Source organism: Crocuta crocuta, unplaced genomic scaffold, assembly GCF_008692635.1.
Source record: "Crocuta crocuta isolate KB4526 unplaced genomic scaffold, BGI_CrCroc_1.0 scaffold30, whole genome shotgun sequence".
Classification (NCBI taxonomy): Eukaryota; Metazoa; Chordata; class Mammalia; order Carnivora; family Hyaenidae; genus Crocuta; species Crocuta crocuta.
The window spans coordinates 14,875,346-14,947,434 of NW_027528345.1; the positions used below are offsets into that span (position 1 = coordinate 14,875,346).

The 72,089-nt window shown below is 36.1% G+C and overlaps 3 protein-coding genes across 3 annotated transcripts; 2 read left to right on the plus strand and 1 right to left on the minus strand.

Moving 5' to 3' along the window:
- Positions 1-7,759: 7,759 nt before the first annotated feature.
- On the minus strand, positions 7,760-10,545 carry LOC144222989 (olfactory receptor 9K2-like). The gene is made up of 3 exons (XM_077753689.1): positions 10,461-10,545; positions 8,892-9,391; positions 7,760-8,284 (listed from the first exon to the last, which is right to left on the minus strand). Exons 1-3 carry the CDS (start codon positions 10,543-10,545, stop codon positions 7,760-7,762), a joined length of 1,110 nt encoding a protein of 369 aa, XP_077609815.1.
- Positions 10,546-17,430: 6,885 nt separating this feature from the next.
- Positions 17,431-18,366, plus strand: LOC144222935 (olfactory receptor 9S13-like). The gene has a single exon (XM_077753646.1). The coding sequence runs from the start codon at positions 17,431-17,433 to the stop codon at positions 18,364-18,366; it is 936 nt and encodes a 311-aa protein (XP_077609772.1).
- An 11,063-nt stretch (positions 18,367-29,429) lies between these two features.
- On the plus strand, positions 29,430-30,377 carry LOC144222936 (olfactory receptor OR9H1-like). The gene has a single exon (XM_077753647.1). The coding sequence runs from the start codon at positions 29,430-29,432 to the stop codon at positions 30,375-30,377; it is 948 nt and encodes a 315-aa protein (XP_077609773.1).
- The last annotated feature ends 41,712 nt before the right edge of the window (positions 30,378-72,089 follow it).

Consider the following 72,089-nt stretch of genomic DNA (forward strand, 5'->3'; position numbering starts at 1 on the left):
AGTGTTCCCTTTTCTCCATATCCTCGTCAATATCTGTTGTTTCCTGAGTTAGTAATTTTAGCCATTCTGACAGGTGTGAGGTACTATCTCATTGTGACTTTAATTTGTATTTCCCTGATGATGAATGATGTTGAGCATCTTTTCATGTGTCTGTTAGCCATCTGGATGTTAAACAAAGTCATTCTTTAGGGAGCTTACAGTTTAGTGTGAGAGTCACATCTTGCACAGGGAATTATAATTCAGAGATATGTATGCCAGTAATACATAAAGATTGTAAAGTACCTGAGGATGGTGGTTGGTAATAAGTGAAAGTCTTCAAGGCTATGTGGAAGATATATTTAAAAGGAATAAGATTTGAATCAGGGAAACTGCTGAACCAATTCATATTATTGAGGGCTTGATGTATGCCAGTATAAGTTCAAAAAGGCTGATTTGAAAAGTTGCACATAAAATACACAGAACTGGGGTACCTGGGTGGCTCAGTGGATTAAGCATTTGACTCTTGATCTCAGCGCAGGTCATGATCTCATGGCTTGTGAGATCAAGCCCTGTGTTGGGCTCTGTGCTGACAGTATGGAGCCTGCTTGGGATTCCCACTCCCCCCCCCCCGTTCAAAATAAATAAATAAACTTAAAAATATATATACAGAACTTATTAACTGATTAGCATGAGGAGAGTACACCAAAGGCAGTGTGTATCACATTTTTGATCTTGTATATGTGCTTGGTGATGGTAAAAAGTAAAGGAGCTCTCAGCAAACTAGGAATAGAGGGAAATTTCCTAAACTTGAAAAAGAACCTTAAAAAAAAAACTACAGTTAAGATTATGTATAATGATGAGAAACTAGAAGCATTTCTGCTAATGTAGGAATAAAGCAAGGATGTCTCCCCTGACCATACATTTCAGCATTCTTTTGAAAGTCTTAGGTAATGCAAAAGACAAAAAAGGAAATAAAAGTGTTATGGACTTAATTATGTCTTCCCAAACTTGTATTTTGTAGTCCTAACCTTCATTACTGTAGCATGTGCCTCTATTTGAAGACAGGACTTTTTTTTATATATATAGTTTATTGTCAAGTTGGTTTCCATATAACACCCAGTGCTCATCCCAACAAGTGCCCACCTCAATGCCCATCAGCCCCCTTCCCCTCTCCCCTACCTCCAGGAGCTCTCAGTTTTTTCTTAGCATTCAAGAGTCTCTCATGGTTTGCGTCCTTCCCTTTCCTTAACTATTTTTCCCCTTCCCCTCCCCTATGGTCCTCTGTTAAGTTTCTCCTGTTCCACATATGAGTGAAAACATATGGTATCTGTCTTTCTCTACCTGACTTATTTCACTTAGCATAGACACCCTCGATTTCCATCCATGTTGCTACACATGGCCAAATTTCATTCTTTCTCATTGCCATGTAGTATTCCATTGTATAGATAAACCACATCTTCTTGATCCATTCATCAGTTGATGGACATTTAGGCTATTTCCATGATTTGGCTATTGTTGAAAGTGCTGCTATGAACATTGGGGTACGTGTGCCCCTATGCATCAGCACTCCTGTGTCCCTTGGGTAAATTCCTAGCAGTGCTATTGCTGGGTCATAGGGGAGTTCTAGTCTTAATTTTTTGAGGAAACTCCTGACTATTTTCCAGAGGGGCCGCACGAGTTTACCTTCCCACCAACAGTGTAGGAGGGTGCCTGTTTCTCCACATCCTCGTCAGCATCTAGAGTTCTCTGATTTGCTCATTTTAGCCACTCTGACTGGCGTGAGGTGGTATCTCAGTGTGGTTTTGATTTGTATTTCCCTGATGAGGAGGGATGCTGAGCATCGTTTCATGTGTCTGTTGGCCATTTGGATGTCCTCTTTGGAGAAGTGTCTGTTCGTGTCTTCTGACCTTTTCTTCACTGGATTATTTGTTTTTCAGGTATGGAGTTTGGTGAGTTCCTTATAGATTTTGGCTACTAGCCCTTTATCTGATATGTCATTTGCAATTATCTTTTCCCATTCCATCGGTTGCCTCTTAGTTTTACTGTTTCCTTTGCCGTGCAAAAGTTGTCTATCTTGAGGAGGTCCCAATGGTTCACTTTTGTTCTTGATTCCCTTGCCTTTGGGGATGTATAGAGAAAGAAATTGCTTCAGCTGAGGTCAGGGAGGTTGTTTCCTGCTTTCTCCTCTAGGGTTTTGAAAGTTTCCTGTCTCACATTCAGGTCCTTCATCCGTTTTGAGTTTATTTTGGTGGATGATGTGAGAAAATGATCTAGTTTCATTCTTCTGATGTTGCTGTCCAGTTCTCCCAGCACCATCTGTTAAAGAGACTGTCTTTTTTTCCATTGGATACTCTTTCCTGCTTTGTCAAAGCTTAATTGGCCATACATTTGTGAGTCTAATTCTGATTTCTTGCATCAGCAATCAGACAACAAAAGGAAATAAAAGGCATCAAAATTGGCAAAGAAGAAGTCAAACTTTCACTTTTCACAGACAACATGATACTCTACATAGAAAACCCGACAGACTCCACCAGATGCCTACTAGAACCAATCCATGAATTCAGCAAAGTTGCAGGGTACAAAATCAATGTACAGAAATCGGTTGCATTTTTATACACCAATAATGAAGCAACAGAAAGAGAAATCAAGAAACTGATCCCATTCATGATTGCACAAAAACCATAAAATACCTAAGAATAAACCTAACCAAAGATATAGGAGATCTGTATGATGCAAACTATAGAAAACTTATGAAGGAAATTGAAGAAGACACAAAGAAATGGAAAAACATTCCATACTCATGGATCAGAAGAATAAATATAGTTAAAATGTCATTACTACCCAAAGCAATCTACATTCAATACAATCCCAAGCAAAATTGCACCAGCATTCTTCTCAACACTAGAACAAACTATCCTAAAATTTGTATGGAACCACAAAAGACCCCGAATAGCCAAAGTAATATTGAAGAAGGAAACCAAAACAGGAGGCATCACTAGCCCAGACTTTAGCCTCTACTACAAAACTGTAATCATCAAGACAGTATGGTATTGGCACAAAAACACACACATAGACCAATGGAATAGAATAGAGAACTCAGAAGTGTCCCACAAAAGTGTGGTCGACAGACTTCATTTTAGAACAATGACTCAGATTTTTTTTTAGCACTGATAAACAGGAATCCACTCGAGGCAACAGAAATTTATTATAATAAAAAGTCAATGCAGAAAGTAGGATAAAACCTATTAATATAATTATTATTAGTGTAGCAACTGTGGAGTTAGGATTTACCACAATTAACACTATCATTTAAATTAAGAAAACTTTACTAGTTATTGATGCTACAGTCAGCTATAATTATACATTTAATGGGAAGTCAGTAGATAAGTTTGAAGAAGTTTCTTATGTGCATAATATTTTAGGTAAGAGTATTACTTAGGTTCTGATGATGATGTTTTTCTAAAATCTAGTAATTCCCAAATCAAAATATTAGCTATATAGTATTAAAGTGGCTTTTTACATTACTTGCACTACAATTTTGATTATTTAATGACCAGCCTTATAATATATATATCATATTTAGAGAATTACATATATGTAAGTTTATGTGTAGGTATGCATTTATGCATATATTTTTTATTAATATATTAACATACTAGTTAAAACTATTATTTTTTTTGTTTCTCATCCCTGCTTTCAGGACTACTCTGTGTGGCATGTGTATCTTCTTGGAATCTAAAAATAAAATGAGAAGAGCAAGTTCCAAACAAGTACGAGTCAGACTATACCTGAATGGAATTCCTGTAACAATGCCAGAAAGTACTGGACATCAGGAAAAGAAGAGAGAAAGTCAGCATTGAAAAATTACCATGTGTGTCATCGTACAGTGAGGTCTGTTAGCTTCTCCCTCAGCCTGAGGATTCTTTTCTGAGTCATATGGATGACGCTGGATACATAGTGGGGAGATAGAACCAGTGATCATTCTTGGTGTCCCTCTCACAAAAGAATCCTGGAGAGTGAGACAGAGAGACAGAGAGAAACAGAGAGAGACAGAGTCAAAAAGACAGAGACAGAGAGACAGACACCATGATTATGTTTGATTTAGGTAAACATATGAATGTGTCTGACGATGGTTGTGAGAGTGCAGCACATGGTGAATATGGAGGAACATTGTTTTCCTAACGGTCAACTCTATTGTTAGGGTCTTTTTCTCAGTTTAATAAAGGATCACTACGATCCAGTGGATGAATATTCAAAGGATGAGGAACCTCTTTCTTTGCAGGCTCGTTCCATTATAGGACCCAGAACGTTAGCACGAATGATTCTGCGTTTTACTCATGGGGGAGGGTTAGCAAAATGTGCCTCTCTCATCCTAACCATCTTTCTGCTTCATCTCAGGAAAGAGATATGACACCATCTTAGCACAGTGACCACTTACCTAAAAATCCTCATCAAGTTTTTCTACTGTTGAGTCCCTTATTTTCCTCAGTAACCTGTATTTAAAAAAAAAATGTGGGTGGAAGAGGTGACATTTGTTAAAGTACAAGGAGAGATGCTTAGAGAAAGACATGGGTAGAGAGATGAATAGATATAGCATCTGACGATAAGATACTATTTTGCATTCAATTGAAAGCTCTGTTATTTTGGTTTGTTTTAATCCTATTAGTTCTCAGCAAAAAGAAAAATAAAGACTGAAATGAACAAAGTAGGGTAACTCAAGCTCTGTCTATGGAAATGAAGACACAGGAACTCTCGGAGACATGGGGATGCTTTGTGGCAGATGGTGAAGTTACTGAGGAACAGAGAAAGTTACTATCTTCCTCTCTTGGACTTAACATGAATAATAGTAAAGGCATGAAGAAAGAACAAATCTGGTAGCCAATGAGTATACAGATTTAACAAATGAGTATGAAATTTATGTCATGTAATCATTCAAGTAACTGAGATGTAAATACTGTTGTGTACCCCATTTTACAGGGGGAAATTACAATGCAGAGATACTCTGTAACTTTCTCAAAGCTACATTGGCAAAAACAGAATTTGAAAGCTCAGTCTGACACTTGAGCTTATTTTTTAACTCTTAGGTTCACAACGAACTATATTGCTGGGAGCTGCACCAGCCTCTATGGATGGCAGTCACAGCAAGGAAATGGCAGTGTTTGCACAGCTACTGCCATGGGAAATGAAAACTGGTATCTCTTGCTACTACTGGCTCATGTTGTGCTGGTATTGACCAGGCCTCACAATATTCCATATCAGACCAATATTCTGAACACAGATACCTCATAAGGAAAAGCATATTCATGCTTTTACAAGAGAGATTTTAGATGAAAGGTCTATGGATGATTGTCAAAAGGCTCTTCCTAAGGGCCTTGCAGATCCAAGACTTAGGGGTTTAAGAACACAAGAATTACAACTGAGCCTGGCCCCGAGACAAAGAGCCTAATTTAGAGTTAAGGTACAGATAAGGGCAGAACTTAAGTTAATACTTACACCTTCTCCTAATTGGTGACGTATGGCAGTCCCTTCCCCAAGGCCTACTTTCTGCAAACACCCTCCCTTACAGGTGGCTAGGATAAGGATAGATAAGAGGAGCTAAAGCATTACCCACAAACAAAAGGCTGACACATTTAGGGCCTCCATGGTGTTCACACATTCAGCATCAAATAGGTTTCCACAAACAACTTATTAACCAACTCAAAAACATACATTTGAGAGTCAGACAGAATGACTCTTAGCCCATCTATACACTTAACCTATGACCTAACCTTGGGGTTATTATTAGAACAAATATGTATCCTGTCTTTTACTAAGGATACCCTAATTCTCTAGTTATAAGATTTACTTAACCTCACTATAATTGGAATAGTTCTGCAAGAATATTTCTGTAAAACCTGCTTCTGTACACTTTCCAAAGCATCTTATCACAAAGAGTTATCCATTGTAAAAATTCCTTTTTCTGATGTCATGTTATCATTTAACCTATAAATAAAGACACCAAAACCGACAGGACAGAGATGCTTGCTGGGTGATCAGAAAGAATCACAGGGCTCTCTCACTCTCTCGCCGACACCGTCCATCCTTCAGGGACCCCTGGACCTGCCGGAGATGGCTCGGCCTCCAGCACTATATTATACTTACATTTCCTTCCTCATTTTATGAGGTAGCCTTTCTCCAGCACAGATGCTCAAACATTAGAAGTCATTGTTCACCTCTACATCATTCTCATGTGATCAACCCGCAAGCAACATTCAGTTTACTTTACCTGTCATACCCTTCTTCACAGTCCCTAATAAGACTGCTTTCGGTAAAGCCATTGTAACCTCTTGCATAGAGGACCACACACTTTCTATGACTATTGTCTTCTCCTTGTGAATATTTATTTTCCACAAAGCTACCAGTATGAGTTTTGTGAAATGACAAGTTGAATACAATACTGTCTTTTTGAAAAATCCCCAAAGCTTACTCCTAGTCTACAGAAGAAAGACTGCCTTCCTTGACTTGACATATAGGTCTGTAGGATGGCCGTGAATTTCCTTTTAAGTCTTATCCTGCATTCTTTGTCTTGTGCATTAAAATGACTTATTAAACTTCATGCAGCTCACCATATAGTTAGTTCTCTTTGCACTGAAACCTGCTCAATTCTACTTCTTTTTCTTTTTCTTTTTCTTTTTGCGAAGTACTTTAGAAGATTTCTCTGACCGTCAGGAACATTCACTTTCTTTGTATATTCTATATATGTCTTTTTCATTGAGTTTCCGTGTGGCAGTTTTGTTCTCTGCTCAGCTGTTTTCTCCTCATCTGATTGTGAGCTTAATGAAGCACAGAAATTATTTATACCTACAGATTTTCGTATGGCAAAATGTACATCAAAATTCAATAAATATCATTGGATGAATTTTTTCTAAGGTGTATACAACAAAACATAAATTATCTTTGTTTTTATTTCATTTTCATTACAGTTTTCTTGTCAAAAGGGAGAGTTTTCAAGAATAATTTAAGCCACAGGAAACCATGAAATATGTGTGTCACTTATTGAACTTCTGGACAATTAAGAGTGACTCACATGCTGCCTTTAGGACTGTGTGCACTGAAGAGTACCTGTATCTCTCATGTAGCATTCAAAAAGATTTCTTCAATAAATCTGATATTTTGTTCTGTCTTCTTATAATATCAAATTTTGTTACCTCTACCAATTACATACATATTACATAACACTTGTTATTGACTCAAGATAGACAGTAAACCCCAAACATCATCCTCAGAGAGCCAGCAGCGAGCCTGGAATATATTTTCCCTAAAATCAAAATACATGGCAATCATTATCTTTACACAAATGAGGATGAAGTATGGTGAGAGCCATTCCAGCCCAAAATAAACAGGAAAAATGTAGTCCAAATGTGTCCTTCAGCTGTAAGTACATGGGTTTCAAACAAACAAATTTTCCAAAATTAAATATTTTTAAAATCAATAGAAATCTCTATGGGGCACCCGGGTGGCTCAGTTGGTTAAACGTCTGACTTCGGCTCAGGTCATGATCTCACAGCTCGTGGGTTCGAGCCCCGCGTGGGGCTCTGTGCTGACAGCCAGCTCAGAGCCTGGAGCCTGCTTCAGATTCTGTGTCTCCCTCTCTCTCTGACCCTCCCCTGCTCACGCTGTCTCTCTCCCTCTCTCAGAAATAAATAAAACGTTAAAAAAGAAAAGAAAAGAAAAGAAATCTCTGCATCACATTCTCTGCGTCAATTCCTCTCCAGATTGTCATAGTGCCCAGGCCTTTCAGTTATGTCACTGTTAAGATAGAATTAAATAAAAGTATTTTTTTCCCCAGGATCTTCCTCAAAGCGTCTTTGACATCTTTGTTTCTCAGGGAATAAATCAAAGGGTTTAACATGGGAGTTACTAGGGTGTAACATAACGAGGCCACTTTGCTCAGCTCAGGAAATCTGTCAGGGATGAAATACATAAAAATCACAGCACCGTACAGCACACTCACGACTCCCAGGTGAGAACTGCAAGTGGAGAACGCTTTCTTACGTCCCTCAGTGGATCTTATCTTTAGAACCGTGGACACAATATACATATAGGATACAATAATGACAATTATGGTAGGCATAATAATAATGCTGCATAAGAAAAAAGTAACCATGTTATGAAAGTAGAGATCAGAGCAAGATAGCCTCTGAAGTGGACGGTCATCACAGTAAAAGTGGTCGATGGCTCTGGAAGCACAAAAGGACAGTGTAAAGGTCATGCTTGTCTGAAGAACTGAGCTGATGCAGCCACAAAAATAGGAACCAGCCACCAACTNGAAAAGAAAAGAAAAGAAATCTCTGCATCACATTCTCTGCGTCAATTCCTCTCCAGATTGTCATAGTGCCCAGGCCTTTCAGTTATGTCACTGTTAAGATAGAATTAAATAAAAGTATTTTTTTCCCCAGGATCTTCCTCAAAGCGTCTTTGACATCTTTGTTTCTCAGGGAATAAATCAAAGGGTTTAACATGGGAGTTACTAGGGTGTAACATAACGAGGCCACTTTGCTCAGCTCAGGAAATCTGTCAGGGATGAAATACATAAAAATCACAGCACCGTACAGCACACTCACGACTCCCAGGTGAGAACTGCAAGTGGAGAACGCTTTCTTACGTCCCTCAGTGGATCTTATCTTTAGAACCGTGGACACAATATACATATAGGACACAATAATGACTATTATGGTAGGCAAAATAATAATGCTGCATAAGAAAAAAGAAATCACCTTAAGAAAATAGATATCAGAACAAGAAATCCTTTGAAGTGGACGGTAATCACAGTAAAAGTGGTCAATGGCTCGGGAAGCACAAAAGGATAAAGTAAATGTCACACTAGTCAAAAGAACTGAGCTAAAGCAGCCACAAAGATAAGAACCAGCCACCAACTGGGTGCAGAGACGCGCTGACATCTGGACAGAGTAGAGGAGTGGGTTGCAGATGGCGATGAAGCGGTCATAAGCCATGGCTGCCAGGAGAAACCCTTCAGCCACGATGAAGAGGGCAAAGAGGAAGAGCTGCGTCACACAGCCTGCAAAGGAGATGGACTTGCTCTCAGACCAGAAGTTGATCATAGCCTTGGGGGCAATGACAGACGAATAGAAGAGATCAATAAAGGACAGGTTGCCTAGGAAGAAATACATTGGTGTGTTCAGCCGGGGATCGGTCACGATAATGGCCATCATCCCAACATTCCCTAGAAGGATCATGGCATACACGAGCAGAAAGATCACGAAGAGGAGAATGTGGAGCTCTGGGCGGACCCTGAAGCCTACAAGGATGAAGTCGGTCACTTCGGAGTGATTGTCTGTTCTGCTGTCACCCATGGCAGAAACCTGCTGAGAGGCACAAGTTAAAATAAACAAATGAAACCTAGGCTTTGTTTCTAGTGGTATAAATGCTTTCTTAAATGTAGAATATATTTTTAAAATCTTAATTAAATATTGCACATAAAAGAATCTTAATGTCATGAAGAATAAAGAATTTGCATTAGATAATACTATGCTTATGAGACTAATGTTCAGTTATTATGCAGTGAAAGAATTTTCTGGGTTGTACTTAAATCGTAAATTTGCTGTGAGTTCAGTCAATAACTAGCATACAATATTGTCTAATTTCAATTACATTTGAAATTTCTAGCATTAGAATGTTAATATTCTTAATATTTTTATAGTAAAATAATTTTCATAATCTAAAATAAGAGTGTTACTAGGATCTAAAATAGAGATATTACATGTAATTGCTATGACAAATGTGTATAGCCTATAATAGTCAGTCAGTGTTTGAATCATGATATGACAGTAATAAATATATTTAAAAATATTGTTACCTTATTTACCTCAATTTCTTTGCTTTTCATTATTACTCTATCCATATTTGAAAATAGAATAAGACTAAGGAAGTTATTTGTGTGTTAAAATTAATAAAATTTAAGAACCACTAATCCTAGATCAAATAACATGCTCTAAAGTTCTTTCTAAATAAATGGTAATTTCCTCAGATTAAGTCCATTCCCCCAAATAAAGGAACTTTTATTGGTTCATTACAAATATTTTACTTCCACTAGTAATTGTTTAATTAAAATATGCCATAACCAGTTAGCTCTTTTTCTGAAGCAGGGAGCAGCTGGTGAACATTCCAATACTTACAACACAATGATGACTTTCTACCAAAGCTGCATCAATTCATGGGATCTGGTTCTTTAGGCAGGGCAAGTATATTTAAGGAATATATATAAAGGAGAGTTCCTTTCTTAAATCCTAGTAGGTTTTATATGCCTTAAAATAAGACTAGTGAAGATAACCAGGACTATTAAAGGACCATAACAACTTTGTGTCATCTACAGTCCATCATCATTTGCTCTAGTGCCAACAGTGATTGTTTATGATGGTTTTACTTATTTTAGGCCTATTCAACCTTTCTTCAGGATATTTCAACACTGAGGTTTTGCTCACCCTCTGCGATGGATTCCACTGGGAGAGGAGTAATCATAAAGTCAATTATGGAGACCGAAGTATAGGCTCCAGGGCTGTTGTCCATGAGGACTGCAGTAACCTCAGATACAAACAAATAATCTAATAATAGTCCAAATACAAGGAACTTTTCCTCTTTGGTTGTATGTTTCCTTTGGGAAATTAGACTTAGTTTTCTTCGTTGGACTTAGTTTTCTTCACTGACAAAGAAAAACTTCCTGGTAATTATCGTAGCATACATATTGGTATGCACAGAGAAACAGATTTAAAAGGTTGTACTATATGAGAAACGTGTTATATAAGTGGTTATTTTAAATTATGTAGAAAATTACATTCACTATGCTTTAAAAAAGGATAAAAATTCACTCCAAGATATGGTTTGCCTGTAGTTCTTGATGTAGACATATTTCATGATATGACAAATATCCTGTAAATCACAAACTAAGAGTCAGATAATGTTTTGTTAATTCTTTGCTTTCCTATATTTAAATACTATAAACAATTAGAAAGAGAAGAAATAGTAGCACTCAATAAAATGATGTTAAATTTCCTTAGTAAAAGATTTTAAAATATCTTAACTATTTTGTAACTAAAGGACTACATTAAAACCATAGACATAATACTCTATTAAAAGAACTTGATATTTTGAGCTTTACACAATTTCATACCAAATATTTCCATAAATTAACTGTAATCCTACTTTTTAAATCCCCTTTTAATTAAAAATTATCTTATAATTTATCCAGAATTTTTCAGTGTATAGAATACAAAATGATATAGGGCAAGAGCTTCTCATTATAATACATTATTAGTAAAAGTCTGGTCAGTGTAGGAAGAAAAAGCAGGTTAGGAACTTTATTTTTTATTTTTTAAAATCTGTATTTATTATGAGAGAGAGAGAGAAAAAGAGTGGCAAGCAAGGGAGGGGCAGAGAAAGAGGGAGAGAGAGAATATCCCAACCAGGCTCCCCATTGTCAGCTAAGAGCCCAATGTGAGGGGCTCATGAACCATGACATCATTACCTAAGCTGAAATCAAGAATCAGACACTTTATGGACAGAGCCACCTAAGTGCCCCAGAAGCACATTAGGTACTTTAAACAGGAAAATATTAATTAAGGTGAATTGAGGCCTATCAAATTTGGAAAGGCTGGAAGAACTTCTGGGTGACACTCTTATAGTGATCCTGAGAGAAATTTAGGATTAACTCGCAGAGAGAAGTTACCATTGAGGATACAATTTAAAAAGATAGCACCTTACCTATGGTCCAGGGGAATCAGATACATGGAAGCAAAAAGATGTCACTACTTCCTCATCCATCAAAATCACTTACCTAGGAAGTCGAGGATTCAACAATGCTGCAGAAATAAGCCCACATGTTTCTACAACTTCTTTTTTCTGCTGGTAGAAAAAAAATCCAGAATGGACAGAAAGTTGATCCCCAAGTCATGGTGCCCTTCTAAATTCTGAGATTACATAGATATAATTGGTAGAGCAAAACCTGTGTCAAGAACCCTTGTGGTGGAAGACATTTGAACTTTCCAACATCTCTATCTAGAAAGCACATGAGATGGAGTTTGAATAGCTAACCTGTAAAATGTGCCAGAATATAATATACTTTTTTTATCCTTAAACTTTCCACAATACCATTAACAATAACAACATGCTATTTCTTACAAATACGTAAGAGCCACTTATTGTCACAATAGATGGGACATAAAGAAACCATCAACAAATGCATTGATTCAAATCATTCATTGTATGTTCTTGATCATACTCAATGTAGAAATCAAATGGATTTTTAGGAAGTGTTTATTTCTAGAGTCCATGCCCATAGAATTTTCTGGTTATCTATCATTATTGATTTCATAGGTGATAGATGACTAGAAATCTTTATGGTCATGGATGTTAGAAATAAACACTTCCTAAAAACATATTGATAAAAAAATAAATAAAATTTTGATTTCATTTGAACTGAATTATAATGAATCATGATACATCTAAGCTTTGCAAGAAAAAGTAGTACTGAGAGGAATATACAAAGCCTTACAGATAAATATGAAGAAAATAGGCGGAAACATTTAGATCTTAATAATAACAATCTTCTTAATAATGTAAATAGAAAACAGCAAGTCAAAACAAAACGTGGGGCGCCTGGGTGGCTCAGGGGGTGCCTGCATAGCTCAGTCGGTTGAGCGTCCGACTTTGGCTCAGGTCATGATCTTGCGGTTCATGAGTTTGAGCCCCAAGTCTGGCTCTGTGCTAACAGCTCAGAGCCTGGAACCTGCTTCAAATTCTGTGTCTTCCTCTCTCTCTGCCACTCCCCTCTTCAAGCTCTGCCTGTCTCTCTCTCAAAAATAAATAAACATTAAAGAAAATTAAACAAAACAAAACAAAAACTGAAAAGAAATAGTATAGATAAAATTACTTAATTAGAAAAAAATGGGTTTAATATAGGATAGCCACATGGCTTAACATTGATTCTTTGAAAAATTACTGATGTGTATAAGATCCCAGCCAATATAACAAAGGAAAGACAGCAACATTAAATCACAAGAATCAGGAATGAAAAGGTGATGGCACTACAGATTCTGCTGATATTGAAAAAAAAGAAAATATTTTTACCAAAAATTGATTATTTGTTAAATAAAAATATTTTAAATTGGACAAAGTTATGTGTAAAAGAAAATTATGAATTTTTAATTCTATTTTCTAAAGAAATTGAATTTTCATTAATCATATTTCCATGAAGAATAGTTCTGGCCTAAATGTTTTCACCAGTGTTTACTCATGAACACTTAAGAAAGAAATCAGATCACTTGTACATAAACTCTGTCAGGAATAGTCATAAAAGAAATATTCTCTAACTATATTTATGAGTCTCTCATAAATGTCACATGGACCTTAAACTAAAAACTTATAGGTAACTCTTACTCATAAACTTAATGTCAAAAGTTCTAAACAGAATAGTAATAAATAAAAGACTTCAATAAAAAAAGAATAATGAAATCTCACTGAAGTGTAAGTTTGTACTGCAAATGTTAAGATCATTTTATGTTTTTAAGAAGTAGATTTAAGATTTTCCACATCAGTTATTAAAGCATAGCTCTTACAGATTTGCTTTCCATCACACAAAAACATTAAACTCTGGAGAAAATGTATGAACCAAATATTTTTAGAGATTGCATAATAAGTAGTAAATGACTAATCACTGAGAAAAAGGAAACAAACCAGGAAGAAAAGATTTTAAACTTGAATATATAGCAATAGAAACAAACCAAACCTAAGCCCGAGTTAAAAAGGAAAAAAGAAAAGAAAGGATGTTCAATGACAACTGAGAAAATATTACCCATGTAATTTGGAAAAAGAAGGGCCAGAAAAATAACAGAAACTATGGTGGGCAAAAAATTTTTCGAAATTGTTGACAAATCTAAACATACAGATGCAAGAAAATGGGCAAAATCCCAAGCAGTATAAACAGAGAGAAAACCAAACAAAGCACATCAGAATACAACTCTGAAGAGGAGTGAAAAAGAGACACTGTCAAGTAGCAAGAGGGGAAAAGAGAGACATGACGCACAAGCAAATAAAAGTTAAAGCACACACTTGGCGTCAGAAACAATTCAAAACAGAGACAATGGAACAACATCTCTAAAGCGCTTACAGATAGGAGGAGGGGAGACCAAACCAACATCCACATGCAGGACAAATGGGCTTCAGAACTGAAGGCAAAATAAGGAACTTTTAGGCTAAAGGAAAACTGAGAGAATGCGCCATGCCTAATTTGCACCGTAAGAAATACCAAAGAAAGTTGTAGTAGCTAAAGGAAACTGTCAAGATAAAGTGGGGGAGGATCTCAACGATCCTGCCACCTCTTCTGGTGTCTTGAACTCACAGATAGAGGTACGACTGCCTGCTCTTGCCGATTTCTGTGTTACTTCAAATTGCTCCCCTTTTCTCCAAACTCTTTAACTGTTTTGATTATTCTCTGTATAAAATTTTCTTCTAACACCAGCAGGCTGTATTTACAATAAGAGTTGAGAAACGAGTTTCTAAAAGTAAGTGTTGTTATCTACTCAAATGAAAAATAGTGAATATCCTTCATATATCGTGAAGTTTTAAAAAAGAATCAGGGGCGCCTGGGTGGCTCAGTCCATTAAGTGTTGGTCTTCGGCTCAGGTCATGATCTCACGGCTCTGTGCAGACAGCTCAGAGCATGGAGCCTGCTTCAAATTCTGTCTCCCTCTCTCTGCTCCTCCCTTGCTTGTCTCTGTCTCTTTCTCTGTCTCTCAAACATAAATAAACATTTAAAAATTATTAAGAAAAAAGATGGGGCGCCTGGGTGGCTTAGTCGGTTAAGCGTCCGACTTTCGCTTAGGTCATGATCTCGCGGTTCGTGGGTTCGAGCCCGCGTCGGGCTCTGTGCCGACTGCCAGCTCAGAGCCTGGAGCCTGTTTCAGAGTCTGTGACTCCCTCTCTCTCTGACCCTCCCCTGCTCACGCTGTCTCTCTCTCTCTCCTAGAAATAAATAAAACATTAAAAAAAATAAAAAATTTTAAGAAAAAAGAATCAAGTACTTCTCATCCAAATGTGTTTATTATTATTGTTGTTATTGTTATTATTATTAATTTTGTTCAGTAAGCAGAAAGTTAGTTCTCATGTCCTCAAGAGAGCCCTTCTAACTTTCCAAAGTTCTGGTGAGTTTAAGCCTTTCTTTCCTCATTTCTCTTGCGTTCTGATACAAAACGCCTTACTGGTGAGAGAGACTGTTGTCCCTGGTTAATATCTTGCAGAGGGAACGCACACCACTTTGGTTTCCATCCTCATGAGAGAACTTCTCTCAGGAGCCATCCCAGGTCGGCTTGATTCAATCAGTGAAAGAGTACAGTTTAAAAAAAGAGAGAAAGAGAGAGAGGGACAAACTACAATTGTTGCTGGTACTTGTTCGTCTTAGCAATTGGACTCTGATTGGAACAGGGAGGAAACACAATCCATGTTGCAGGAAGACTTCCTATTAAGCCAAAGTGTGCTTCTTTTCATACTTTTGTTTCTTCATGATATCACATATAGTAGAGGGTTTACAAGGTAAGAAATGCATTCATTTTGAAGAATATCTTTTATATTTGTTTATCCTCCACGCTTTTTTAGATAGCTTTAGTTATATCTTTTTTCCCCATTTTTTTCTGTTGAAACTAGAAACTTTTATCTAAAACATGAATTTAAGGAAGCCATGCATTTTTGTTAGGCCCTATCAGAGGTTATTCTGACCATTCTTCTGCCTTCTAAAATCAATCAGTCAATATTTCTGTTAGCTTTTAATTTTTTTAAGAAAGTAGATTTTGTGCATACTGGACCAAATTGACTCTAATATACTTCCATAGTCCCAACCTGTCTTAAAAGAATGTCAAAATTAGTGAAACCATAGAAGTGAGAATAACAATAATTTCTAGAGACATCATGAGGCATTTTATAATTTATATAATAGATAATTTTATTTATTATAATTTTATAATTTATATAATTGTTTATGTAAATAATAGAATTATAATTTATATACTTGTAATAAAATTATAAAAGACATTTCCATAGCATTTGACTCTTTGAATTTATTGTTTACCAGTTTTCTTTTACATGTATTTTTAATGTTTTTTTTATTATTATTTCTGAGAGAGAGAGAGAGACAGTGTGAGCAGGGGAGGGTCAGAGAGAGAGGGAGACACAGAATCTGAAGCAGGCTCCAGGCTCTGAGCTAGCTGTCAGCACAGAGCCGGACGCGTGGCTCGAACCCGCCGATCGTGAGATCATGACCAGAGCCAAAGTTGAACGTTTTACCAACTGAGCCACCCAGGCGCCCCTCTTTTACCTGTTTTGATTATTGAAGAGTAAATTTAATTCCCCCATACATAAATGAAATAAAAATTTTCCCATACATAAAATAAAATAAAAATTACTTCCTTTCTCTACCACAATATTTTAAGATTGCCTTATAGCCATATGCAGCATATAGCATATGCTGAAATAAACATAATGTAAGCTTGTTTAAATACCTATTTCTTCCTCTTTTTCCATTTATACCTGTCTTTAAAATGTGCTGTGTACCTTCTATCCTCCTCATTCACAGATCTTTGTATTTTTTCTTAGATGTGTCTGTTTCTGATAGGATAGAAAAAACTCTACCCAAGGTCTTAGAATTCCCCACCTGCACTCCAATTGGCAAATTCTAAAGTGAATCAAAGAGGGAAAGATGGAAGGAAGGAAGAAAGAGAAAAAAAAATCTGATTAAATTATGTTTAGAAAATACATGCAAGAATCACTTCTGTTCTTAGCAGATGAACTGTGCCACTTAAAAGTGGGTGTCACTATAGGGACAAAAATGTGGAAGAAAGAAGAATATGAGGTTAATGGGTAAAAGGATGCCTTTGTCAGGATTTGAAGGTTTTCTCTTAATATAAGAAAGATGGATACAGTATTAGTATGTTGTTTTTCGATAATGGATAGGGCAACTAAATGAATTTTTAAAAATCAAATGACACCATCAGTTGAATGGATTTTCCTTCCAAATGAAATTTCAAGTGCACTGTAATGTCTGTGAAAGAAATATCCACTAGAAGAGCCAACTTTCAATGACAGTACTGGTAATAAATCAAGAAGGGAAAACAAACAGCAAGGTCTTGTTTCCAGACAGTTCCCTAGAATCTCCATTTCTCCAAAGCACGCCAAGAGGCCAAATCCACAAAGTAATTATATCTAAAGAGGCTAACCAATGAGATTGGTTCTTCATTAGGAAGACTTTAAAAACAGTAATCTGTCGTTTATTGGTGTTGTGTGATTTATTGGAAACAATATGATGTAAGTGTTCCATGCTGGGTTTTAGTTATTTTCACTAAAACAAGTGTTCTGATGACTCACTCCTTTCTTTTTTACCATCTCTCCAGTTCCACCTGCATCTCAGCCATGAAGAGTGAGCTTAATAGGAATTACACAGAAGTGACTGAGTTCGTTCTACTAGGATTCATAACCCCTCCACAAGCACAAATCCTCTTATTCCTAGTGTTCTTGCTCATCTACATGGTCACTGTGGTGGGAAATATTAGCATGATAATTGTCATTAAGGTGGACTCCAGACTTCATACGCCTATGTATTTCTTCCTCAGAAACTTGTCCTATTTAGATCTCTGCTACTCCACAGTCATTGCTCCCAAAACTTTAGCCAACTTTCTATCAAAGGAAAAGAAAATTTCTTACAATGGCTGCGCAGCCCAATTTTTCTTCTTTGCCCTGTTTGTCACAACTGAAGGCTTTCTTCTGGCTGTCATGGCATTTGATCGATTCTCAGCCATTTGCTCCCCTCTTCTTTACCCTGTGCACATGTCTCAGAAAGTCTGTGCTCAGTTGGTGACTGGATCCTATACCTGTGGAAGCATCAACTCCATGGTCCAAACAGGTTTCACCTTCAGCTTGCGTTTCTGTGGAGAAAACAGACTGGACCACTTTTTCTGTGACGTCCCAGCCCTGATCAAAATCTCATGCACGGACACATCTGTGAACGAGATTGTGCTCTTCATTCTCTCTGCCCTCATCATCGTCACCACCACAACTGTCATTGTGGTTTCCTATGCTTACATCCTGTCCACCGTCCTGAAGATCCCCTCCACCCGTGGCAGGGGTAAGACCTTCTCTACCTGTGGCTCCCATATAGCAGTGGTGAGTTTATTCTACGGGGCCGTGTTCTTCATGTATGCCCAGCCTGGGGCCATCTCCTCGCCAAAGTCAAACAAGATAGTAGCTGTGCTGTACACACTGGTAATACCAATGCTAAACCCTCTAATATACAGTCTGAGAAACAGAGATGTGAAAGATGCTATGGAAAGAATACTACGCAGGAAATGATTCCTCCCCTGGTATTTGTAAAACCACCATTCAGTGGACACATTTTGTTTTCTAAGGGTCCCAGTTATCCTTGTTCTTGTAAAATTAGTATTATCAAAGATATTTTTATACACAGCAACAAATGTTTTTCTAAGTGTTACAGAATGGTATTTCTATGCTTAGAATATATGAAAGCATTATCTGTTTTCAATTTCTGATGTGATAATGTTTTTACTTCAATTTTGCTTTAAGAAGTAAATAGTAAGAGCTGATAGTCTATAATAATTAAAATATTACATCTGTGTGAATGATTCTTTAGCTTCCCGGTTTTACAAAGCAAGTAAACTGATATATTTTTTAAAGCATTTTATTTTGAGAGAGAGAGAGAGAGAGACAGAGTGAGTGAGCACGAGTGGGGGAGGGGCAGAGAGAGGGGGAGAAAGAGAATTCCAAGCAGGCTCCATCCACATGGTCAGTACAGAGCCCCATATGGGACTTGAATTCACAATCTGTGACGTGATGACCTAAGCCGAAGTCAAGAGTTGGATATTTAACTGACTGAGCCACCCAGGTGCTCCCTGGTATTTGTTTGGAAAGGAGAACAGCCACATTGTGTAGGTGGCAAAACAGAACAGTGATGGTTACATAGAACCCTTGTAAGTAAAGTCTCCCTTCTTTCCCAGAGATCCAGGTTTATGTCATGAAAAGTACCATCCTTAGCATTACTACTGCTGTAAAAACACGACCAACGATATCTTATTTGAGAACAATATTCACATGAAAATATGTGTCAATAATCTTTATTAATTTTTATTTCTTCATTTTCTTGTTAATATAAAAGGTTTTACAGTAAAAGCTGAAGCATAAAAAGCATATATCATTTTTATCACCATTTTCAAATGCAGTCAGGGACTAAGGAGCTTGGCATAGCCAAAATGCAACACTAATATGGCACCGGATCTTTTATTATTCAAACATACAGCAAAGCATGTGGAATATTCTAAAAATATAACCTCACAATCTAGAAACAACTATTTCTGAAGGGACATATAGATATGTGGCCAGTCTTGAAACTATAGTGAATCTGACCCAGTATCTTGTCATTAATTGTGCAAATATAATCCTGTATTTATTTTCTTATTAAATTTTAATCAATTTTGCATATAGAGCAGTATGACATTTGCATACTATTTTATTTATTGGTTCTTTTTACTTTTAATTTATTACATATACTTACCCATTCAAAATCAGATAAATATTTTCAAATATTAATGTTTTTATGTAATATATTTGAATTTTAGTTATTATAAAAGCGATTTTCTATTTGGTGTGGACTGAGGTCCTTACTCAAGCTTTTTTTTCCATCGGCTAGAAATATCTTTTTTAAAGTTTTTTCGATGTTTTTTATTTTTGAGAGAAAGAGAGAGAGAGACAGAGTATGAGTAGGGGAGGAACACAGAGAGTGGGAGACACAGAATTGTAAGCAGGCTCCAGGCTCTGAGCTGTCAGCACAGAGCCGACATGGGGCTTGGACTCACAAATCATGAGATCACGACCTGAGCCAAAGTCAGACACTTAACTGACTGAGCCACCCAGGCACCCCTCCATTGGTTAGAATTTTTTTACCTAAAAGTATGTGGAGAGGAAACACAAGTTTTGCCCTGATTTGTCATAACGTATGACACTTTATATACCACTGAATATAATTTTCTAAAGCTTTAAAATCCTGCTTTAACAGGATCGGAGGAGTTCCATGATATTCTTTGCTAACGTAAGTGCCTAATTTTTGTGAGGTGAATGACAGGATCCAGGCATGGGTGTACAGAACTGCTCAGGACTCCTGGAGGGTTCTGGCTCCAGAAGCAAACCTTGGACACAGCTGCAGTTGCTGCCATCTGGTGGCTGTCGTCCATTCCTACGAAGTCTGAAGTGAAGCGTCTGGGTACTGTGGCAGAATGGAACTTCCAGAACAGTGGCGAAGAATTCAAAGTATTTCCTAGTGACGTGGCTTCCACCCCCATCGTATTGTCCTGAGCAAGGGAGATTGGTTGAGTATAAGCAGACATGTGGAAAGTTGCCCTATTCCTCTCTGTCTCCTGAGGGAAAGCTGTCTGCAGTTGCCAGTCTTTTTGTGCTTTTCCTTCACCAAAAATAAATCATGTAAGATCTCGTCCCTTGTTTCAGAAAAGGGATGTGTAGAAGATGGAATATTTCCCAATTATATTATTTCTGAATTTGTCTTATCTTGAGATATATTTTCATAGGATTTTACTGAATTTTATTAGAATTGTATATGTTTATCACCGAGACAGAGCATTATTTGGTTTTCTCATACTAATTAGAGCGCATTTTGGACTCAGGCTCGTCTGAACATCATTAAAAGATGGAGACATTTTCCTCCTTTTTTATTCTGAAGAAGAGACTGTATAGCATTGAAATTATTTCCTCTTTGAAAGTTTGTGAGAACTGATGGGAGATACCACCTGGACACGGAGTTTCTATTATGCGAAGAGTTTGACTAATGATTGAGTGGCTTTAGTGGTTCCCAAAAGTGACGATAATAAAAGTATTTAACCATTTGTTAAGTAATGTTTATATACCAATGTTTACTATATCAATCAATACCCCTTTAATCTTCTCATTAAACTGCTTACCTAGTGGTAAAGTTTTCAACACAAATCACTATAGAGGTTTGCATGTCCTTTCTTTCCTCTCTCCCTCTATCTTTCTTCCTTTCTCCCTTCCTTCCCTCCCTCTTTCTCTCCTTCCTTCCTCTCTTTCTTTTTTTCATTCTTTTTTTTCAAATAGTTGGGAGAAATCTTTGGTTTGACGTGCTATCACTAAATGTAATTTGATGCAAGGGGATTACACTAAACAAGCCATTACAATAGTTGTTCCATTAAATCAAAACTCATTGGATGTGGTGTTTGAAAAAGCAAAACTTTCTTTCAACAAAATTGTGTACAATGCTGAATCTTCTGAGGCTTCTGCTGAACTAATATCAATTACATTTAAAATTTCCTAGCTCTTTTTCTTGTTCCTGATATTAGAAGTAAGTCAGTCTTTCCTCCTTATGGGGTATAACACTTAATGGGTTTTGGATAGTTGCTCTTTATTAAGCTGAGGGAAGTTGCTGAGAGTTGTTATCAGATATGAATGTCTGGTTTTGTCAAATGCTTTTCCACATCTATTGAGATGATTTTACATATATATATATGCACATGCACACACACACATATATACATATATATGATTATGTATATACACAGTTGTTTCTTGAACAACACTTTGGAATTGTGTGAGTCTTCTTATACGCACATTTTTTTACAAAACAGTACTGTAAATGCATTTTCTCTTCCTTATAATTTTCTTAGTAACATTATCTTTATCTTCTTTATTTCAAGAGTATAGTATATAATACATACAGCATAAAAATATGTGTTAATCAATGTGCTTATGTTATCTGTAAGGCTTCTGGTCAATAGTAGACTATTAGTAAGGTTTTTGGGGAATCAAGTGTTATATGTGGATTTTCAACTGTGTGGGGGGATTTGACACCCCTGACCCCCATGTTGTCCAAGGGTCAACCACATATACACAGGCACATACACACACACATATGCGTATATATAATATGTATCTTTATGTATCACATATGTTTATATATGATATATAAAATATATATGAATTTATGTAGTAAATATTTTTCATATATAAAATACATTCAGTTTATTAAATATAATTTAAACCTATTTTAATTTGTTTATAGTTTTATAAATTAAATATAGGAAATTAAATTATTTTATTTTTGAATGTTAAACCTGCTTTCTCCCCTAGGATAACCCCTACCTGGTCATGGTGTATTATAGTTTTTATCTTTTTCAATTTGAATTTACTAAAATTTTGTTTAGAAATTTTGCATCTATGTTCACAACAGATATTGGCTATTAGTTATCTTGTTCTTTTTCTATCTAGTTTACCACTAACATTACACTAGCCTCATAGAATCAATTAGGAAGTATTTTCTTGTTTTAAATTCTTTGGGAAAGTTCATGCAGAATTGTTACTAAGTTTTTGCTCAGATGTTTGGTAGAATTTACCAGTGAGCCACGTTGGAGTTTTTCTTTGTGGGATCCTTTTTAACCACAATTTCAATTTTTTGAAGTATTCTCAGTGAAATAAACTGGGGTACTCATTGGGCTTACCACATTTCTTTCCCATCTTTTAGGACTCTCCTTCATTGTCTTAACTATCCGATGTCTTGGATGTATATGTGTATATATTTGTATGTATATGTGTGTCTGTTTGTGTGTTTGTGCCATAAATAGGTGACAGATGATAGATAGATAGATAGATAGATAGATAGATAGATAGATAGATAGATAGATAGAGGTGGTGAGAGCCAGAGTGAGAAACAGAGAGAGAAATGTTCCCTTTTTGTTGATTTAGGCTCCTATGACTTCTTCTTGAACAGAATCAGAAGTCTACTCATATCTTTTCCATTTCCCAAGGCAAATTAAACTTCTTTTTCAATTTGCCTGAGTTGTAAGAAAACAGTTATTTTAGTTAGACTTTTTTTTAAATTACCAGTTTGACTATGGGCTTCCATAGGTAGGGTCAATGTGCCCATTGCTTTTCATTGAACATTGAAGAGTCACTGAAGGCGATTAAGTCTGAATTTTCAGTGGATAAAACTGTTCTATTGTTGATGAAGTTGCCTTCACAGGCTGCATAAAGTTCAGGGAAGAAAGTTATTTATATCTCTTCCTTTTTTTTGAAGAATGATCTCACTCTCTGAAGGCCAAATTCTTTGGGGGAATCACACTTTGATTCTGAAGACCACTTCTCTAAGTTCTCAGCATTTTGTATTCCATCCCAGAGAATTCTCTTTGATTCTATGGCACAAATGATTTAGTGTCCATCATTCGTAGACCAGGAATGAGTCTTCATTTCCTTTCTGGGAATCACTGCAGCAGGAGTCAGTCATGCGCCTTTTCTTATTTTTGAAAATGTAAGTCTCCACGTTTGCGTTCACAGGTCTCAGGTCTTTTTACCTCACGGGTGTTATTAATCCTCTTTTCTGGACAGTAAAACTACACTTATTCTAGTCTGCCACTCTTGCACTTTGGGAAGACAGACATCATCCCTTGATAACAATTCATTTTCTTCAAACCAAATGAGGTTCTTTTAAAATTTGTTTTGAAGCAAAAGATTACTACTTCCCCTCCTTTTTATGTTTCATCTTTTATCTTTTTATCTTTTTTTCCCTTCTTGTTATTGAGTATTATTAGTGTAATATCATTTCTGCTGTCACTATGTAGCTTAATATTTCATAGTATATGTGAGATATAATAAAAATGATACCTTGTATGTGTGTGTGTGTGTGTGTGCTAAGTTTACATATATTAATTTATTTAATCCACACAGCAACTCTATGAGAAGTTACTTTTGTTATGTCCAGCTTCCAAACAAACAATATATGTGATTGGACAATGAANTCAGTTGCTTCAGTGTCTGACTCTTGATTTCTGTTCAGGTCATGATCTCATGATTCCTAAGATTGAGTCCAACGTCACACCCTCCCCGCCTTGCCAGACTGGTGCAATCAGTAAGGAGTCTGCTTGGGATTCTCTCTGCCCCTCCCCCACTTATGCATGCACACACTCTCTCTCAAAATAAATAAATAAACTTTAAAAAAAAGTGGAGGGGCGCTTGGGTGGCTCAGTCAGTTAAGCTTCCGACTTTAGCTCAGGTCATGATCTCACAGTTCGTGGGTTCAAACCATGAGTAGGGCTCTGTGCTGACAGCTTAGAGCCTGGAAGCTGCTTCAGATTCTGTGTCTTCCTTTCTCTTTGTGCCCCGACCCCCCCATACTCTCTCTCTCTCTCAAAAATAAACATTAAAATTTTTTTTTCTAAAGTAGAGATAGTGAAAAGCGTATGCCAAAATAAGAAATTTAAGGGGCGCCTGTGTGGCTCAATTTGTTAAGCCGTCAACTCTTGATTTTGACTTAGGTCAGGATCTCACCGTTTCGTGAGTTCAAGCCCCATGTAGGACTCTGCACACTGATCATGCAGAGCCTGTTTGGGATTCTCCCTTTCTCTCTCTTTCTCTGCCCCTCCCTTGCATATATTCTGTTTCTCTCAAAATAAATGAATAAATTTTTTAAAAATAAGAAATTTAAATATGTTTGATACCTGGTGTTGGGGAGAAATTATGAGTGCTGGTAGAACTGAGTATATAAGCACTCAAAGAAAAACAGATTTAAGTAAAAAGTCAAAATTAAAAGTTTAAGACAATGAAGATATATAATGCAAGAATACTCAAGTAACTGTACATCAGTACAGTAAGAGTGTTACAGCATTTTAAAGTAGTTGGTAGATATTATAAGGTAGTTTGTAAAATATGATTTATATACACAACAAATTTATAAAACAGAAATAATAAAATAAATTTACTATTAATTCTATACCATGTATGTGATGATATTAATTGACTGAATGATGCACATTAAAAAATAATTTGCAGGGGCACTGGGGTGGTTCAGCAGGTTAAACATCTGACTCCTGATTTCTGTTCAGGCCATGATCTCATGGAGGTGAGATCAAGCCCTGCATTGAGCTTCATGCTGAGCATGGAGCCTGCTTAACATTCTCTCTCCCTCTCTCTCTCCCCCCTCTCTTGCTCACACTCTACCTTTCTATATCAAAACAAATAAATAAGATGTTTAAAAAATAATTTGAGGGGCATCTGAGTGGCTCAGTCAGCTGGGCATCCGACTTTGGCTCAGGCCATGATCTCATGGTTTGTGAGTTTGAGCCCCGCATTGGGCTCTATGCTGACAGTTCAGAACCTGGAGCCTGTTTCGGATTCTGTGGCTCCCTCTTTCTCTGCCCCTCCCCATTCATGCTCTGTCTCTGTCTCAAAAATAAATAAACTATAAAAAATTTTTTAATAAAAAAAATTTGAAAAACTGAAAGGGTAAAAAAATTACTCATATTCTTTGCTTTCATTGTCCAATTATTCTTGATTTCTAGGTGTATCAATTATAACTTTTATTACTAATAATTTTAGGTAAGGAGTTGTTTTTAAAATTTCATATAAATCATAATAGCTATTTGTCATTTATTTATTTATTTATAGAGTTTATTTTTGAGTGAGAGAGAGTGGGGGAGGAGCAGAGAGAGATTCCCAAGTAGGCTCTGTGCTGTCAGTCTGACGTGGGGCTTGATCTCATGACTGCAAGATCATGACCTGTGATGAAATCAAGAGTTGGACATTCAACCAATTGAGCCACCCAGATGCCTTTAATCTGTCATTTAAATGAGCAAATTTTGGAGGGCACCTGATGGCTCAGTTGGTTAAGTGTCCAACTTCGGCTCAGGTCATGATCTTGTGTTTGTGTGTTAGAGCCCAAAGTCTGGCTCTGTGCTGACAGCTCAGAGCCTGGAGCCTGGTTTGGATTCTGTGTATACTTCTCTCTCTTTCTGACCCTCCCCCACTCATGCTCTGTTTCTGTCACTCAAAATAAATAAATATCAAAAATAATGTTTTTAAAAATAAATGAACAAAATTTTATTTATTATTGGGGTTTCATAAAGTCTCAGAAGCTTCTTCAAATATTCCAGACCAAGACATTTTTACTATATATAAAATATACTGTCTACTTTTATAGCATTCTTTAAAATGTCTTTTAGAGCCCAAGATAAAAGTAGATGTATAGAGTGGAATATAAATAAAGAGAATGCCTAAGAAGTGGGGTGAACCTGGTTTATCTAAGCAACATGTAGTAATCTAGTTTAAAAATCCATTGCATCTGGGGTGCCTTGGTGGCTCTGTCAGTTGAGCAACCAACTCTCAATTTAGGCTCAGGTCATGAGCCCATGGTCATCAGATCAAGCCTTGCATCAGGCTCAGGTTCAGTGCGGAGACTGCTTACGTTTCTCTGTCTTTCTGTCCCTCTCCCATTTATTCTCTTTTTCTCTCTAATAAAAAAAATAAAACAAAGAAACAAACATCCACTGCATCAGAAAAGCAAGAAATAGGTTATAGTTATTACATATTTGTGTTGGATAAAGACAGAAATTCCTGGAAGCAGTATTTTTAAAACAATGCCTGAAGGATGAGGAGTATCCTTTTAGGAGAATCTTTATAATTAATAATGATTTTGATTGACTTTGAGTGACTCAATTGCTATTATTCTAGGAAGCAAACGGAAGACTAAATTCACTGATTCTCAAACTTCTACATGGAGACTGATATCTTAAGTCATTTGGAAATCTTAAAGTACATATGAATGCTTTTCCACATTCATCTCACTAATAGATAATTTTCAACATTAAGATTAATTAAGAATGAGGTGTGATCCAGTATTAAAAGCAGAGCAAAACAAAGCCTCCCCAGCTGATTCTGAGGTATGGGGAAGTTTTGCAAATGCTGACCTAATTGACCTCCAGGGCCTTCTTACTTTTCAAAATCATTCGACGTGTATGTGTGTGTATGTATATGTATATACATAGAAATACATATATATATATATATACACATATACATATATATAATCTACTTTATTGGTTTTAAGAATAATAAAATGGCTAGATCAAATTTATGGCAGATCACATGTAAGAGGATTTGTCAGTTCTGTCTTTGTAGAATATAAAGAGTAAGGTATTTCTTGATTTTCAAACTTCAGACCCAGACTAAGATTTCCTTTTGGTTCAAATAAGTAAAAAAGAGGTACATGACACAGAGAAATTTAAAAAATCTATTTATTGAATGTACTCAGAGAGTGGAACAAGTCTAATATATACTGCAAAGCAGTTTTGTAATTAACTACACTTTTGTCAAAGCTTCCTTTAAAGCGATAACCAACTATTAAAAATTTTCAACGAAGCTTCTTTTGGAATCTGCTGGATCTCAAGTAAGGTACATGGTGTTTGAACATCAACCTTTTCTGAAGATAGTTTTCTTAACTTAGCAAACCTTTCTTTTTTTTCTATTAATCTTTCATAGATCCATTATTTATTGAGCACTGTTTTCTTCCCAGTTGCTATATATTTCATTTAATTTAAACACACCATTTAATTTAATCCATATAGTAACAATGCTATGGGGGTAAATATTCTGAGACATACTTTGCTGATGAGAAAACCAAGGCTCATGAAATTTGAATAATTTGCTTAAGATTACTTAGCCAGTGAATGACATGACATGGGTTAAAATTCAGATTTATGTGAGTTAAAATGTCACACTTTAAAAAAACAAATGTCACACTTTTAACTAATAAAACTTTGACTTTACACACACAAAAATAGTGACAGAAGCCATACCAGTTTTACTTCTGACTCTATCATACTTTTAATTTTATGAAAATTTCTAGTAAAAATGTGACTTCAAATATGATAATAATTTCCTTGAAGGAAAAAAAAGTTGTCAGTTCAGAAATAAAATAAAGTAATGGAACCACAGAATTATAAAATTTATTGTATTTCACTTGAATTTAATATTTCTTTTTTAAAATTTTCTTTGATGTTTATTTATTTTTGAGAGAGAAAGAGAAAGAGACAGAGCACAAGTAAGGGAGGGTCAGAGAGCAAGGGAGACACAGAATCTGAAATAGGCTCCAGGCTCTGAGCTGTCAGCACAGAGCCGGACACAGCGCTTGAACCCAGTGAGATCATGATCTGAGCCAAAGTCGGACACTTAACCAACTGAGCCACCCAGGTGCCCCGAATTTAATATTTCTGATATTTAAAAATTACTAACGTTTTAAAAGAGTTCTTTTATTTATTTTTTATGTTTTTAAATGTTTTATTTATTTCTGAGAGAGAGAGAGAAAGAGAGAGAGTGACAAAGGGTAGAGAGAGAAGGAGAGAGACAATTCCAAGCAGGTTCCACACCGTCAGTGCAGAGTCGGACTTGGGACTCCAACTAACAAACCATGAGATTATGACCTGAGTTGAAACCAAGAGCCAGAGGCCCAACCAACTAAGCCACCCAGGTTCCCCCTAAATTATTGATATTTTATCCATCTGCCTCTTTATTGCTTGATATTAAGATGGATAGTTATTAAAAAAAAGCAAAAGGCAAAACCTATGTAATATTGGTATTTTTGCTCTATTTATTTGCATTAATGTCTTCAGTTTAATTAACACATATATGAGGAAAAAAGTGACTTCTTATTGGGAAAGGTAAGCTTGAATTCAACCATAATACCTCTACATAAACAGAATTATTTCTATAACCTAGATGTTAGCATTTGACAGGAAAAGACAAAGACATGCTGAAGTTTGGCTGTCAACAAGGGAGTGGAGGTACCAGAATCAGTGATTGGAGATTTGCAGGAGATGAAGTAGGAAGTAGAGGTTGAACAGAGCATTAGTGTAGGAGTTTGACTGATTATTTCGTGTGACTTTCTTTGAGACTGATGCTTCATTCTGCCTCATGAAACAGTAATCCCATGTTTTCTCATGTCTTTTAAGTAGGAGAATGTTTTGAGAACCAAATTAATCTTGTAGTGGGAAAGGAAATGACTTGTGTTTTCCTCCAGTGTTCCATTCCTAACACAAAAATACTTTTCTACGTGTTTGTTTACTGGTTTATTTATTTGACTATATCTATTATGCTTTAAGATGTTCTAGTAATTGCAAATATTGCTTTTCACTCTCAGTCTCATGATATCCTCACAGTAATCCCATAATATAGGTATTATTATGATCTTCCATCTGACAGAAGACTTTAAGACATTGGGAGTGCAGGTCATTATCTTGGATTCTATTAGATTGAAAGAGGCAAGATTTGGACTCAGTCCATCTGATTCCACAGCTCTGAACAAATGGCATAAAATGACTGATGTTGTCACAGTCCCACACATCCTTTGCCCATCCTCATTTCCCATAGTGTAATGCCACTAAGTACAAAATATATGACATACTTGGGTACTGGTACTCCCAGGTCTGTCAAGTGTGTAGCCAAGGATACTTAGCATTTTTTTTCATTTACTGGGAACTTCAGGAACCAAAAGTAAACAAGGCATTCCACAGGCTTCATGATCATCCACTCATTTTCTCAGATAGGTCTCAGCTATGAAGGAAGAGCTGAATAGGAATTACTCAGAACTGACAGAGTTTATTCTGCTGGGATTCAGAACATCTCCAGATGTACAGATTTTCTTATTCTTATTCTTCTTGCTCGTCTACATGGTCATCGTGGTGGGAAATATCAGCATGATAATTGTCATTAAAATAGACTCCAGACTTCATACGCCTATGTATTTCTTTCTCAGAAATTTGTCCTATTTAGATCTCTGCTACTCCACAGTCATTGCTCCCAAAACTCTGGCTACTTTCTCGTCCAAGGACAAGAAAATTTCCTACAATGGTTGTGCAACACAATTCTTTTTCTTCGCTCTTTGTGTTGGGACTGAAGGCTTTCTTCTAGCCGTGATGGCATATGATCGTTTCTCAGCCATTTGCTCGCCCTTCCTCTATACCGTACGTATGTCTCAGCAGGCTTGTACTCGTCTGGTGATTGGCTCTTATATCTGTGGAGGCATCAACTCCATGGTCCAAACAGGTTTCACCTTCAGTCTGCATTTCTGTGGAGAAAACAGACTGGACCACTTTTTCTGTGATGTCCCAGCCCTGATCAAGATCTCCTGCACTGACACATCTGTGAACGAGATTGTGCTCTTCATTCTCTCTGCCCTCATCATCGTCACCACCACAACTGTCATTGTGGTTTCCTATGCTTACATCCTGTCCACCGTCCTGAAGATCCCCTCGGCCCATGGCAGGGGTAAGACCTTCTCCACTTGCAGCTCTCACATCACTGTGGTAAGCTTATTCTATGGGACAGTCTTCTTCATGTACGCCCAACCTGGGGCCATCTCCTCACCAGAGAAAAGCAAGATTATAGCTGTGTTCTATACCCTTATCATCCCCATGTTGAATCCACTGATTTATAGCCTCAGGAATAGAGAGGTGAAATATGCTGTGAAAAGGATACTGTTGAGAAAATTATCTTTTCATTGACATCCAGCCATCTATAAAAGTGTAGAATAGACTAAAAGCAATATTTTCAATAATTTGTTATAGAATAGTTTCAACTAAGGCCATCCAAAAATTTTGAAGATCAAAGGTGTTTTTTTTTTCAGGAGTAGAATTTAGTGATTCATCACTTACATATAACACTCAGTGCCATCCCAACAAGTGAAGTGCCCTCCTTAGTGCCCATCATCCATGCGACCCATGCCCCCACCCAACACCCTTCCAGCAATATAATATCAATAGATTCTTTAGAAATAAATTTAAAAATCAAAATAGGTTTTCATATTTCTACATAATTATTTCATGGAGTGATGTCTAGTTATTATGTAGGTTCATTGTTCATGTTTTATTTTTCTTAGGTGTATGCATATGCAAAATTATAACTTAAAATACAGTATACTAAATTAATACACACATTCAATTTATTAATATAGTACCTACAAATATATATGAATATGTGTAAATATTTAGATCTCCATCTATATCCTGGGGAGGAAGAAAGGGGGAGAGACACTACTGAATGTTCTGTTTTTTGGCTTCTCCAAATCAAAATCAAGTTGGCCACTGTCCAGTCTTTGCAAATGAGATTTCAAGATACTATGGTATTATAGATTATTTGCTTTGACTGTATTATACAAAGTATTATATCAATAATATCCTTCATAATGTCTTTTCATGGTCTAAACATTAATGATTGCACCAAGAAGCAAAAACAAAAAATAAATAAATAAATGTGATATGTAAAACTATCTTGTCATGAAGGTCTTTTTTTTTTTTTTTAATGTTTTTTTATTTTGAGAGAGACGGCGAGTGTGGGGAAGAGGCAGAGAGAGAGGGAGAGAAAGAATCCCAAGAGTGCTCTGTACTGTAAGCACAGGTCTCAATGCAGGGCTCAATCTCACACTGAGATCATGACTCGAGCCAAAATCAAGAGTCAGATGCTTAGCCAGTGCCCCGTCATGGGAGTCTTAACAACAAATGTTTGATAATCTTTCCAGTATTGCTTATGTGTATGGGTCTCATTACTGTTTATTTACTTTCTGGGATCATCTTCACAGATTGTGTATTGATTGAAAATCCTTATTTTTCTCTAAATTTGAAAGACTATTGCCATAGAATGTCATAAAATCATGGCTTATAATAATTTAATTCTTTCAGTGTGTTTGGTTATTTATACTTTGTATTACTAATCCTTAAAACTTTATCCTATTTTTGTCCTTTAATTAAATTTGCCAAGGGTTTGACTTCAAACCATGAGATTTTTTCACCTCCTGGTCATTGTTTATAAACTGGTCATTGTTTTAAACAGCTAGTGGTATCTAGTGGTTACATAGGTTTATTGGTTTAGTTTTGTTTTGCTTATATGTATTCAAAATTGCAACTCCTGAATTTAACATGTAAATACACACATTATATTCATTCATATAATATCTGCATATACATTTGCAAATCTACATAATTATTTTAATTCATTCACTTATGATCTGGTTTTATTAAGCTTTTGCTTCTGAGTTCATATGTTGAATGCTTGGTTAGTTTTTTTTAACTGTTTTTACTTTGATGACATATTTAAAACTTTTACATGTTTTTCCATGGAACTTGCTTTTCTTTTTATTATTAAATAATAATTTTCCTGTTTACTTTTAATGTTAAGAATTACATGATGTTTATTATTCCAATATCACTGATTTATTTGAGTAAGTTTTTTTGTTGATGAAATATAAAAAACAATCTCTCATAGGTGAAGAAAGAATATTTGATATATTTTTATACCATTCAATATTAAAAACAGTAAAATCAGAAAAATAACCAAACATCATTTAATCTGTCAAATTACATTTATACAAACTAATGAACATTCTAAAGGGGACGATATTAGACATATATGGATACAAAATGTCCATTATCCTCAATGTAGTTCAGAATTGTATTATTTTTAGTAAGAGCAATGTGATAATAAATAAAAACTTAAAAGCATAAGGGATTAAACAAGATTAAAGTGTTCATTGACATGATTATTTACAAAGAAAATCTGAAGAAGAGTTATAGCAATGTCTGGATTAACATAGAAAATCAATTTCATGTTTATAGAACAGTAGTGAACAACAAAAATATTTAATTAAAAGGTTGCACCATTTATATGTATATCAGATATTACCAAGGACTTAATATAATTTAGCAAAGGATATATAAGACCTCAATGTGGAAAATTGGAAAATTCCTTAAAATACACAGTAGAAAAATAACATTAAAAAAATACAAAGAAGGGAGGAGTGATGTCAGCAAGACGACAGAATAAGCTGCCCCGTCTCATATCCCTCCTGAACAAGAATTTGGCATCCATCCGTGGACAAAGTGCCTTTGTGGGAGGTTTGGGATCCAGGCAGGAGACTGTGCAACCCTGGTATAGTCCGCCACCAGGAGAAGAACCATATTGAGATCACAGGCCCACATCCAAGAAGCTTGACTCGTGGCTGTGGTCCCAACTGCAGTCCTGGAAACAGCCAGACTCCTGAGGACTCAAATACATCCCCTTTTGATTTGATGCCGTGACCAGCACCATATGCCAGGGCACTCAGGGGGAATCAAGACCCTCCGTGGGTTGGGGCATAGGCATATAGACCTCCCATCTGGGCTGTGGTTAGCTGGCTAACCAGCTCCAGTCCCTCTCAGCCAGAGTCTGGGAGTCCCTGGAGGTACACCCACTAAACTTGATTAGACTGTAGATTCTGAGTAGTCCTGTCACTGGGCTCCAGCCTGTCCCAGCAGCAGTTCATAAACTGTCCTGCTGACACAGAGACTAGGCAGGAAACACTCCTGTTTGCACCCCCTAAAGATCCTGAAAGAGCCATATATTTGGCCCCAGGCCCCTACAGCCACAGTCTTCCAGTAGTTCTGTGAGTCCAGGGACCCAGCAGGAGACACCCCTGTCTGTGCACCTGGCAAGAGATACATGAAGACCTGACTATGGACCCTGAAGCAGATCCTTGCCCCAGTGCCACCCTACCGAACAGGCTGCGGGAGGCAGTCCATTCACCCAGGGACTAGACGGCACCAGCGCCCACCCTAGTTCCTGGTAACAAGCATGCCAACAACAGACGGCACTATAGACCCAGGGACAGTCTGAAACTGGCTCCATTCCAGCACCACAATTCTGGAGGTGATTCCATCAGTTCTGGGAACCAACCAGAGGAGGACTTTACCTGCTGAAACCGGTCCATAAGTCTTGGAAGAGGTGTTTGCTCCTTGAAACACACACACACCAATCCAATGCCACACGGATCACACAGAATCAGGTAAACATGATGACATCAACACAGGAAATTAATAAAGCTCTTGTAATGGACTCCAAGGAAATGGGGACCTACAGTTTGCCTGACAAAGAATTCAAAAGAATCCTCTTAAAGAAACTCAGTGAACCACTAAACAGAATCAGGAAAACAATGCATGAGCATGTTGTCATGTGGAAAACAGGTTTTCTTCATAATGTTAATGTAAACGTATCAGCCAATCTAACAAAGTTTTCTGAAAGTATGGGAAATAAGTTTAGGATTTCTCCTGGGCTTACACCAATGGCCTAACAAGGCATAAAGAAGTACAAAGCCATGGGTTGCTCTCACCTGAGTTTGGGTAAACAAGATTAGCACCCTAGAATAGGGAGGTGCAAAGGCACCCCAGAATACAGACGGGGTGCAGAGCTCCCAGAATAGAGAGGGAGGGACAAAGGCCCAGGATAGAGAGGGGTGCTAAGGCACCCAACACAAAGGTATATTAGGTAAACAAGATTAGGCATTCAGGGCCAAGCGCCGCCCCCCCCCCCCAATTTAGTACCTTAGCAGAAAGCTGCTTTCATAGGAGGGAAGGACTAAGTTAGGTAAACAGGTAAATTGGGCTATAGACCAATGCACTGCACTGCAGGTGAAGCTGCCCGGAATGGAGCTGAGTTACAAAAGAAAAGGTGCCTTGTTAACCCTGATGTGTTTTTCCCTGTCTTCTCCTCTAGGCTAGCTAAGATAAACAGACACGGTGCCTCCTGTCTGCCGTTAATAACCATCTACCCATCTGCCTGGCGCCAGGATTTTGTTTTATACTGACCTAAACCCCAAACACTGTACATCTTCAAAACCCCCTTTCCATGAGTTGATGGCCCATGAGTTGATGTTCACCAATTCATTGTCTCTTTGTGCACGCCCATCATGTTTGTAAGCCTTCTGATCTTTTTTTTTTTAATATTTTTAATTATTTCTGAGAGAGAGAGAGAGACAGTGTGAACAGGGGAGGATCAGAGAGAGAGGGAGACACAGAATCTGAAACAGGCTCTAGGCTCTGAGCTAGCTGTCAGCAGAGAGCCCGATGCGGGGCTCGAACCCACTAACCGTGAGGTCATGACCTGAGCCCAAGTCGGAGGCTTAACCGACTGAGCCACCCAGGTGCCCCATAAGCCTTCTGATCTTAATAAACATGGGGCAAGGACCCGTATTCAGGGCTCTTGTCTTTTCCCGGACATTAGCCATCTCTCGTTTTAATACTGTGTCTTGCTTTCTTGCTAAGACAAGGAAGAACTTTAGATTTAGAGTCTACAACATCAAAGTTTCAGCACAAAGAAAGAATTCAAGGGAAAAAGAAATTTCTAGAGAATAAATGTAGCTTTGATCAATTGTGCTTTGGGAGTATGAGTTATTTCTCACCCATAGGAAAAAAATGAAATAGAGAAAAAATTTTAAAGATTACAAATGGTTTCAATCATGTAAGAAAAGATAAGTACATGTAGGAGTAGTTTTGCCCACCAAAGCCACTTTATACAAAGTAAAATCACATAATGCAAGCTTAAAGAATATGTTTATAGTACATGTTCACATGTACACATGTTCACAACCAATAAGATTATATACTGACCTTGGGGCACCTAAGTGGCTCAGTCGGTTAAGTGTTGGACTTTGGCTCAGGTCATGATCTCACGGTTCGTGGGTCAGAGCCCCATATCAGGTGGGCTGTGGACAGCCTGTCAGCCTGTGAGAACAGAGCCTGCTTTGGATCCTCTGTCCCCCTCTCTCTGCCCCTCCCCTGCTTGCACTCTCCCCAAAATAAAAAAAATAAATATTTTAAAAAAGATAGTATACTGAGCTCTACAAATGTATAATAAAGGCACAATTAACCAGGGTGAAATGGATAAAATATTAGCACACATTCCATAGAAGAGCAAATGATATTGTAAAATTGAATTTTTTACATAGATAGTGATTAAGGAAATGTAAATCAAGATTATAATAAAATTCCATTTTATGCCTATTTAGTTAGAAAGAAGTGAAAAAGTCTGACCATGTCAAAGCTGGAGAGCACATGGTCCACAGCATATGCATCCTAAACAGAGGGATATCTTCTCTAAGGAAGCAAAAATTGTTTCTTCTTTGTGATATAAAAATCCTATTTTTTAGTGTAAAATTTTCTTTTGTATCATATTCTTTTTATTTACACATGAAATAAAAATCCTGTTTCTATATATATATACACAAAGTATACAGTTATTACAGTATGATTGTAGTATTAACATTCCATAGTGGTAATTATAAAAATGTACGAAATAGGCTCTTTGGGAGTGACAATGAAAAAATAAGATTGAATCTGCAAGTGGTCCACAAACTGTATTTTACACTACATTTGGTAGTGTAAATCAATACAGGTAATTTGGGAAATTTGTCTTTATCGCCTATAATGGATTATTTATGTATCTTATGACACAAACTCTATTCCTGAATAGATACCCAAGAGGTGATCTTGTACATGAAGCAGAGAAGATATGTGTAAGAATGTTCATGACAGTATAATGAACAAGAAAAAATTCCAGAAACAAAATGCTAATCAGTGGGATTTTTGATCAATGAAAACTGGTGTTTTTACTCAACCGAATATTACACAACAAGGAAATCAGAGATATATCCGCAGTGAAAGTGAATCTAAATAATAATACATTAAGGAGGAAATGTTATTCTCAAAACATTGTTTTTTGTAGAATATGCTGCTTAAAAAAATTAAAGTCTATACTTTATTCAGATTTCATTACATTATTTTTATATATATATATTTTTTTTCTTTTCTAGGAACTCTCTCAGGATACCATATTACATTTATTCTCATGCTTCTCTAGCCTACACTAAACTGTGACCGTTTTTCAGACCTCCCTTGTTTTTGATAATCTTGATAGTTTTGAGCAGTGGTCAGTTATTTTGTAGAACGTCTCTCAGTTGGAGTTTGGCTGACGTTTTTCTTATGGTTAGACTGGGGAGATGGGTGTTTGGAAGGAATACCATACAGGTGACCTGTCATTTTCAACACATCATATCAAAGGCACATAGGGTACACACTATCCACATCACTTAATCCCTGACAATATTAACCTTTAATCATCTGGATAAGGTGGTCCTTATTAAATGTCTCCTCTGTAGAGTTACTTTTTCGCTCTTTTCATACTGTTCTCTTTGGAAGCAAATCACTAAGTACAGCTTCCTCTTAAAGAGTGGGGAGTGAAGCTTTACCTTCTGGTGGGGAATGTATACATAAATTATATGGAATTCTGTATATGACATTTTTTAATAAGATAAAAGCAACTGAAATAAAAGTGGTTAGGAAGAGCTATGTATTTACTCAAACTGTTTTAAATGTTAGCAACTGAATGATTAATAAGGGAGTGAGATTTGGGATGGGAGGGTGCAAATATGAGAGAGAGAGTGAGTAGGGGGTGGGGTAGAGAAAGAGGGAGAGAGAGAATCCCAAGTGGGCTCCAGGCTGTCAGTGCGGAGCCGTGTGGGGCTCAATACTATGACTGTGAGACTGTGGGACCTGAGTCAAAATCAAGAGTGGGAACGCTTGGGGTGCCTGGGTGGCTTAGTCAGTTAAGCGTCCGACTTTTGCTTAGGTCATGATCTCGCGGTTCGTGGGTTCGAGCCCCCCGTTGGGCTCTGTGCTGACTGCCAGCTCAGACCCTGGAGCCTGTTTCAGTCTGTGACTCCCTCTCTCTCTGACCCTCCCCTGCTCACGCTGTCTCTCTCTCTCTCTCTCTCCTAGAAATAAATAAAAAATATTAAAAAAAAAAAGAGTGGGAACGCTCAACCGACTGAGCCACCCAGTTATCAGATACAAATACGCAAAACTTTTAACAAAATTTTAGAAAAATCAAATCTACTATATATAAAAAGGATACTACATCATGACCACTAAAATTTATACTTGGAGAGTAAGGTTGGTTTGACATTTATTAATTCTGGTAGTTTTTTTCTTTAGATTCTATTGAATTTAACGCACAGAAAATCATGGCACCTGCTAAAAAATGCAGTTTTACTCTTCTTCTTTTTCGTTTGGGGTGCCTTTTTAATATGTTTTTCTTAACTTATCACACTTTCTTGAACCCTCAATTCAATGGTGAACAGAGGTAGTGAACCAGATATCCTTGTCTTTTTCCTGGTGTTAGCAGAAAATTCTTTCACTATAAGGTATGATTTAATGGTTGCCTTATTGCAGATGCTTTTGGTAAGGTTGTGAAGCTTCCTTTATATTCTAATTGTCACATAGCTTGCATCTATAATGCAAGTTCAATTGTTTTCTTATCAAGAAATATTATCATGATTTTTCATTTTTAGTCTGTTAATAGGTCGAATAATATCCCCTAGTTTTCTCATGAGGCTGTATGGTTATGATATCACCAAAAGGATATAAGCAGCAGTGTCATTTGAAAATTATAAGTACCCTTAAAGAAAATTTGTACATCTTTCTTATTTCTCCCTAATTTATAAGGGCTTTAATGCTCTTTTTTTTTAATTAAAATTTTCCCTCTTTGGCTGGAGTTCAACAATGGTATGTACCAAAACTTAGTGGCTTAAAACAACAAACATTTAAAAGCCCATCATTTAATGATTATCTTGAATATTAACCCAGTCTCCTTAACATGATGATGGGCACAGAGTTCACAAATACAGCAAGAGGGGAATTTGAAAATGCTCATAAAGGTTCAAAATCTGCACAACATCAATGCTACTGTTATGCCCGAATCGCGAGTCCCCAGAGACCTCCAAGGAGCCGACACCGATGCAAGTACATAAGGGTCCTTATTACAAGCTCGAACATGGGCTCACCAGTCTACCAGCGCAGCGGCTGCAAGGCAAAGCCCCGAACAATAGTGAGCAGGGTTTTTAAGGGGTCAGGGATGGGGGTGTTACAGTGCACACGTTGTACGTATAGCATCATCACATAAGCACCAATCATAATTGTACAGCATCCATAGTAACAGTTTTGACCATTCAGTGTCTGTGAGCCGTCCGTTACTTTTGGCGGGACCCAATCATGACCTTTGAGAATCCTTTGAAAATGACCAATTATGAGGTGAGCTCAAAGGGCCTACGTGGGGTTTAGGCAAGCGGTGAGTGATTGGCTAGTTTGTACAGAGTACCTGCAGTTCCCAGCCCTGACTCAGACCACAGGAATGTTACACGTTTCTTTTGGTTGGCTGATCTGAGGGTGGCTTCAGCTGAAGCTTTTGCTGGAACTGGGGCTACGTGCAGCCCGAGGTGGCTCTTAATGGAGGACTTAATTTCAGGCTCTTCAGCTACCATATTATATAAGTCAATGTGATTCACAAGGCCACCCTAGATATACCTCTTTATAAGAAAGACCTGGAAAATATCAGAGCGATATTTGTTATTAACTACAAAGTGGTATAGCCCTGTCGAAGGGTGTAGAGGAACAAGTTAGAAGGAGCAAGTGTAAAACTGGTGTAAAACTACTACATAATTTCTGCCTTGTTTATAAGTTCAGGACACCAATTTTTGAAAGGAAAATAAACCGGCAGTTAATTTAAGCCACATTCATTTTGTGATTAACAAACTAACAACATTCAAGAATCATGCTTGCAAATATACAATTTCAGCCTGGATTCTTCTGCAGGGGAGTCAAAGCTTTACCTCTACCCATCTTAGGTTTTCACTTGGGGCTCTTAAATAAAAAGAGATTAACAAGAGAAAAAACCCCAGTCTATTAATGCATGCAGTGCATATCACATGGGAGAAACCTAAAATAAAAGTAAATAAAATAAAAGTAATAAAAATAAAACATGTAAATAAAAGTAAAATTTCAGTTCATATAGCAGCTTCAGCAAACAAGAGTACATTTATAGAGAAATGACTGGACAAAAGAAAGCAGTTTTAGGCTTCCACAGTAGCAAACTGAGAGAAGGTAAATATATGCGGGCAGTAAAAACTAATGGACTAAAGCTTTATTTGCAGATTTCTCTCCTGCCAACTTTATGGTGATAAGAATCTGTTTACAGCACAGGAAGAATTTATTTTTTTCCTTTAAGCAAAAAGAGAGAGTTTTTTCTGGGCTTGCTGTTTTTTAAATTGCCTTTAGCTCAAAATACTTTTATGTCCCGGAGACATATTTTGGGATCACATTCTGACTTCCTTCATCTCCCCACATAAGTGATGCAGGGGTGATTGTTTCTCCCACACCACAGCTTTGAGGTTTATTTCCCAGGAAGTGTAAACTAAAAGATTTCTAGATTTGGAGACAGCACAGAACATGACTGGGCGTCACACCAAAAAATAAAGCAATTTAAAAGTATATTCAAAACAAATGTGACATACTCCAGGATTACTCCCTCACTTGCATACCAGAATACTATCAGACTGCTATTCATTATTCAGCAATTCATATTTCCCAAAGGAAAGACTCAAATATCCTGAAATTGAGAAGTTACCAATAAATGACCCAGAATTAAAGTAAATTATCAAAGCAATAAAAAATCATGCTATGCAAACAATGAAATGTGCATTTTAGACAGTTTGTCTTTATCAAGAGCCTTTAATAAGCAGTGTGCCAAATAAACGTGGCAAGATACAGACTCAAAAGCATCAGATAAAAATATAGAGAGGAAATGTACAATGTAGCAGGATCTCTTTTGCAGCTTCTGGACTCTGTCGTTATAATAAGAAAACAGCCATAGGTAAATATGAATGAATGAGCATGGCAGAGTTCCCATAAAACTTTATTGACACTGAAATTTAAAATGCATATAGTTTTCATGTGTCATAAAACGTTCTTAAAAAATTTTTTTTCTAATCATTTAAAATTGTACAATTTAAAAGTGTGAAAAGTGTTTTAACTCACAGGCATATAAAATCTTGTGGCTGGCCAGATTTGATCCAAGTGATGAAATCTGAAGTGGGGCCCATGAGCAAATAGCTAAGAAAGGATTCTTAAGATATTTTTGGTGCAAAACGGTGATTTTTTAATAGCACAGGGATAGGACCCATGGGCAGAAAAAGCTGCTCCAGGACTATGAGGAAGTTTGTGGAAGGGAGGGGTAGAGATAAAGTTAGTTTCCAGGGAATTTCTGTAGGCTGAAAGCAGGTTCTTACAAGAGCCAGAATTTTAGCTATTGTCAAGATAAGGTTGCTTTTTTGGGTTTTAATGAAATGTAAACATTAAGCCATTAAGGCTGCCATAAACTCCTTATTGTTCCTGGAGCTGAATGTCTCTGGTATCTATCAGTGGACTGCAAGCTGCAAGATTTAAACTACATTTTTCTTGCCTTTGTTTCTTTCCCTCATCACAAGGGTTGTAGAGTGTGCTGACTCCTGATTTAAACAGTTATCTTTTAGAGAAATTTACAATGAGAAAATAAGGGGCTCCTGGGTGGCTGGGTCAGTTAAGCCTCTGAATACAGCTCAGGTCATGATCAGGTCAGGTTTGTGAGTTCCAGCCCTGTGTGGGACTCTGCTGACAGCTCAGAGCCTGGAGCCTGCTTCAGATTCTGTCTCCCCCTCTCTCTGCCCCTCCCTTGCTCATGTTCTGTCTCTCTGTCTCTCAATAATAAATGTTAAAAGTGAATAAAAAACTAAATAAAATGAGAAAATAAGATTTTTATTTTACATTAGTCCATTTTGAAACTTACAGTTTCTTTCTGTAGATTCAAGTTCTTGACCTATATTATATTACCTCTATATGAAATACTTTATAAACATTTTTTAAAGTGGGAAATGAATGTCTTTAAGTTTTTATCTTAGACAGTCTTTCTCCTTTGCATTTCAAGGATATTTTTACTGAATATACAATTCTAGATCTGCAGTTTCTTTTCTTTTTCTTTATTTTTTTTTTTGTCTGTTTTTGGCAGGTTAAAGATGTTACTCTATTGTTTCCTTACTTGCATGGTTTCTTATGAGAATTCATCTGTATTCCTATATCTTTTTATCCTTCTTTCTTTTCTTTTTTTGGTGTCTCTTCCTTCCTTCCTCCCTTCCTTCCTTCTTTTCTGAGAGAGAGAGAGAGAGAGAGAGAGAGAGAGAGTGCAAGCAGGGGAGGGGAAGAGAAAAGGGGACAGAGGATCCAAAGCAGGCTCTGTGCTGACAGAAGCGAGTCTGATGTGGGGCTCAAACTCACGAACCTCGAGATCATGACCTAAGCTGAAGTTGGATGCTTAGCCCACTGAGCTACCCAGGTGCCCCTTTATCCTTATTTCTTTTATAGATGCGTCCCTTCACTTTTCCGGCTGCTTTCAGAGTTTTCTCTTTGTCTCTAGTTTTAAGTAGTTTGAACATGATATGTCTAAGAGCAGTAGCTTTGGTATTTATCCTGGTTGGTGTTCCCTGAACTGCGTGGATCTCTGGTTTTGTGTCTGTCACTTATTTTGGAAAAATTTTGCCATTATTTATCAAACTTATTTGCAAGCTTCTCTTCAAACTTACATTAACTTATCTATGGTTTCAGTTATACATGGTTGCACTGTTTGATATTGTCCCACAGTTATTGGATGTTCTGCTCTCTCTTTTAAGAATGTTTTATCTCTTTTCATTTTAAAGAATTTATATTGATTTACCTTTCTGTTCATTAATTCTAATAATTTTGGGGAGATATATTAAGTATACAAATGAGAATAGCAAAGGCATTCTAAATTTAGGTTACTGTGTTGATTTCTGGCATTTCTATTTTTTCTTAGGGTTCCCATCTGTCCCTTAAAATTAAATTTATGATCTTCCATGTTGTCTATTATTTCGATTACATGATATACTAATCATAGTTACTCTAAATTCTCTGCAGAAAGTTACAGATAAGTTGAATAAATTGTAAAAAAGAATTTCCTTGAAAGTCTCCACTTCCTGCAATGTTTATGTTTTACATAATCATAGAACAATTATCAAGGATAGAAAATTTAACAGTTTCTTGACTAAACCTTTTGACTAAAGACAAACGGTCATACCCAATTGCTGTAATCTAGTAGGGACACATGTTTTTCACAATTTTGTTTTAAATAAAAAAATATTTGATTCATAGTTACTTTTTCATTATCGTGGCGATCTAAATATGTTCAATAGTTTTTGACCAGTGGTTTACTTGGTAATAGACTGTACATTTTACAAATAGGAGGGAACTGTTGTCATGGCCCAGAAGCTCAAGGGGACCCTGTCCGTCATTGCCAAGAAGGAGGAAGGGTGGAAGAAGCTGGACTTCAAGCTGCACTTCAGCTGTACTTTCTACTTGGTCACAACACCCTGCTACAGTGATGCTTTTGCCAAGTTGCTAGAGTCAGGGGACCTGAGTATGAACTCAATCAAAGTCAATGCTATTAGTATGGCCTTCCAGAACCTTCTGGCATCGATCTGTTTTCATCACCATTTTTCGTGGTAGAGAGAGTGGACTTCCCTGCCTCCATGTACAGCCGCACCCTCCAGGGCCTCCAGGGCTTGCTCCTGGTGAAAAAGGGGACAAGTCCCTATGGGTTGATGGGAAAGCAACGAATGGATGTTGCTGAACAACTTCCTGGAGGAGATGAAGGTGAGGCTGGCCTAGTGTTGAGCCCGGCCTGCAACCCAGCCGAGACAGGGCATGAAGTGGGCCTGGACAGGTGCCAGCTGGCCTGGGTCCACCAGTGCCCACCGTGGAGAAGGCAAGGTGATGTGTTCTATTGGCTTATCTTGTCATTTTTACTTTGACTCTTTCTACTGTCTTTGGCGAGAAGCCCTTATGCAGCCCCCAACCTGCGGGGCCCAGGTAGCTAGGCTGACCCCCTGAGGAGCAAGCTTACCTGCCGGCAGGCTGAGGACACTCGGTGGATGGCACAGGGTGGTGTGTCCTGCTTCTGTGAGGCCCTCTGTCTTCTACAATTCCCCCAGATACTCTGCCCCTGGGCACCTGCTCACCGCAGAGACACTCCCTGTCACCCTCACAGCCGTGGTCCGCGACACCTGGTGGCAAGAGGGTTGTTCAGCCTGTTGTCTGTTGTGTTCTCTGCGTCCCACTCGTGTGTTCATGTGCTGGGTGGGAGTGTGAGAGCTGCCACCTGGGATGGGGGGTCCACACGGGATCCCTTGATGGAGCAGGACCTGGACCTTGTTGGTTTACATTTTCTTCCTGTTCAGTGAAATGCGCCTTAGGAGTCACTGCTTGGTGGGTGGTGACTGTTGGGGATTACAGGTTCTGTCCCTGAATGATGCACAGGGTGCATTCCCACATCTCGCCTGCAGCTGCCAGGAAGGCCCCTTCCTGGTGTGCCCTCCGTCCCTGGAATGCACCTTATGGGCAGGGCAAGGGGACTAGGGACCAATGCAGTGAGGTGTGCTCCCTCAGAGATGGTCCTCAATGACAATTAACTTCCTTTTAATGAACACCGTCACCTTAACATGTGATCTAGAATAGAATCCTGTCCAGTGATTCTAGAACCATAAAATTGTACGATTTGTTAATATAAGAATTTATTTCCTATGACATTTTCGCATAAAGGAGAGAGGGACACAACACACTGCCGTAATGATTTTGTGTCAAGATGATCCAATAAGCTTGTAATACAGAAAAAAAAATATGAGGGAACTGTTGATGAGCTTTTCTAGTTGTTGACTTATTTATTTTCAATATAGATATATTGAATATTCAATATATTGAATATAAATAGATATATTATCTGTATATGTAGTTCATATACATATGTCATATGTGTATGCATCTAACTTGATTGCCTAATTTATGATATTTTTTGGTTAATTATTCCTCATGTGCTAAAGAAGAAACTGCATTATTTTGTTTTGGGAACACATACACACATTATACATGTTAATGTTTATATATATTTTACATATATATGCATATTTTGCATATCAGTCTTTTTAGCTGTACTTCTTTACATTTTTTAAAATATCCTCTATGCTTTATTTTTTAAAATTTAGTGAAATATGTGATGACCTCCTACTATGATGATGAACTTGGCAATGTGTTTCTGTAGTATGCTTTCTATATAGAAGCTATTTTATTAATTACACTTTGAGAATAGTTTTATTTAGTACTAAACTGAAGTTTTATCAACATAAGAATACTTCTATTTTAATAGTGTCCTTATTACATTGGTGCCTTTAATTTATCTATGCTATTTTAACTAAATCAGAAGTTGATAAGATGTTTATAAAGCCAAAGGGAAGAGAATTCTGATAGCTCTTCATCCTTGCCAATTGCTTAACTGTCTTCTCAATATTAGCCAGTCTAGTCTGTGTAAACAGGCATCACATGATGATTTTAACTTTACTTTCCATGCTCATAAGTCAGATTAGTATGTTTCTGTGAACTCATTGGCCTTTAGTTGTCAAATAAATGCATGTTCTTTTGCCCATTTTTATGGTGATATGTTTGTCTTCTAATTACTGAGTTCATAAGCATTCTTATATACTCAGGATAAATGTCCTATGACAAGATACATGAAACATAGGTATTTTCTCCTGGTCCATATTTTGCCTTTTCACATCAAGTATTATGTCCTTGGAAGAACACATATTTTAAATTTTGATAAAGTCAAATTTATCATTTAAAAAAATTTGGTTTCTTGTGTCTTTTCCGAGGGATCCTTGCCTCTTCCAAGTTTTCAAAGATAATTCTGTATTTTTTTAATATATATTTAATAGTTTTGGTTTGATGTTTAGGTCTGTGATCCACTTTAAATCAATTAGGGGACATGAAACAAGGTGGGAACCAGGAATATTTTATTTGTTCTTTCTGGCTAGTTGTTTCTGCACTAGTTGTTGAAAAGAATTCTCTTTCTCCAGTGAATTAATCTTTGCTAAAAATCAGTACATCATGCATGTGTAGTCTTTCTGCACTCTCTTTTCTGCTGCTCTGATATATTCTTACGCCAACACAACAGTTTTCTGATTGCTTTATTTTAATATTAAATCTAAAACCAGTTTTTGTCTTCCAATCTTTTTTAAAAATTATTTTGGCTATTCTATATTCTTTGGCTTTTCATAAAAATAATAGAATCAGCTTTTCAACTTTTATAAAATATGACTCAAATATTAATTCAAAAGGTGTTAACTTTATAGCTCAGTTTGGGGGAACTCAATATCTTAATCAATCTTAACAAATCAATTATGAGTATAGTATATCTCTCTATTTAGGTTTTCTGTAATTTCAGCAATGCAGATTCAGTACAGAGGTCTTATGCATGTTTTGGTAAATTTATTCTAGGTTTTTAAAATTTGTAGTGCTTTACTAAATGGTATTTTTAGTGCTGTTATTCAGTTGTTCGTTGCTTATAGTAGAAATGGATGGTCTAATTAAGTTAAATTAGTATCTTGCAATCTTGGTGAATGTAGAAATTTCCTTTTTTGTAGATGCCTTGAAATTTTAAATCATTTTGTTGTTGAGATAGAATATATATATAATAGAATTCAACAATTTTAACTATATAATTTAATGGGTTAAGATAAATGTATACACTCATGAAATCATCATTAAAATCATGATATAAGGGTGCCTGACTGGTTCAGTCAGTAGAGGATGTGACACTTCATCTTGGGGTTGTGAGTTCAAACCCTATGTTGGGCCACTTAAAAACCTAAAGTAAACTTGTGACATAGAATATTTATGTATTTCAAAAAATTTTTTTCATACACCTTCACAGTCAACACCCTTACTTTATTCTTAGCCTCTAAGAATCACTGATCAGCTCTGTCACTATATTTCCTAGAACTGCATACAAATGGAATTATACAGTATTTGTCTTTTGGTAATAACATCTTTCTCTTGGCATAATGCTTTAGAGATTTATTTATGTATTTATATCAGCAGCTTGCACTTTTTACTGTGAAGTAATATTTTTAATATATAGATGTATTGCAATTTATCCATTTCCTATTGAACCTGAATTTGGTTTACTTTCTTTTTTTATGTTTATTTATTTTCGAGAAAGAGAGAGACAGAAAGAGCATGAGCAAGGGAGAGACAGAAAGGGAGGGAGACCCAGATCTGAAGCAAGCTCCAGGCTCTGAGCTGTCAGTACAGAGCCCAACTGTGTGCTCGAACTCATGAACTGTGAGATCATGACTTAAGCCAAAGTCGGACATTCAACTGACTGAGCCACCCAGGAGTCCCTACTTCTTTTTTAAAAAAAAATCCTATGGAAAAAAGCTGCTATGAGCAATCATATACACAACTTTGTGGTGACATATATTTTCATTTCCTTTAATAAAATAATTGGGTGATATTATTGATTTAGAAAGTGTATATTTGACTTGAATGATACTCCATACTGGTTACAAAGGGGCCATACATTTTGCATGGTAGTAACTAGCAATGTGTGAAAATTCAAGTTGCTCCAAATCCTATCAACACTTGGTATTCTCAGTGTTTTTAACTTTAGTCATTCTCATGGATATGTATTGATTTAATTAGCATTACCCTGATAACTAGTCATATTAAGGATCTTTTCATTTGATTAACATTCATAAATCTTGTCTGATAATGTTTCTGTTAAAGTTTTTGTCGATTTTTTTTGCCTTTAACTTTTGAGTTATAAGAGATTTTTATATGTTGTAGATAACTTCTAATAGATATATGTTTTTTAAATATTTTTTCCCCAATCCATAGCTAACCTTCTCCTCCCACCCCCATTTTGGTGGTTTTGGCAACCACCATTCTATTACTTTCTATCTCTATGATTTTGACTACTTTAACTACTTCGTATAAGTGGAATCATACAGAATTTGTCTTTTTGTTTGGTGCCTGGCTTATGTCACTTAACAAAATGCCTTCAAAGTTAAAGTATGTTGCAGCATATGTCAGAATTTCCCTCCTTTTTAAGGCTGAACAATATTCTGTTGTTTATATATATCATATTTTGCTTATGCATTCATTGACTGATGGGCATCTGGATTGCTTCCATGCTTTAGCTACTGTGACTTATGCTGCTAGAAACATGCGTATACAAATATCACTTTGAGACCCTGATTTTAATTCTTTTGAATATATACCTAGAGTAGAATTGGTAGATCATAGGATAGTTCTATTTTTAATATTTTGAAGAATCCACTATGCAGAACTTCTTCAACTTATGATGGGGTTAAGTTGAAAATGCATTTAATACACCTAATCTACTGAACATCACAGCTTACCCCAGCCTCCCTTAAATGTGCTCAGATTAGTTACATTAGCCTACAGTTGGACAAAATCAATGGACACAAATCTCTTTTGTGTTGAATATATCATGTAATTTATTGTATATTGGACTGAAAGTGAAAACAGAGGGTTGCATAGGTACAGAATTGATGCAGTGGTATTGATTGGTATCCCTGTGACTGACCCAGAGCTACAGCTCACTACTGCTGCCCAGCATCGTGAGCGAATATCATACCACATTTCCCTGTCCTGGGAAAAGATCAAAATTCAAAGTACAGTTTCTACTGAATGCATATTGCTTTTGCATAATTGTAAAGTCAAAAAATAGCAAGTTGAACCGTAATAAATTTGGAGCCATCTGTACTATTTTTCTCAGCTGTACAGACTTACATTCCCCCCAAAAGTGTACAAGGTTCCAATTTCTCCACATCCTCACCAGCACTTTCTTTATTTCTTTTCTTTTTAAATAGTAGGCATCCTAATGCCTACCAAACTGTAGGTTTGGTATGCATTTCCCTAATGATTAGTGATATTGAGCATCTTTTCATGTGATTGTCATTTGTATATCATCTTTGTAGAAATGTCTATTAATTTCTGTGCTCAATTTTGAGTCTTATTTTTTGCTTTTTGTTGTTGAATTTTAGTAGTTCTCTATATATTCTGACTACTAGTCATTTATCAGATATGTGACTTGAAAGTATTTTCATCCATTCTGGGAATTGCGTTTTTATTGTATTGTCTTTTGAAGCAAAAATAGTTTTAATTTTCATAATGACTTTCTTGTCTATATTTTCTTTTGTTCTCTATGGCATTGGAGTCATATCAATAAATATTAATAAACCATTGACAAATTCAATGTAGCTTTAGTTTTATCTCATTTATTTTTTCCCAGTATCATTTACTGTAAAATCATTCAGTTCAGATTTTTTCTTTTTTTAATTCCACTTTGATTCATGTATTTTAAAGATGTTTGTTTATTTATTTTGAGAGAGAGAGGAAGAAGAGCCTGAGCAGGGGAGGGGCAGAGAGGGAAAGAAAGAATCCCAAGCAAGCTCTGCTCTGTCAGCACATGCGCTGATGTGGGGCTCAAACTCATGAACCATGAGATCCTGAGCCAAATTCAAGAGTCACATGCTTAACTGACTGAATCACCCAGGCACCCCAATTCATGTATTTTTTAAAGTTTATTTTATTTATTGTGAGAGAGAGAGAGAGAGAGAGAGAGAGAGCACTCCAGAGAGCCAGTGTGTGCACGTGGGCAGGGGAGGGGTGGAAAAAGAGGGAGGGGCAGAGAGAGAGGGAGAGCGAGAATCCCAAGCAGGCTCTACACTGTCTGCACAGAAACCTTAGCATGGCTCCAGGTCAGGAACTGTGAGATCATGACATGAGCCAAAATCCGGAGTCAGGTGCTCAACCAACTGAGCCACTTAGACACCTCTTTGATTCATGGATTTTTAGATGTTATTTACCTCTAGCTATTTGGAGATATTATTATTATGGATTTCTAATTAAATTATTATTTTCCTATTGTGGACTAAACCAAGAAATAAAAGCATGACAATTTTTGAAGACTCACTTATTAATGATAAATTGTTATGGCAAGTAAGATTGTGAGATTAAAATGAATAATTTAAAAAATTAACAAATCTCCTGTTTATATGTTTGTTTTATTTTCTTTAAAATGTCGTAGGTATCTGGTGTTTTGAATTGAATATGGTTCCATTTAGGGAATAGAAGAGGAAATGGTGTTCCCAGTGGTTTGCATGGAGTTTTTAATTCAGTCTTTAAAAAACCCTGTGATATAAGGCTGGAATTCTTAAGGATTTTAAATAAGAAATACCTCATATGTAAAATGGTTGGCCCATGTGCACACTTCTTATTGGTATCAATCACCACTAGAATCCAATACTCCTTATTCCAAATTCCTATTTTTTCTACAATACTTACCTATATTTACAGATTAGATACAAAATAATTCATGATAACTAGAGTTTTTCCTTAATTCTGAGATTTTGTATAATTGATGGGAAAATTTTCCGATTAACTCTTTTTTTTTAAATTTTTTTAGGACTGTCTCATCTTAATTATGTGAGAGGACAAAATCCCTTTAAGATACCCTTTTCACCTAGAGTGTTTAATGCACCTTCTGGGGTATATAATCAAAAGAAATTTACATTATCAGTTCATCAAACCCTGGAGACCAATCAGAAACTCATATAGCACTTCTTAATGTTGCCATTAATCATCTTTATCCTTGGAGAATATTTTATATAAATTATTTTTAATTTAAGATGAAGTCATCCTCAGGGTAACATGTTTGGAGCCAATTCACTCTGATAGTTTCCAAATAGTGTGATTCCCACAAGATGCCTAAAATAATACTCCGTTTTCACAGTTAAATTTACCAGTTAGAGAGATACCTCTGAGAGAAAGCCTCAGACCTTTAAAAAAGGTTAATAAGAAGATGGGATCCCACTGGTCTCAAGATACAACTGTCTCAAGGTACAATTGGGGTGTAAGGTATAGATAATTCCTCAAATTTCTTCAGGCAAGTTGATCTTGTTTTGGCATAATTAGCTATAGGTTACACCAGGGCAACCAGATGATTCCCACTGGTGGAATGAAACTTTTGTATCCTGCTATGAATTATCTGAAATAAAGCTCATGTAAAATAACTCTTGATTTTAATCAGTCTCATTGGGCCTTATTAAAAAGTGAATTTAGTCAAAGAACAAAATTAGAAAGAACCTTAGGAAATCCCTGAGTAGATGATTATAGGGCAACTCAAGCTTGAAATAGTTGTAAGTGATACATTAAATGTGAACAAATATAGTCAGAACAACTGTTTCCCTTAAATTTTCATACTTATCATACACACACAGACACAGTACACAGACACAGTACACACACGCACTCACAAGAATCTTTTAGGTATTTGCCGATATTAGTAGAGGAGTTCCCAAAGAGTTCACATGTTAAAAAAAAACTTTTAATATATATGCAAACACTTTTTTCTGACTCTTTCCATGAAAAATTGTATCTGCCCTTGATCACATATATTTTTTTTAAAACAGTCTATTTGAAGGTAGAATTTATAGCTTCCATTTAAACTCATTTTACACTGCCAGTCTCTGGAAGTTAATTTAGAATTTATTTATGTTTATTATTCCTTCAGTGGAAATAGTGATCTTATGTTATTCATCAGGTTTAATAAACATAACCTAGAATAAGTGTGAAGTTCTTTTTCTAAAATGGTTTCCCTTATGTATAGACAAATGTCAACCACTCTTTCTCATACTTCTAGTACACACATGTAAAATGACATTTTACCCAATTTCTTGAAAGTTTAAATATATTTTTTCTTTTAAAATAATTTTAAATGACAAGATGCAATTAAACAATTTCTTTTGAGATGCTGCAAAATTGTTACAAGCATTCAAAAAAGATATACCCATTAGTCAATCAAACATGTTACAGTCTTTACTTCCCTCAATTAATATACTATTATTTGTAATCACTTCAAGCTTTTATATACATATATTATATATATAAAACCTTTATATATATCCTTTATAAAATGTACATATATTCTTTATATATTACATATATAGTGTGTATATATAAAATATAAATATATATATAAATATATATATAAACTCAAGGTTGTTGTTTGATTGGTTAGATTGAGTACTTGTTTTGTTTTTTGTTTTTTTTAAATTTTTTAATGTTTTATTTATTTCTGAGAGAGAGAGAGACACAGCATGAACAGGGGAGGGTCAGAGAGGGAGGGAGATACAGAATCTGAAACAGGCTCCAGGCTCTGAGCTAGCTGTCAGCACAGAGCCCGAGACGTGACTCAAACCCACAAGTCGTGAGATCATGACCTGAGCCGAAGTCGGATGCTTATCTGACTGAGCCACCCAGGCACCCCCTGGGTAGTTGTTGTGAACCACATTAGAAACTATGTGGAGAATGATGCACTATTTTCACCTAGTCCTTTTAATCAGAGCAGCCACAGAACAGAATAATGAATTATCTCAACATTAATGCTCCAAAGACTTGATATCAATTAAATATCAAAATCACATCACAACCTGTAATAACAATTAAGTATACACAGGATTTGAAAAATGGTTACCAAAAACATTTTTATTCAAGTCTTCTCAAAGACATCTATTATACTCAGTCATCTTAAAAGAGTTTGCCTCCTGTAACCCACCAAGAATTAGGGATAACAATGGAAGATAATAAATAGGTAGAAATTCCCTGACTGTAATGGCTAATATGATAAATATGAAAGAAGACAGTGAAATGGTAATATTAATGAGTTTGTAATTTACCCAAAACAATGCAAAATGGACTGCCTTCAAAAATACGAAGTTCTCATTTGACAAAACTAGTTAAGTGAATCCTAACTGGCTACTGATTTAGGAAGTAACAACACATTATGTTAACTTTTGGTGAAAAATAAAACATTTTATACCATCTGTTTGAGGCTAATCCCAGACACTAAATAATTCAAATGTTTCTTTTATGTTTCCCAGAATCCTTTATATAAGGATATATATATATATATATCTCACTTAGAGATGGGGAGTTTCTTATTCTAAGTAATAGATGTAGTGTTCTAAAGCTTTAACAATTTTAAAGCTTTTCCCTAAAGTGGATAGATATTCTTACTATTTTTAGTTAAAAAAAATTTGATGATAGGTTCTCAGAAGATTATGGAATAGAAATTATTCTTAAAGAAATATTTAATTTTAGTTGTCTATTTTACAGCCTTCATGCTTATAAATAACCCTCCAAAAGATTGGAAACCATATTCTACCTAAAGATAGAGGATGGGGGTCAGGAAGAAGGAAGACAATGGAGATTTAATTTTTAGGTACCCGCTTTTAGTGTTTAATACTTTCCAATGAAGAACGTGTTGTGCTTTATTACATCATAGAAGTGCATTAAATAATTTAACATAACAATATTCAAAGTCCTTTCTATATGCTTTCTAAATCAATGATTAGAATACATCTGAATATTTTTGACAACTGAGAATTTAATATTTTTTGCAGGCAGTCCATTTCATTTTCAAAAAGCTCTGCTTCTTAGATTTTCTTTATGCTGAGCAGATAGGTGCTTTCCCATGACTTTCTCTCATTGGTTTTAACTTTATGCTTTCCATCTTTGAGACTAAATCAAACTTCTTGTAAAAGTTCCTTATATGTGTGATGATAATGACTTTGTCTTGAATAAGATTCAGCTTCCTTAATGGCTTCAGTCCAGCCTTGTCGTGGGCAAACAGCAATGCTGTCCACCCCTATGAATTTGCTCTGTGACTTCATCTGGGTCTTTCAAATGTGGTAACATTTAATATTGAACAAAATACTCAATAATTTACTTATTTAAACTATTTATTTAGTGCTTTCTAAGTCTTCCCTGAAGGATGGAGATATCATCTTTGGATTTCTTGTATTGGCAATCATTGATGACCATGACAGCAGTCATGTCTCCTCTCAAGCAGCTTATAAATTATTGTGAGGAGAGATGCCAGGAGGTTATAAGTGCTTTAGAGAATGATAGAGTTAGGTGGTAAAAAATGAGTCATATGTAACATAGTCTTCATTTGATATATACATAGAACAGAGTGAAGGAACAAAGGAAGGAAATGACTATATTTCTTTGGGTAAATTTTAAATAGTTATAATAAACATAATAGTTTTAATAAAATTGCATATGTCTTGAGAGCTAAAGTATCACAAAGGATCAGATTTTTTTAAGTGTAAAAATGTCCAGACGTGACATACATTCAGATACTATCTGCCAAACAAATGGATGACTCCGAATTGCTTGTTCTATAATATTTGAGGGGTATTTATTGAACACATTTGCATCTTTCTGGAATTCCTTTTTTTAAAAAATTTTTTTAAATGTTTTATTTATTTCTGAGAGAGAGAAAGAGAGAGATAGCACCAGCAGGGGAGGGTCAGAGAGAGAGAGAGGGAGACACAGAATCTGAAACAGGCTCCAGGCTCTGAGCTGTCATCACAGAGCCCGACGGGTGGCTCAAACCCATGAACCATGAGATCATGACCTGAGCCGAAGTCATGCTTAACCGACTGAGCCACCCAGGTGCACCCTTTTTTAAAAAATATTTTTAATGTTCTGGAATTCATCTTAAAGGATATGTGCATGCTAGATTTGTTTGATTAATAGAATTATTAAAATATATTTTAATTCATGAAATATATAAGGAAGACCATTGAATATTTTCACCACATAAAGTTATGTCAAACTAGGATATATAACAATAGCTTATCTTTCCTAGAAGAGTAAAAAGAGTAAAAAAAATAGCTAGGTCTAAGTCTCTAGAACATGAGTTAAAATGGCTTTTGGATTATTAGGATTTTTGAGTTACTGGTAGGGAATACCTCATCTTGGAATAATGTAGAAAATGATTAAAGAGGGAGAAGGCATTATTGTCTCATGCAATAGAAAGTTGTAGTGTGTTATGAAAGCTGGATTCACTAGCCTATAAGTTGTCCTGACTCAAGATTTATGCAGCTCTGAGCAGTGTTTTCCTCTCATTGATATTACAACCAAATTATTCTTTTTCCTTGTGCTGCGATCCTCCGAAGCTCCACAAAGAATCCTCTTTCCTTGTGCTGTAATCCTCAGAAGTTCAGGTTCAATGAAAAAGATAATCACTTTCTTGTTTGCTTAAGTAAACCCATGACAGTTAGTTTGTTTGTACCTTACTGAGTCATTAAACTTTGAGCCACTGTCTTCTATGAGTGAGTCCTTGCTCACATGCCCACCTGTGTTATGTGTTGCTAACGTGTGGTTTGAGAATTGGGAAGAAGTGTTCCTGAAATGAGAAAGAAGGCAAAGTGTCATTGGTTGCTAAGGAGATTAAAATTTTGAAAAATGTCTCTTACACATTAGCATTAATAAAGGATGCAAGAATGAAAACATAATGAAATGTATTTAGAATAGATTTCTTTCCTCCAACCCCAGTTTTACAGTTTCAGGTATGTGCAACACCTGTTTTTTGTCTATCCATTTTCCATTGCTTTGAAATGGCAGATTCTTCTAATAGAGATGTTTCTTCACCTGTGCTCTCAGAATGACAAATGTCTCCATCTTCTAAAAAGAGAAGCTTGGATTTAATACTTCTAGTATGCATCAGAGACTTTCTTACTAAAAGAGTTGGAAAGTTTTAAAAGAGTATTGAAAGAGGAAGATTCTAAAAATAAAGTGAATAAGTTCTATGAACATTTTTTTCATGAATCTACAGATCAGCATATTACTTATAAAGGAGATCACCAATTTAACATTAATAAAGTGTTCACTGTTTTTGATAAGTTCTCCTACTTGGGAAATAATGTGAGGGTAGATCATTTTAGTTTTTCCAATCTGCTTAAGCTAGAATACAACACACATACCACGTGTAACTGACTTTCACATAATGAACTAAGACAGTTGTAATAGAAAGCCCAAGTCTTTAGTAACACAGCTATGAAATGGTTGTACCTTTTCCAATCACTGTTTAACTTTGCTGTTTTGATTTCCCATTTTGTATTCCTGAACTATCTCTGTCAGTTTCCATGATTTTCAGATATCTTTTACTTATTAACATTCAGTGCATTGGAATTTTGAATCTTTCATCTCACTTAATTAAAAACCAAGTCAATGCCTAACAGCTTGTAGATCCCGGCTTGGTAAGTCAGAGATGAAAAAGAGGAAAAGGGCAAATGTCTTTACTATGTGAGGCCCAGGCAGTGACAGGGTATAGTTAATGATGTGGTTATGTTGTTGATATGTACAAAGCCATTATGTTTCCATTTTTCTCAGTTCCATTAAAGTTTCATATTTTTCCTCATATAGATTTTACATATATTTTGCTAGATTTGTACCTGAGTTATTTATTTTTCTCAAGTATTCTCTACTCCATTCCTGTCAAAAACTGCCTTTAAAGATTCCTGCAGTGGCCCCTCTGGAAAACAGTGTGGAGATTCCTCAAAAAATTAACAATAGAACTCTCCTATGACCCAGCAATGGCACTGCTAGGAATTTACCCAAGGGATACGGATGGAGTGCAGATGCATAGGGGCACATGTACCCCACTGTTCATAGCAGCACTCTCAACAATAGCCAAAACATGGAAAGAACCTAAGTGTCCATCAACTGACAAATGGATCAAGAAGATGTGGTTTATCTATACAATGGAATACTACATGGCAATGAGAAAGAATGAAATCTGGCCATGTGTAGCAACGTGGATGGAATTTGAGGGTGTCATGCTGAGCGAAATAAGTCAGGCAGAGAAGGAGAGATACCATATGTTGCACGTATAGGAGGATTAGGAGGAACTTAACGAAGGACCATGGGGGAGAAGAAGGGGAAAAATAGTTGGGGAGAGGGAGGGAGGCAAACCATGAGGGACTCTTGAATGCCAAAAACAAACTGAGGGCTGATGGGGGTGGGGGGAGAGGAAGGGGGGTGATGGGCATGGAGGAGGGCACTTGTGGGGATGAGCACTGGGTGCTATATGGAAAACAACTTGACAATAAACTATTAAAAAAAAGAAGGAAAACTACAGGTTACCATCTTTGATTAATATAGTTGCAAAATTCTCAATAAAATACTAGTAAACTGAAAAAAAAATAAAGATTCCTACAGTGAATCTCAATATAACAATATTAACTGGATAAGAAGTGATGCTTGCCTTTATGATCACTCAAACTCCAGTGGATATGAGCAAAATCTATCTTAAGTGTTTTGTCATGTGAGCCTTCACTCAGATGCACAGGTGCCTCATCCCAGCAAACATCCAAATGGAGGACTATAGTCCAGTTTCACCTTTTAAGAGTTATGCTATTTTCTGTAACGTGGTGTACTTGCAGCTTTTGCTTCCCATGTAGCGTGAGAAGAAGTAGAAATATCTCATGAACCTGGCAATTTTACAACTGCAGCAGTCTCACTGTCTCATACCCTCATCAAGGGAGGTGGTGGGGGTGACTTCCTTTTTTTTTTTTATCCATATTAGTTAACCTATAGTGTAATAATGGTTTCAGTAGTAGAATTTAGTGATTCATCACCTACATAGAACACCCAGTGCTCATCCCAGAAAGTGCCCTCCTTAGTGGCCATCCCCCATTTAGCCCAACCCCCCACCCATCCCCCCTCCTTCAAATCTGGATTTGTTCTCTGTATTTAAGAGTCTTTTACTGCTTGCCCCCCTCTTTGTTTTTATCTTATTTTTCCTTCCTTTTCCCCATGTTCATTTGTTTTGTTTTTTAAATTCCACATATGAGTGAAATCATATCATGGTCTTTCTCAACTGATGTATTTCGCTTGGCATAATATCTTTTAGTTCCATTCATGTTGTTGCAAATAGCAAGACTTCATTCTTTTTGATTGCTGAGTACAATTCCATTATATCTATATCTATCTATCTATAGATCTATATGTATATAGATCGATAGATAGGTAGATAGATAGATAGATAGATAGATATACATATATATAATCTTCTTTATCCATTCACCATTCGAGGGACATTTGGGCTCTTTCCATAATTTGGCTATCATTGACAGCTCTGTTATAAACATTGGAGTGCATGTACCCCTTTGAATTAGCATTTTTTAAATATCCTTTGGATAAATTCCTAAGTAGTACAATTGCTAGATCATGGGGTAACTCTATTTTTAACTTTTTGAGGAACCTCCATACTGTTTTCCAGAGCGGCTGCACCAGTTGGCATTCCCACAAACAGTGCAAAAGTGTTCTCCTTCTCCACATCCTCCCCAACATCTGTTGTTTCCTCTGTTGTTAATTTTATCCATTCTGACATGTGTGAGGTGGTATCTCATTGTGGTTTTGATTTGTATTTGATTTCTATTTCTGATTTCATCATTGATGATGAGTGATGTTGAATATCTTTTCATGTGTCTGTTAGCCATCTGGATGTCTTCTTTGGAAAAGTGACTGTTTGTATCTTTTGCCCATTTCCTCCCTGGATTATTTGTGTTTTGGATATTGAGTTTGATGAGTTCTTTATAGATTTTGGATACTAAACCTTTATCAGATATGTCATTTACAAATATCTTCTCCCATTCTGTTGGTTACCTTTTAGTTTTGTTGATTGTTTTCCTTTGCTGTGCAGAAGTTTGTTGTTGTTGTTGTTGTTTTATCTTTGTGAGGATCCAATAGTTCATTTTTGCTTTTGGTTCCCTTGCCTCCAGAGAGAAGTCTAGTAAGAAGTTGCTGGGGTCAAGGTCAAAGGGATTGTCACCTGTTTTCTCCCATAGGATTTTGATGGTTTCCTATTTTACATTCAGGTCTTTCTACCTTTTTAATAAATCTAATTATTGGTCCATTTTCAGTCTTCTTTAGAATTTCAAGTGCCTCTTGCCTTCAGCGTTGTCCTCATCTGAATTTGTTAAGCAAATGGAAAAATCACCACTCCATGCCTATCACATATGTAAGCAATAGTTCCAGTGAATATAATATGAACTTTCTGACATGATTTAAAATTATAAATATTTTTTAATTTGAGAGACAGAGTGCAAAAGTGGGGGAGAAGGACAGAGGAAGAGAGAGAGAGAACCTTAAGCAGACACCATAGTCAATGTGGAGCCCAATGCAGGGCTCGATCCCATGACCCTGGGATCATGACCTGAGCCAAAATCAAGAATTGGACACTCAACCCACTGAGCCACCCAGGTGCACCTTTAAAAATGTTTAATATCTTAAAAACATGGAGTGATAAGTGTAATATCAGGTTTTATCATTTTGGATGTCTGTAAAGGTACTAAATAAAGATTTTGGTACTTAAAATTAGTTTTGTCTTTGGAAGTGATGTCAAGTTGTCTTAACATGGGGAAATTGAGTTCTGGGCAAGTCTCAGAAAAGTGGCATGTGCTGGAAAGCATCTCATCAGTGTTCATAACTTTTTACTACTTAAACTCAGGATCTGTGCACATATTTTCGTTACATACATTTTACAATAGGGTATTTTGGGGGGTTGCTTTTTGGAACCTCTCCACCTTTTTCTAAACCAATAGCCAGTATTGATTTACCTTTCATGGTATGTGTGGAAAATATTCTTTAAATTTTTGACTTGGGGCTAAATTGTTTTGAATTCAAGAAATAAAATGCCATACATGTTTGGTAAAGGGATTTTTTTGGTCTCTTTTCCTGAAAATTAAACATTCTTCTGATTTTGGGGAACTGGAGGTTGAGAAACATTACTTCTGGTATAAACGTGGGTTGATTTCTTAATAGTTTGGTGATAAATAGCAACAACAACACCTCTCTAAGTAGTTTTTCAGGGCAATGAGTATTTGAAAAGAGAGCAAAGCAATAAAAGAGATGAAACACTCTGTGATGAGTGGCAGCTGTTGGACAAGTGTATGTCAGGGGGTGCATATGTGAGGTATACACTATGTATCTCAGAGATGACTAAGAGATACCTTCGAAGAGGGTGAGGCTCTGCTATTACAGTGTCTATAGACCTTCAGTTATTCCTGTCTTTTCTTAGGTGAAGTTTCTTTTACCTGAGATTACCACTGTATCCCACACACAGTCACAAACATTCTCAAACAAGAGACAACCCACACATTCATGTTGTTCAGTCAGAGGAGATAAACATGTTTGTTTAACATCTTCTTGTAGTGATGGTTAATTTCTGAGTTTAAAATACCCAGTTCCATATTTTTTCCAGAGATAATTCTATTGATAAACATCCAGGTTCTGGTCACCATTATTCTAAAACTTAGGACTTGGGTGATGATTTGGCTAAAATGATAATATGGACAAAACAATGTACTATGTATTCAATACAGAGGAAGACAAGATGATGGGGGAAAAGACAGTCACAACTTAAAAATAAGATGAACAGAAAACACTTTCCATAACAGTGTCATATTTTTATCATTAGCCCCACTAATACACACACACACACATTATGTCATCTTTTTTTCCCAAAACATTGACTGTAAGGTAACTGAGAGGATGAGTGAATGATGACCTAGGTATCAGTTTTATCACATCCTGCAATGTGAAATGAATTCTTGGTTACCAAATTTATCTGCTTCCCTTTCTGTCCCCTTCAAATATTTTGTACTTGTCCTTTCTTGAACATGGATGATAGGAATATTAGATATTTGCTATTAGAGGACAGTATGATTAAGTCATCAAAATAACTATTGAAACAAGAAGATACCATTTCTTAGTACTTGAAAGCTGAAACTATGTATTTATGTCCACAGGACTTAACTTACTTCACAACGTTACTTTAATGGATTGATTGACTTGAGTATGAGCAGCTGGGGCACATAGAACATGACACAATGGTTGGAAGTAGACTCACAAATATAATAAAATCTCTTGGAGGAAAGTCAATTTCTGGGTCCAGAAGAATGTCTCAAAAGCAATTTACAATACCATGATTTTTATCAAACCTTATTAGTTATTAGTATAACATGATAGCAACTATTCCTATATGGTTCCTCAGTGTCAGGACATGAGCTAGATGATTTTTATAATGTTATACCCATTTAATTACCACAACCTATAAACATAATCAAAGAGAAAATAATTTGTTTTTCTGTTATTACATTATGATAGGAATATTAACAATGGAGTGTATTTGAACAGAATTCCATAGACAAAATCTCAAAATTTATGTTTAGTATAAAGGAGGTGCTTTGTATTGGAAGATACACAAGGAGTAACTCAAAGTTCTTTTAGCCAATGAGCCTGCTTATCCAAAACAGTAACAGTAAGAAACATAAGGGGCCTGGAAGTCTTGTTCAACCCACTAGAAAGGTTGGCTTTCTTTTTATTTTTAAGAAAATTGGGGTATTTAAACTTAAATGCGAACCAAGTGGTGTCACATTACCTTGTTTAAAACATCATAAAATATTTATTATGGTGGATGTTCTGATGAACAAATACTGAATAGCTCATTGTATCTTTTGTTTTTCACTCATAGCACTAAGATGCAAATAGAGAAAGAAATAGTAAAAATGACTAATTATATTCAGTATGAGTAATGGATCATGGGAAATGTTTCACTGGGTAATTTTGAAAAATAGTCACCCTTCAATAGTATATGTGAATATGTTCTTGGAATTTGTACCTATAGTCAGTCTTTCATCTGCTAATTAAAGTGTTAAATTTGTATTTGTGAAGGCTGTTTTTTTTTAAAGTTTATTTATTTATCTTGAGAGAGAGAGCTTCTTTGTGAACAAAAGAGGGGTAGAGAGAGAGAAAGAGAGAGAGAGAGGGAAAGAATCCCAAGCAGGCTCCATGTCCAGTGCAGAGCCTGACTGGGGTTTGATTGTGCTTTATACTATTTCCCTCCTAAGAATGAATTTTAGTGGCCTTTTATGATACCTGACATAATAATGGGTGATTTAGTGGCTGTCTTCCCTTGCCTGTATCATTTTCTCACTTCTGAGCCCTTCTGAATGAATTGCCTGCATTGGTATTAAGATTTGACTATAAGGAAAGAGCACTAAGATAAAAATCAAAGGTTAACTCTAATTTCTACAAAATATTATTGAACATTTAAATTATTTTGATCACCTTATGTCTCCAAAGTTGTCATAAGAGACCAGCTTTTGCTTAAAAGTGATTTATATTGGAAGTCTTATTCTTCATTATTCAGGGTTAAAAATAATATAAATAATTAGCTAGAATAAATGGGCAGCCCCTAATGGAAATTATACTCAACCATATACATTTAAATAAGTCTTACTTAAATAAGTCCTTACATAACAAGAAGGAATGTCACATAGGAAGAAGTTTTTCTAAAACTTGATTCATAGGAAAAACCAAACACTAAGTGAATAAGAGCAAAGGAAGATAAGGAAGATTCTAGTTTTAAATAAAGAATTGGGACCCCACTGGGAGTTGCAGTGTGTATCACTCATTAGCATTTATTAACGGTTTGTATTTAAGATGCATGATTTTACATATAGAGAGCTAAGTAATTTGGGGGAGTACTCCACTTAAGAACTTAAATTCTAAAAGCCTGTGTTTGAAACTTAAAAAACAACTAATTACTTCCCATCTATTTTTAACTTTTTCCACAAAAATATTTCATATTCCTCAGTAAAATGGTGTAAAGGATACTAACCTTAATCCTAGTACTATAGAGAAGGGAAAAAAAAAGTGGGACACAGGAAATCCTTGTAAATCTTTTGAAAAAATAATTTGAAGACCTTACTACCTCATTCCCCTTTGCTTAAACACACTGAAAAAATGTATATTTACAAGTGTTTCCCAGTAGGATGATACAAATACTTTAAGGAAAATGTATATTGGTAGAGGGATCATAAAGCCTCGGGTAACTTATCTGTATATGAGTTTAAGTTTCACCTAACTGGTGGGTTTAGGTTATTTGTCTAAGAGGATTCCTCTGTGTTACCCTTTGAAAAGCTTCCTTTACTTCCTTGTTCCTCAAGGTATAGATAACAGGATTCAGAGCAGGGGTAACCACCGTGTACATGAGTGCAGTTGCTTTGTCTGTTTCTGGAGTGTGTGCACTCTTTGGTTGGATATAGGTGAACAAGGCAGTGCCATAGAACAGAGAAACAACCAGGATATGAGATGAACAGGTGGAGAAAGCCTTGCGTCTGCCAGCTGCTGAAGGGATGCTCAAGATGGTTACAAGAATTCGCAGGTAGGAGCACAAGATGAGCAAACAGGGAGTCGTGATGAAGATCATGGAGAGAACAAATATCACAATCCTATTGTGGGAGGTATCAACACAAGCCAGTTTCATTACGGGCATGATGTCACAGAAAAAGTNTGTATTCTGATTGTGAAGAAGTTACACAAAACTTAGGTGTAGAGAGTAAAATATTAAAGTGCTATATTCAGCTTTTACATTACAAACTTCTCTTCAAGCACAAGTAAGGGTTTGGAAGGGAGTGTAAATCCAGTCATTTATCTATTTATTTACATACATATATTTACTCATTTAGATTTGAAAAGAATAACCCTTTGATTAGGCAGCTGAAATTCATGGAACCAAGACTAAGAGAATCTCCTTTCTACAACCTCAGTGTAATTTTATAGGAAAGTAAGAATAGGAGAACATACCTAATACCACAAGGTGAATTTCTTTTCCTTATTTGATCTCTAAATCTTCTACAGTTCCAGACTGGTGATGGAGTAGGCAGTATCTTTATTCTGACTAAAGACCAAAGGGACTGTATTCTTTGCACAGCTTAATTAGATTTCTCTCAAGAGGGATTTCTGCAGAAACAACAATGAACATTTGATGTAAATTTGGTTTTCATTTTTTGAACACGTTTTTCAGAGAGAATCTAGTACTGTTAATTACATCGGTTAAGCTCAATGTGTAAAATGAAACATTTCTTTTTTTTAATTTTCTTTCTTTCTTTCTTTCTTTATTTATTTTACAAATAGTTTATTGACAAGTTGGTTTCCACATAAGACTCAGTGCTCATCCCCACAAGTGCCCTCCTCCNTCAAAATGAAATGTTTCTAATGGATTTCCATCATGCAACTGAATTATTGGATTTATGAATGTTGCCATGGTAATCTTTAAGCTCCTCAAATGGACAGTGTTCAGGTCTTTGTGGTATCATAGGCATAGTGCAAGTCTCCATTAACACCACAGATGGCTTTCACTTTATTATCTACGTGGAAATTAGCAACATAAATAAATATACCTGAACAGGGCAATTCCAAATATTCAATGCTTCTAATTAAAATAAATTGTCATTATTGTGAAAAATGTGCTTTCTGTACTTCTTCAATAAGTAGAAAAACTCATTCATTCTAAGGATTCTTATTCTCAAACATAACACATTTTCTTATAACTGAAAAATAAAATTTGCCATATTTGAAGTATACATATCACAATTACATATGTGTATACATTGTGAAAAATTTTTCACCTTTAAGATAATGAATGCACAAATAACCACACATTGTTATCATTTTGTGTGTGATGACAAAGCTTAGGATATGTTGTCTGAGCAAAGTTCAAGTATACAATGCAGTATTATTAACTAACACCATCATACTATCTATTAGATCTCCAGAACTTATTCATCTTATAACTGAAAGCTTGTACCTTTTTTTTTTTAATTTTTTAATGTTTTTTTTTTTTTTTTTAATTTTTATTTATTTCTAGGAGAGAGAGAGGCAGCGTGAGCAGGGGAGGGTCAGAGAGAGAGGGAGACACAGAATCTGAAGCAGGCTCCAGGCTCTGAGCTGGCAGTCAGCACAGAGCCCGACGCGGGGCTCGGACCCACGAACCGCGAGATCATGACCTAAGCGAAAGTCGGATGCTTAACCGACTAAGCCACCCAGGCGACCCTGAAAGGTTGTACCCTTTGATCAACTTCTATCCATTTCTCCCTCTCCGCAACTCATTCTATTCTGTTTCAATGAGTTCGACTTTTTTTAGACTCCACATAACTGATATCATACAGTATATGTCCTTCTGTTTCTGACTTTTTTCACTTAGCATAATGCCCTCCAGGTCCATCCATGTCACAATTGGCAGTATTTCCTTCTTTTTTTATGGCTAAATAATATCCCCCTTTGACATTGGTCTTAATGATTTTTGGCCATGACTTTAAAAGCACAGGCAAGAAAAGCAACAATAAACAAGTAGGACTACATCAAATAACACTTCTGCACAGCAAAAGAAAGACAGCTGAGAGCATGAACCAGTCTGAAGTTATTTATGGGTAAACAGAAATAAGGAAGTGAAAAAAACCAGGTAAATAGAAGTAAGGAAGTGAAAGAAACCAGTGGGAGAAACATGTGGAAGAAGTTTGGTCATGAAGGGAAGAAGAAAGACAGAGTGATACCTAGAGAAAAACAAAAGACAGGATAAGATTATTTATTGTTGTTGTTCATTATGTTTTTAAGATAGAGAACTATGTGCCTGTTTAATAGCTGGTGTGAAGGGACCACGTGAAATAAAGCTCTCTCTCGCTCATTTTGGAAATAAAATGATATAACATTTAATGTTTGAATTAAAGTACTAACTTAGGAAACTATGAACATCTCAGGGTAGAAAATTATAAACAGCCCTTTATCATAATAAGATCTGTGCTTCTCAAACTTACAATGTTAGATCTGAGATAAAGAATAACTCACCGTTTGCAACAGTATTTAGATAATCTCTTAATAACAATGTCAATGGTGATGCTGATGATGCTGATGATGAATGGCCAAAAATAGTGGCTAATATTTTGTGTTTACCATTTGCTAGACACGTTTGACAATTTATATATATTACATCATTTACTTTTTATGACCACTCTTTGACAGAGTTAGTATTGGTACCCCTGTAATAGACACCAGAAAATTTAAAAACAGAATTGTTAAACAATTTCCCAAGGTATTATAGGTACAAATGTGTGGAGTTGGGATTTGAGGACAAACTTTCTCACTTAATATCAATATATATAATATTTTTCTTGTCCTTTAATTGCCCTCTGCTCCCTGTTCTATGTAAACTGTGGTGGGGACACCTGGGTGGCTCAGTCGGTTAAGCGTCCGACTTCGGCTCAGGTCATGATCCCAGGGTTTGTGGGTTTAAGCCCCACATCAGGCTCTGTGCTGACAGCGAGCCCAGAGCCTGGAGCCTATTTCAGATTCTGTATCTCCTTTTCTTTCTGACCCTCCCCTGCTCACACTGTCTCTCTCTCTCTCTCTCTCTCAGAAATAAATAAAAAACAGTAAAAGAACNGTCTCTCTCTGTCTCTCTCTCTCTCTCTCTCTCAGAAATAAATAAAAAACAGTAAAAGAACTTAACTGTGGTGAAAGAGATGGTAGAAATTGTGTAAATCAAGACTGTGAGGTTGAGATAAAAGGAAAAGAAAGACTTATGAAAGAATGTGGGTCCCCCACTCATTCTGGTTATTCTCATTTTCAAAGAACTAATTTTACAAAATTTTGAGAATAAGTGTTTTTCTATCTCCCACTTTACAGTACTGGGAATGAAGACAAACTCTATGAATAAAAATATATATATTATANGTGTCTCCCTCTCTCTCTGCCCCTCCCCCTTTCACACTCTGTTGTCTGTCTCTCTCTCTCAAAAATAAACGTTAAAAAATAAAAAAATAAGTAATGCATATTAATATGTATATAAGAATATTAATAATATAAATGCTAACCTACCAAACAACCAACAAACCAACTTTTAAATACATACAACCAAAACCAATCAAGATTTTAATTATGTGTTCATAAGTAATTGACCCATCACTCTGATTTTATCATTTTATTCTTTTCTGATATTTGTCATCAAGAAAGTTATATACCAATCCTATAACACATAAAATTTTTTGTCACATGACCATGGGGGTGACAGAAGCTATTTGAATGACTAATATAAAAAAATACTAAAAACCAAATGTTGCTGAGAATGTGAAAAATTGGAATTCTTATCAATTTATCACCATTGTGCAGAAGCATTGGATAGTTTCTGGTAAGTTCAAGCATATTTATGACCTGTTCATCCAGAAATTCCATTCTTATATGTTTCCTCAAGAAGAATGAAAATAGTGGCACCTGGGTGGCTCAGTTAAGCATCCAACTTCATGTCAGGACATAGTCTCACACTTTATGAGTTCAAGCCTTGCATCAGGCTCTGTGCTGACAGCTCAGAGCCTGGAGCCTGCTTTGGATTCTGTGTCTCCCCCTCCCTTTGCCCCTCCCCAACTCATGCTCTGTCTCTCTCTGTCTCAAAAATAAATATGAACATTAAAAAAAAGATTGAAAATAAGTAACAAATACACAAACACACAAAGACACATATGTGAATGTTTATAATAGCTGTGGTCATCAGAGTCCAACCTGGAAACAACCCCATTGTTCATTAACAAGTGAATAAACAGAATTTGGCTTACTCATATAAAACCACTGACAGCAGAATGAACAACTGACTGTCTCAACCTCATGATGAACATTTAGTTAAGTGAAAGCACAGAGACACATAATACCACACGGTGTAATTCAATTTACTAGAATTTTTAGAGTTTGAACAAAAATCTATGGTGATAAAAATCAGAAAATGGTTGCCTTAGGGGAGGAAAATTGACTATAATAGCCATGAGGAAACTCTGTGGAAGAATTTAGTATCTTTAGTTTTTGTTTTGTATGGTTATATAAAATTGTCAAAAATCAATGACTTGAGAACGTGAGCTCTCCATATTATATTCTTTGTTAATTGTCTATCTTTATCAGACAGAGACTTCAGAGATATTGCCAGGCTAGGTTTCAGGCCACCACAAGAAAGTGCAATAAAATGAGTCAAATAATTTTTGGTTTCCCAGTACATGTGAGAGTCATTTTTATACTACATTGTAGTCTATAAAGTTGCAAGAACATTATGTGTAAAAAACAATGTACACACTTTAATTTAAAAACTTTATTGCTAGAAAATGATAACCATCATCTGAATTTTTAGTAAATAGTAATCACCGATCAGAGATTACCATAATATAATAACAGTGAAAAACATTTGAAGTATTTCAAGAATTACCAATCACACAGAGACTTAAAGCAGATTAATGCTGTTGGAAAAATGACAGTGACAGACTTCCCCGCAATGCAGGATTATCACAAACATTCAACTGGTAAAAAACAAAAAAAAAAAAAAAAGGAAGTATATGCTAAGTGCAATAAAACAAGGTATGCCTGTATATCCATCTATCCATGGAGACATACACAATGGAAACAAAATACCTAGAACTATGTATATCCTAGTATCTGCAAATAGCATCCATTTTCCTTCATTCTAACTTAGCTCTTAGTTACACAGGAAAAGATTTCAAGGTTTCATGTCGAGTCTTAGGATTGCCTTAGGTTTTTTTTTTTCATGTAGATAAACTTTATGAGATTAAGAAAGTTGCCTGTTGAAGTAACCTGCTTTAGAAATAGCCCCTCCAACCCCCATCTGCTGTACAGGCCCTTGTGTGGTTCCTTCCTACACTGCGGAAATGGTAATGTGTGACCTCCACGTGTGTGTGATAAAAAAGGGATGGATATGCTCATTAGTTTGAATGTGGTGATTATTTCACAAGGTATACGTATGTCAAATCATCAAATTGTACACATTAAAAATATATAATTCTTAATTGTCAGATAGACCTCAAAAAAAGAGCTTTTGTTAAAAAATATAAAAACTGAATTACAAAAGATGTTGAGTCTTCCATCTTGCTCCTTAGAATCACTGTTCTTGGAGAGGCCAGCTGACATATCATGAGAACCTGAAGCAGCATATGGAAAGATTACGTGACAAGTTGTCAACATCTGGAACCAATTCATCAGCAGTATTTACTAGCCATCAGGAAGTAGATCGGCCATCCTCAACCTAATCTTCAGATGGCCTTAGTTTTACCTAATATATATTTTTCCCCAGCTTTACTGAGATATAATTGACATATTACATTGTGCAAGCTTAAGGTGTACAGTGTGATGATGTGATACATGCATAGATTGTGAGATGATTACCACAATAGAGTTACTTAACACCTCCATCACCTCACATAATTACAATTTGTGTGTGGATGTGGTGAGAACATTTAAGATTTACTCTCTTATCAACTTTCAAGTATATAATACAATATCGTTAACTAAAGTCACCATTAGATCTCCAGAAAGTATTCATCTTGTAACTGGAAGTTTACATACTTTAATCAACATCTCCCCTTCACACATCGCCCTGCATCCACCCCTGGCAACCACCATACTAATTTGTTTCCATGAATGAGTTTAGCATTTTCGGATTCCACGATGTAAGTGAGATCATATATTGACTGCAACCTTATTAACAGCTCCGAGCCAAAATCTCCCAGATAAACTGAATTCCAAAACCACAGAAATCGTGAGGTATACAATGTTCATTATTATATATTGAGGTAATTTGTGACACAGTAGTAGATAACAACAATAGATAATTATAATCCATAGATTGTTTGCTGAGAGTTTTTATAAACAATGACTGTGAAATACAATCAAAACCTCTGCATGCACTGAATGAAAAGATAACGTGATTTTCTATGTTTAATCTCTTAAAATGGTGAATTACATTGACTGGTTTTCTAATGTTATCATTTTTATGCATTGCTGAAATTTTGCTTAATATCTAGTTTTGAACCTGCACCATGATGTTCAATAATAAATGTGGTAATATTACTTTCCAGTGGAGAATTTATTGGATTCAGGTCTCAAAAGTGATTCAGCTTGATAAAGAAATTTTGAATACAGTAAAAGTTTGGATGGTGAGTAACTTGTCTTGTGGATGGTCCACAAGATGAGCAAACATTTCTAATAAATTTTAACTTGATAAACGAGCAGTGTCTTGCAATATGAGTAGCACATGACACCAAATGTCACATGATCACAGCTCTCTCTCTCTCTCTCTCTCTCTCTCTCTGGGATTGTGGGTGATTGTCTCCCATGCTCAGATGCTTGGTCTCAGGCCGCAGTGTTTGGCAGAAATCAGTGATTTTTCAGAACATTGGAAGGTGCCCACAACTGGCAGTAATATATAGTCAGGAGATGCATTAGACAAGGTGACATTAGGAATTGGCCAATAACTAGACTACTGTAGAGTGGCAATTGGACACTTACACACTGAGCTTACACGGTGTATACTATCTGATTTTTTATGTGTATGTTAGTTGTGAAAGTGATATTCATTTAGGAACATATAATTTAGAAAAAACCCCATTGAAGTTCACCTTAAGTTTGGACAAAGTGATTTTCAGTCTTCTGGTTGAAATTTTATAAAACTTCCACTTAAAAATCAAAACAACAGGGGCACCTGAGTGGCTCAGTCAGTTAAGCGTCTGACTTTGGCTCAGGTCATGATCTTGCCCTTCCGAGTTCAAGCCCTGTGTGGGGCTCTGTGCTGACAGCTCAGAACCTGGAGCCTGCTTCAGATTCTGTGTCTCTGTCTCTCCCAGCCCCTCTCATGCTCACACTCTGTCTCTCAAAAATGAATAAACATTTAAAAAATTTAAAAATTAAAACAATAACAACAACAAAAGCTGATACATAAATCCAGTAATGCACCATTTCCCACTGATTTTATCTGCCCAATTTACAACTACCTCCTTTGTAAGATGCATAGTTATTTATTTGGTACAGTATGGATTAAGATAGATCAAATACATTTTGTTATAATTATTTCTTTGAAATGGTTAGAGATTTGTTTTACTTATTTTAAAGGTAGATGTACTCAATTGAAGAGAACCTCTTTGACCTTAGCTGCAGCAACTTCTTACTCAACACATCTCCAGAGGCAATGGAAACCAAAGCAGAAGTAAACCATTGGGACCTCATCAAAATAAAAATCTTCTGCACAGTGAAGGAAACAATCAGCAAAACTAAAAGTCAACTGACGGAATGAGAGAAGATATTTGCCAATGACATATCAGAAAAAGAGTTGGTATCCAAAATCTATAAAGAATTTATCAAACTCAACACCCAAAAAACAAATAATCCAGTGAAGAAATGGGCTAAAGACATGAACAGACACTTCTCCAAAGAAGACATTCAGGTGGCCAACAGACACATGAAACGATGCTCAACACCACTCATTATGAGGGAAATACAAATCAAAACTGCAATGACATACCACCTCAAACTCATCAGAATGGCTAAAATCAACAAATCAGGCAACAACAGATGATGGTGAGGATGCAGAGAAAAAGGATCTCTTTTGCACTACTAGTGGGAATGCAAACTGGTACAGCCACTCTGGAAAATCATATGGAGAATCCTCAAAAAATTAAAAATAGAACTACCCTATGATCCAGCAATTGCACTACTAAGAATTTACCCAAGGGATATGGGTGTTCTGTTTCAAAGGGACACAGGCACCCCAATGTTTATAGCAGCACTATCAACAATAGCCAAAGTATGGAAAGAGCTCAAATGTCCATCAATGGATGAATGGATAAGGAAGATGTGGTATATAGATACACACACACACACACACACACACACACACACACACACACAATGGAGTTTTACTCAGCAATCAAAAAGAATGAAATCTTACCATTTGCAAGTACATGGATGGAACTAGAGGGTATCAGGCTAAGTGAAATTAGTCAATCAGAGACAAATATCATATGACTTCACTCATATGAGGCCTTTAAGATACAAAACAGATGAACATAAGGAAAGGAAGCAAAAATAACATAAAAACAAGGAGGGGACAAAAACATATAGGACTCTTAAATATGGAGAACAAACAGAGGGTTACTGGAGGGTTTGTGGAGGGCGGATAGGCTAAATGGGTAAGGGGCATTAAGCAATCTACTCTTGAAATCATTGTTGCACTATATGCTAATTTGGATACAAAGAAAAATAAATAAATATTTTAAACTATTATCCCACTGTTACTTTATTTACTTGGAAAATAAGAGTTAAGGAATAATTCTTTAATTTTTGCTAATGTAGCAGGAGACATCCCTCTTTCTTTTCCAGAAGGAAGCCAAACTGGGAAGTGATGAAGTTTTCTACCTATTTCTTATACCCTTACTCCTGCACAGAGAACCTTAAACTACTGGAGCCTCTTCAAGGCTTTTTGCCCCCCCTCCCGCTAAAGATTTCATTAGAATTTTTAGGAATCATTCTTACTGTGCTAATTTGCAAGCATTTTAAGTTTATATTTATTTATGAGTTGGTTCTATAACAGAGACATTATAATTAAATAGAGTGATTTCCATAGTTTTGTTAGCTCATTACAAAACATAACAAAGAAGAATGTGTTATCTCTACCCACTAAATTGAAATAGCCTTAGAGATTCCAAGAATAAAAAATTCTAAGTATTAAAAAAGAAAGAAAAATTACTTAGTATTTTATGGCATTAACCATCTTAGATATTATAAGATACTGCTTCTGTGGAATGATATAGGAAATTTTGTTCTGTTTACAAAGTTCTCATATTAAAACAAACCAACAGCCAAACTATTTAGGGTTTAAGACAGCAATAAAATACACACCAATTATCAGCTTAACCTGATGTGTCTAATCATTTGAAATGATTATTATTAGAAAAATATATGTTTAAGATAACATTGATGAATGAATTAAAAATTGAAATTTAAAAATCATGTAAGTTTCAAGGACACGGTACAAATCTCTTTTATCAGTATTGAACCAAAATCTCTTCCACAAAAGACAAAAATCACACAGGGAAAATTAGAATCTCTGTTCCTCACACAGTCTTGGTATATTAGTACTTGTAATTCTGAGAG

Bases quoted from the DNA above. Each gene is read 5' to 3' on its own strand.
- LOC144222989 (XM_077753689.1), bottom strand. From the start codon at position 10,545: ATGGACAACAGCCCTGGAGCCTATACTTCGGTCTCCATAATTGACTTT. The intron at 9,392-10,460 runs GTGAGCAAAACC...TTATACCACTAG, and splicing joins AGTGGAATCCATCGCAGAGG to AAACAAAGCCTAGGTTTCAT.
- LOC144222935 (XM_077753646.1), top strand. From the start codon at position 17,431: ATGAAGAGTGAGCTTAATAGGAATTACACAGAAGTGACTGAGTTCGTT.
- LOC144222936 (XM_077753647.1), top strand. From the start codon at position 29,430: ATGAAGGAAGAGCTGAATAGGAATTACTCAGAACTGACAGAGTTTATT.